This window comes from Thalia democratica, chromosome 6, assembly GCF_965202585.1.
Source record: "Thalia democratica chromosome 6, ktThaDemo2.hap1.1, whole genome shotgun sequence".
NCBI classification, from domain to species: Eukaryota; Metazoa; Chordata; class Thaliacea; order Salpida; family Salpidae; genus Thalia; species Thalia democratica.
The window spans coordinates 37,738,703-37,810,791 of record NC_139170.1 but is presented as its reverse complement, the minus strand read 5'-3'; the positions used below and the strand labels follow the sequence as shown (position 1 = coordinate 37,810,791).

Below are 72,089 nucleotides of genomic sequence, written 5' to 3'. Positions count from 1 at the left end.
AAAAAATGAATTCATAAAACAAAAACGAATTATAGACTTATTTATTTTAAAAATAATTTATTTACAACAACTTTAAAATCGTTTTAATTGTTCTTTTGTGGTTGTTTCAGTCTAAAAATTCATTTTTTGTAATTTTTTTTTATTAAACATGCCCAACTTACATTTTTATTACTTACAACTACTAAAAATGAGTTTTAGTTATTACGTTTAAAAATATTTTTGTTTTTATCTTTAAACATAAATTTTGTTAATGTCTTTTTTTAATTAAAACTGATCAAATTCCAATCTTTTAATTTATAAGTTTGTTTTACTAAGTTGCAACAGTTTCTTTTTAGTTTTAAAAGAAAAAGTATATTCGTTTACCAGTCTTAATCAAACTTATATTTTAAAGTCTAAACTCTTTTCTATATTCAATTTATTATTATACTATAAATAAGTAAATGCAATTTTTAATAGTTTATATTTAAAATAGATACAATTTATAAATTTATTTTTGTTAAAAATATCCCTTTGTGTAAGTAGATCTATTTTAAATATAATATTTAATTTATGCTTTTACTAAAATGTATTACAAAACCGTCTAATTAAATTTTACCATATATGTACTTAAATTATAAAACTTTCTTGTTTAAAACTTTTAATCATTATTATAAATTATATTTGACAACATTTATTTTATCTTAATATTTTATGTACATATAGATTAATTTTTGAATAGATAACGTTGATTTTTATATGTAAATTTGAAATAAAATAATATTTTTTTAGATAAATTAATTTAAAAAAACATAACTATTTTTTACAAATAGTGAAAGTTAGATAAAGCATAGTGTAAGTGTACAGTAAAAAACATTTCAAAATATGCCCGTTTAAAACTGATACTTAAATTTATTTTATCCAACTTGCATTTGTTTTATTGTTACTCAACTAATTACGATAATGAACTTTTATATTAGATAACAGTTAGCTTTTTATAACCGTTGAACACTCCCTTGAAAAAAGCTATCTTTCGTGCTCAGTAGAGCGAAGGATTTGGTGGCTAAACGCAAAGCCACCCATAATATGATTTTTTTTCTAATGAACTGTTTTTATAGATTTCTTTATTAAACAATAAACAAAATAACTTTTCTATACAGTCTAAAAGTTGGAAGATTTTATTTTTTTTTTATTATATTAGTAGTAGATGTTTTAAAATAGTTTTTTTTTTGAATTTTAAAGTCGTTCTGTTTGTATTGTTTTGTATACCTTCTTTTAAGCTTAACAGAAATTTTTTTTACATCTTGTTGTGGTTTTTCTTAGATAAAATATGTAGCTAAATACCAAATGGTTTATCTATACAGCAAGTTAATCAATCACTGCAAATATTCAAATTAAAAAATTGTTTGTATTATTTTGCTTTCAAATGCTATTTTATTGATTAAATTTATCAGAACAGCTACTCTATTTTTTATATATTGATCAAATGCTAAGTATAGATAAATTATCTCAAATCAAAGTTTTAGACTTGATTTGTAAATACATTGAACACTGAACGGTACACAAATAAATTCAAAACCAGTTTTATCTCAATAACTGAATGTTTAATTTTCAAAAAAGTTTAATATCAACAAAAACATAGATGTATAGTAATGCTACTGTATATTTCATGGTTTCTACAAGGTCAGGAAAAGTCAGGAAAAAATAAGGGTTTTTGAAAAAAGGTCAGGAAAAGTCAGGAAATTTAACAAAGTTTAAGAAAAAGTAGACATTGGCTGTTCAAATTTACAAACTTCCTTAATTCAGCCTTCTAATTACCAAAGCCTTCAAATACTAAAAGTTAATTATAAATTCTTGTGTCAGATTAAAGTTGCCAAATTTTTCTTGAAGTTTACGAAGTTACTTACCTTCTAATGCCTTTATTTGTTATATTTAATAAAATATTCTTTATAAGACTGCAAAATATTTCTATTAATGTATTAGACAACCACAGTACTTAAACTAGCAGTCAAGTTAATCCAGTAAAAGTCAAGAAATTTTGCTTAGCTTGATCTGTGGCAACCCTGATATTTATTGTTAGCAAATCTGAAAGTAGATTGTATTATTTTAAGTCTATAGAAATCAGTAAATTTAATTAACACTGGAAAAAATCAATTCTCAAAAGTTCAGTCAAAGCACCTGGCGTTTATTTTTTTATTCACTTTTTAATTTTTTTTTACTTTTTATTTTAATTTTTTTACTTTCGTGACTCATCTGGTTTTTATAATTTTTAAAAACTTGTTTTTATTATTTAAATAGATAAAAGCTTTTGACAGTTGATTTTTGACCACTAGTTTTTTTATTTAATTTTTAATAAACTTTGATAGTTTTTAAAAAAATTTTAGCAAGAAAAAAAAATGGTTTAAATTATAAGCTGTCCATTTATCAAAAAAAATATACACTTTCGTTATTTTATAACATTTATTGTCTTTACCTAATTTCATTTTAAATTTGACACTTAGAGTGGGTTAAGGATAGACAATAAGATCAAAGTTTTTAAAACTAGTTAGCTAAACTAAATACAGTTTGGCCACTAAACCTGGAATCCTGGAATAACCTGCAATTTGACAATTTAAACTAAAAAACCTGGGAAATCTTAGAACTTGAGAAATTGTAAAAAAAAAAATGGAAAAGTTTTTTATTTTGGGTGAAAATCGCTAAAAAACCAAAAAATTTAAAACAAATTTACACTTTAAGTAGTACAATTTTTATTCAAGACAAAAGTCTATCATATAGATAAAATTCTGATTTAATAGAACATTAAAAGTTGTTTTACAGCTTAGTTTCATAATGTTGTACTGCTGAACATAAATTTATATCTTAAACTCAATTTTATACAAAAACATATCCAAAAACGTCTACTTTCTAAAATCTGGAAAAAATTTCTCCTAACTTCATCGGTAACCCTGCAATTATTATAAATGAACGTTTTAATTTTTATCCTATAAATGATTTATTAATGTCTTGTTCAAAATTAGTTTTATCACATTTTTGTATGGTATTTAACAAATTTTAAGTATTCTTTTTGAATATTTAGAAAATCAGTTATAAATTAATTTATAAGTTTTAATTCTGTTAAAGAAAAACTATTTTGTTATGCGAAAATTATGAATTAAAAAATTAGTTTTTTTTTTAATAATAAGGAAAAAATAGGATTTTTTATACATTTTAAGCAGTTCCTTAAAAAATGACCCTTGAAAAGTCTGTTTTTTACACACTTGTTGAGTATCAAAAAAATAATTAAACTGTTATTTGAGGCTTGCCACACAGTCATGATTATAAGGACACTTAGGATATAATGCAGTTTTAAAAATGTCTGTTTGACTCATTACAGCTCAGGATATGTTAAAACATTTTTTAAGACTCAGGGTTACTCAGGATAGTTTTGTTTAATATAAAAAACTCTGAATAGTTTAAATATTATTTTTAATTTTAGGAACTTCTTTATTTAAATTTTAAATGAGCTTTAGTTGATTCAGTTGCAATTTTATTGTTTAATGACCAATTTTGTTAAGGAATTCAATTTTTTAGTTTTGAAAAAATAAGATTATATTTTAAAGAAATACAAAATTTAATATTGCTTTAAGGCTGTTTAAGGTCATTAAGGACAGTTTTTAATTACCTCAGGACACCTTTTTTATCTTAAAAAGTGGAAACCTAGACTAAATTGATTTTTTTGGTTTTAAAAAGTATAGAGTAGCTTACTACAAAAAAATTAAAAAAATTTCTTAGTTATCATTTAAATGTTTGATAAAATAGTTATCGAATGTAGTATCAGTGATAATGTATAGAACGTTGCAAAATTAAAAAAAAAAGATATTTTGCTAACTGTTGAAGTTAAAAAGATTAAGTTGGAAAATAGCAGACAAAAACGATATGTTTTATTGCAAAAAATCATGTTCAATTGGTATGATATTTATTCTTTTAATTGCAGTTAAATATTATCTGTTTTTAAACTTTCCAATTTTTAAACAAATTTTTATAGATTTATGTTTTACAACTATGATTATGATTACAAAGCTTAAGAAAAACACATTAAAAAAAGTCTATTAAAAGGAGTTTTATTAATTTATTCTAATTAACAATATAAAATTTCAAACTTTGATATTTTTCTTTTTGGTTTGAAAAGGTTTTAAGATGTTTTTTTTATTAGTATGTCTTAACTTTTATAGGTTTTTTAACAAATTTTAGTTTTGTAATTTTACAAATAGTTATATACATTTTATCTTCCTTGTTTACTCATTCTGTGTATTTGAAATTAGATCTGACTATGTTTTACTTTTTTATGTATTTTTTAAGTTATGTATATATTGATTTAAAGTTTTTCAAGCATAAATGAATATTAAATTAAAAGTTAATTTAATATATTTTTAAGTGTTTTTTTTTTACTTTTTATTCTTTAGTTTGCAATTAGTGTACTATTAAATTAGTTTAATATGTTTATTAGTTATGTATACTTAAAGCGAAGTCTGACTAAACTCTGCCTTCTATTTTTACTTGTATTGAGAATAGTTTCAACTTTTTAAAAATTATCACATGTTCTAAATAAACGTTTTTTGTTTTTAGGTATTATGTTTTAGGTATACCTGTAGTTAGTTTTACATATTTTTTGCTAAACATCACTAGTTTTTTTTTTTTGCTATTTATCTTAAACTTTTGTTTAACTGTTTTATATCTTTATTTTCAATAGAATATTTTTAACTTTTTAATGTATTCCTAGTTACTTTCAAAATATTATAATTTAATATAAAGTTTGTTGTTTTTTAAGAAGAAGTTAAGTATTAATTTTATGTTGGTTACTTTACATTTTTTTAAGTATAGAAAACTTTATTAAAAAATTTTTTTTTTAAATTAGCTATAGTTTTTAAAAATGCTTAATTTTGAAATAAATAAGTATTTTTGAACAGTAAGCTAGTCTTTTTTATTTAGTAAAGTTATTTTAGTTTTAGAATTTAAAATAAGGTTTTTATAATAGCTTAAAACAAAAGTTTTAATTTAAAGGATTTTTTTTATGAAGTGAGTAACTTTTGAGCATCCCTAACCACAAATTATCATATATACCTTACATATAATAAAATAAATGAAACTTACACAATAACTTTGAACTATAAACTAGAGTTGTTGTTTGTTTAATATTAACTGCTAAAATTAGTCTACACTTAATAAATTGTAGAAGCTGAACTTATCTTAAAAAAGAAGTTTTTATGTTTGAACTTTGAATAAAGTATTAAAAATAAACTCAATATTATCATTGCACTTGCCTGCACAGATTTTGCTGTATAATTTTTGTAGCATTTTCTGATTTAAGAAAACTAAATTCAATTTATACCTTATTAATAAACCTTACAGATATTAAAAATAACTGTTTTAGAGAAATGAAGGCCTTGTCTACAAAACAAAATTTGGCAACAATAGTATTGTTCTCAATTTTACTACGACTGATCGTATCCCTTGGGCCATACTCCGGAATGGCAACTCCTCCGAAGTTCGGTGATTACGAGGCGCAGAGGCACTGGCAAGAAGTAACAGTGAACTTGGAAGCACAAGACTGGTACAAGCAAACAGAAGACAACGACTTGTCGTACTGGGGAATCGATTATCCGCCACTGACTGCTTACCACAGTTGGATTTGCGGTAAAATAGCACAATTAATAAATCCTGATTGGGTAAGATTGCACGAGTCAAGAGGTTTTGAAAGTCAAGCCCACAAATACTTTATGCGAGCAACAGTCCTTATGGTAGACTTTGTTGTTTACTTCCCAGCAGTTTTATTGTTGATTAAACTGTATGCTAAAGAGCTTGAAAATTGTTCTAATGATATATGCTCTTATTTTTTTATGTTTCTGCTTTACCCAGGTATCATTCTAATTGATTATGGACATTTTCAGTACAATAATTTCAGTTTGGGACTTTTTCTTATAAGTGTTGGCATGTTTCAAAGCACTTATGATGTTTTTGGAACTGTTTTCTTTTGTTTGTCACTGAACTATAAACAAATGGAACTCTACCATGCCTTGCCCATGTTTTGCTACTTGCTTGGTAAAACACTCAAAATGCCTTTGAAAAAGGGAGTAATAAAACTAATTATATTAGCTGTGACTGTTGTTGTTACTATGATGATAGTTTGGTATCCGTTCTTATCTTTAGAAGGTCTTAGTAACATCAAAAGTAGAGTATTTCCAGTTGGACGTGGATTGTACGAAGATAAAGTAGCAAACATCTGGTGTTCATTGTCTCCTGTTATAAAGCTAAAAAATTTATATTCTCAAAATACATTGTTTGCATTGTGTCTGGTATCAACATTGATTGCTTCTCTGCCATCACTAGTTGATCTTTTCTTCCACCCAGCAATAAAAAAGTTTAAATATTCGTTGTTCAATGTATCCATGGCTTTCTTTTTGTTTTCCTACCACGTGCATGAAAAGTCTATACTAATTCCTGCAGTAACAAGCATACTACTGTACCATAAAAATGTTTCTATCCTATTGACAATTTTCCAGCAGTACTCAGTTGTTAGCATGATGCCGTTACTTTACAAAGAAGGTTTGGCTATTCAAACTATTTTCCTTTCACTGATGTTTCAAGGAATTTGTAGTTTTAAGTTTGGTAGCGTTTCTAAACAAGTTGACGACTTTTTCAAAAACATGTTTAAAGGTCAAGACCTTGAAAGTCATAAAATGGTATTAATAAAGTCTTTCATTACAAAAATTTGTATTGTTTTATGGCTGCTAAGTTATGTATTAATGTTTTCACACTTTTTAAACGCCCCGGCAAACCTGCCTGACCTGTATTCTCTACTCACTTCAATAGTTTGCTGTGGTGTTTTTTCAATGTGTTTTGCTACTTTTAATTTTTTGCAACTAAAGTTAAAACTTATTGATTGATTATAGTTTTCAGCTAATTATAATAATTTTCATAGGGGAGTTTTTTTTTTTTTAATGTCTAGTTAAAAGTTTTTCATGTTTATCTTTACTTTATATTTGGGTTATTACAACAGTTCTAGTGGTTTTTAACAAAATTAGCTTTTGATAATTGAAGACAAAAGTTTAAATATGTTATATTTTTACGTAATTGGTATAAATTATATGAGCTTAAACGTTATTGTTAATAAAAATAAAAAAAAATTGAAATGAAAGTTAATAAAGTTTTGAAAGAAGTCTGTTTAGTCTTGTGTTTATTATTTTCAATGGTATGCTTTTTTGTGTGAAACATTCTATTGTGTTTTGTTTCTTTTTTGATATGTGTTTCACATCTTATATTCGTTTTAGAAAATTTTTAAACTTTCTTAATGTGTCACAATATATTTTTTCTCTTTTGTTACACAAGTCGATGTGTAGCTTGATAAACGAAAGGTCTTCCTAAAACACTAGGTAATTTAACAAACATTTTTAAGCGTTAGCTTTTTTTATTGTATTCAATAAACTAGTATTTCACAGCTTATATAACACGACTTATAAACTTTTAGGTTTTATAAACATTCTCGGATTTTTTAACACAGTAACTTTAAGTTTTATAAACATTAATGTCGAACTTAATATTTTGTTTCGAAAGTAAATCAAATTTCATAAAATAGCCTTTTTTGCTAACTGAAAATAAATGGCTTTTGTAGTTTAACTCAGTAAAGTCTGGATTTTAAAACTTATAATTTCTAATTGATAGTACTTCTATGTATATTTTTGATTTTCGATTGATTTAGTTTGTTCTAAATGATTTTATGATAATGAAATATATACGTGATATTTTTTGGTATATGTTAAGACATGTTTACTAATATACATGACAACTATTAATGTAAAATAAAATTTCAACAGCTTAAAATAACTTGAAAATAACCTTGATTAAAAATATATTAAATTTGATGTAAAAGTTAGTATGAAATAAAACTTATTTAGTAGGAAAATTACCGAACTGCTAATCTATTTAATTAAAGCATTTTGACGGTTTATTTCAGAAAGAAAATTATCTAATACAATAAAGCTAAGATGATTTTTTTACTACCATAAACCAGTAGTCTTTAAGTGCTTAGAAACTGTTTTACTGTTCACTATATTTGTAAGTTTTTAAACCACAAAATGCTACAAAACTACTCAAGCAAGAATTTCAATTTAAACAAATATTTGTTAATCAATTATACAGTTTTTAGTTGCCATAGCAACATCAAAATTATAGCAACTCTTTTATGCAGTTTGCACAGAAAGTTTAGTTTAAAAAAAATAACTAAAACAAATACAGACAGTTCTCAACACCATGTTTTTATAACATTAAACTTATTAAACAATTATTTTTGCGAGTCTAAAGTGAAAAAAAAAACTTAAGCTAACTTAGTGTCAACATCTTTTAAAAACATAAAAACTACTGCTATTAATATTAAAACTTTTCGATAAACTGTTTGAAATGTATATTTTTCATAGATTTATAAATAAACTTTCTAAAAATAGAAACTTCACTACCTAGATGCTCTAATAGCGTAATTAAAAAAATATATTAAATTTAAAAAGATACTTATAATAAAAGGTTAAAAATGATTAAGAGTCTATTTATTGATGTAATTGAAAAGGTTGTTTAAAATCTTAAAAATTAATTATAAGAAATCTGAATAAAAACGTTTTTTTGTTATTTCAAATACTAAACTCAGGTGTTTTATAAATTTCTCATTTATTATAATTAAGATTTATACTTATTCTTTCAGTATATATATATATATATAATGATAAACAGTTTTTAAAAAAGATTCAATTTTTTCCTTTAATTTATAAACAGTTACTTTATAGTTAAGGAGCATTTTCGATTCTTTCTTTTTAATGCTATTACATTTACAATTATTTCTAATGGTTAAAACTCATATAAACTACTAAACTTGTACATAATACGTGTTTAATTACATCGATACAATCTAAATAGGGTTGACTTGAGTAGTATTTGCAAATATAAGTCAGTTTTAGTAGTTAACAATGTATTATCTTCTTGAAGATTATTAATTCATTATATAAAAAAAAACGTTGTTCTGTTAGTTGTTATCCAGCTTGATAAGCAATAAACAACTATAACAAATAAAAAACAAATTAAATATGGCAGATACAACAAAAAAGTTCTTCGATTGTAAATTCATAACTTATTCCTTGCATTAGGTTTATTTCTTCCAGGTATTGTTAAATTTATTTAATGATTTACTGGCGATCAAATATTTTTCACACTGTATTAGTTCCATTTGTAACTTTTATCTTGTTCATACTTTTAGCAAATTACAAATTAAATTTGGTATTGCTGGAATTAAAGCTTTAATAAATATAGTACGATAAGTAATTGTTAAATGTGAAAAATATTTTATATCATCTTTTAAATAAAAAATATAGAAGTTGTACGACATTAACGTTTATTTATGTTCATTCTAAAGTCGTTTTATAGTTTCATTATATTACTAAAAAGTACATTTGTTGTTTTATAGACTGTTTTTTTTTAAAGAAATAATCATTTACGATGAAATATAATCAAACTTGTCCCGATATAAAAAATCGTTGTAGATCATATAACTGAACAATAAAAACACTAAAGATTAAAACAATATAAAGTAAAATAGTAACATTTTAATTTTGATTTTTGTATATAAAAAATTGTAGGTTGAATTTTTTTTTTTTTTGATTTTAATCCCAGAATATATTACATCTAAGAGTTAACTTGTTGTTTGTAAATCTTATTGTATTCGAAACATTTAATTATTCAAACACTTCCACAACAGATAAATGCTATAATCTAAAATAAAAAGCAGAATAAATAAAGTTCGAACATTAAGTTTAAAAAACAAAGTAAATACTTATTCTAATTAAGGAAAGGCTCATTTTAAAAATGTTTATTAAAATTAAAAACCTATGATTTTGTTTTGGTAAACTTACTGCCTTAAATTGTTTAGCTTTAAAAATTTTTAACAATGTATATATATTAAAACTTAGACTAGAAGGCAATTAATTTTATTTTATTCTACAAATCTTTTAGCATCAAGGTATTTTCGAACTTCTTTACTAGTATTTAAAATTTTTGATGAATTTATTGTTGGTTTTAAGTTTTAAACCTAGACATAACCTCTGGTAGTCTTAAACTTAAAAGTTGAAGTAATTTTCTATTTAAAGTAATGATATACTTTTTATAACGCTACCGCTTAATTAGTTAACCATTTTAGTAATTAGAACTAATACGTTAGCTAGAGGTTTTGTCAGATTACTAAAATAGGAAAAGTAGACAAGTTATATTTTCTTAAGGAATTGCGTGTAGCTCCATGTTGTTTTCTGCGGGGTGACTTGGCTAAGGTTAACAAAATCCCACGCTCTACTGAACACAAAATATGACAATTTTCAAAGTGATAAAACCAACTGCAAAACCTTGCATTGAGTAGTGTTACTTTACTTTCAGGAAAACTTTTTTGTTGTCATTGTTTTGAATATTAACAGCTCAAGTTTGTTTTTAAATCAGGTAATGTTATTATCTTTTAAAATTATTTAAGAAATGAGTAATTTGAGTTTTATAGATCATAAAGCTATTCTAAATAGCATAGTTTTATATTTTAATAATTTATTTAGTCGTTTTGAAAACAACCTTTTTATTATAAGCTACACGTCATTAACTCAAAATTACTTTAAATCTTCAAAAAATAAGGTAAAAGTCTTAAATTATCAAACTTAATTTCGATTTTATAAACTAATAGAAGTACTACAACCAGACATGTTAAAAAGCTCTGCTTTGTTTACTCGAGCGTGAAATTACTAACTTAAAACAAACCAAAGTTTATACGCTTCTTTGCTGAATTACCATAGTAACTATTAGCATTTTACCAACTCTGACTACAACCCTAAAATTTATGAAATAACAAGGAAGTTTTTTAAGCAATTACTGCCAATATTGACCATGAAAACAGTAAAAAGTTGTTTTGTTAACAGGGTTGCTTAGCTTATCTTGTTATTTTTTTAAAAACTTAAGTACTAGTAAAACTAAGATTAAATTAAAAGATTTAACAACAGAAAATAGTTTTAAGTTTAAATAACCACCTGAACAGGTTATAAACAATATTTTTGATATTACGTAAATAAATATTATAAAATGGACGAGCAAACAAAATATAAGAGAAAAAACTCCTTACAAATATATTTTTTCAATATAAGGTAGAATTTTTAAAATAAATTTTTATGAACTGTTTAATTTATAAACTTTGTATATAAATCTATTTTAATATAAAAACTTTATACTTATTTTGAAAAAGAAAAAAAAGTTTTTAAATTTAAAGCTACACCACAATTTTTATGTTTTTTACCAATAGAATAAGTATTACGAAGTTAAGCACATATTTGCTGCCTTGACCTAAGTTATTATGTATTAAAATTGTAAAAAATCAATTTTACGATAGACAAATTTTTATAAAATCCATTCATGTATTTTTCTATATTGTCTAGCTTTAACAATAAGTTTGTTTTCTTACTGTTCTAGGCATAACAGAATTTTCAGGGTATTGATAAGAAACATTCCAAACAGCTACTCAAGAATGACAGTTGTAAGTGAAAAACGACCAATCATTTATTGATTTTTCTATAATTTTAAATATGAAATTATCTAACTCCCTTAATTTATAAAACATTTATTTTTTTATTATATAAAACTTATAAAATTTGATATTTTTAGAACGTTAATAATTATTTTCTAACTTAGAAAAATTTAAATAAAATTCAAGTAACTGAGATTACGTTTTAGCTAAATGAAGCTTATTCTTAATCTGTCAATACTTTAAAACTTGAAACGTTAATATTTTATTTAAGGCTGTTATTAGATTTAAGTTCTACCAAGAGCTGCAAACAAAAGCTTAACAAAACAGTGTTTGAAACAGCTCAATAGAGTATTTTGTTTGATTAATTAGTCACTATCAGCTATAAATCTTTTCAAGCGCGTGATATTTGTTTTGTTCGGTTTATTGTTCACATCAAATAACAATTGGCGATTTTTATTTAGCACTTGATAAAACTTTGTTATTTATAACTTACTGTGTAAATCATTTATTCGATATAAATATTTTTTAACGTACAGTCTAAATAGTGAATTCTAATTAGCTATTTTTTATGAGAATATTACTCTTTTGTTGTAGTTTTTTAAAGGTAAAGAAAAAACTTTAATAACAGTCTGTATAATTATTTTTTATGTTTCTTAAATAAAAGACTTAAACTTCATTTAAGATAAATAAAATATATAGTTTTGTTTACTAAAAAATTTATAAGTAAATTATAAAAAAAAGTTAAAATATTTTAGTTATAAAAGTTTTGCAGATTTAGTTATGTCAATTAGTTGTTCAGTCTGTTTTGAAGACATAAACTTTTCAAGTGAAGAAGTTTCAGTGTTGAAGTGTGGACATTTGTTCCACCAGGGATGTTTGAGAAGATGGTTCGATACCAGTAGGACCTGCCCTGAGTGTAGAAGTAGGGTTGCTAGAAACACGTTTGTGAAAAAGATATTTCCTAAAATAAATACAGATGTAGCAGACTACAGTTTTGCGTCTGATGAAACAAAAAGTTTCTTTAAAGTGTACGAAGATCAAACAAAAATGATAAAAAACATGCTTTTTGAAAAAGTGCTATTTTTTGAAAAAGAACTGATAAAAACTAATGAAAAACTAGATTTAGCAACAACAAATTTAGAAAAAGTACTGGAAGAAAAGCAAAGCTTAGTTGATCAAAACCAAAAAATAGAGCTTGATTTAGAAAATGCAATGCAATGTCAATATGGTTTGTTGACTGAGAATGAAAAGTTAACCAAAAAATTAGAAAAGAATATAAAAGATAAACAGAATAATCTCAGTAGAAACAAAAAGTTACAACAAAATTTAAAGAAAGCCACTAAAACAAACGCAAATTTACTTGTAAAAAACGCAAACTTAGAGCTTAGTCTGAAAAATGAAGCTCAGAAAAAATTTGATGCGTTGAAAAAAATAAAGTCGCTGGAAAAAGACTTACAAAATCTTAAGACAGAAACTAGGCGAATAGAAGAAAATAACAACCAGCTGAAACTAAGTCTCCGGAATACTTTTAACAAAAGTAATTTAACAGTTAACAAAAATAAAATAAATGAGATAAACCTTAAAAACACAAAGCAAGTAAACAAAAAACCAAGTGTTCACAACGGAAGTTTTGGGTTTAAAGAATTTAAAAGTCTTATTTATTCTAACTTTAAGGAGAATCCGTTTATTAATAATAAAATAAAAGAAGATTTAGGTAGAGCTTTGCACACTAAACAAAAATTACAAGAAGATTGTGACTATTTAGAAAAAGGTGTGAAAAAAATGCAGTTTCATAACTATTTTTTACATGATAATCTCGTAACTACACAAAGGAAACTCATAACAGTCCTTGAACAAAAACAAAAGTTCACAAATGAAAACAGAAGCAAAGATTCACTATTAGTGAAAGCTGCTACGTTAATTAATACTTTAGTGAAAGAAAAGTGCGACCTATTTACAACAATAAATAAGTCTTTAACTTTTAAAAGATATCATAAAAAGGTGAACTGTTTGTTGATGAGAGTAAAAGTTGTACAGTCAATGCTTCGGTTTTTGCTACAAGTTAGTGCATTGTTTAAAATATTTACATGATAAATTACGAAAATAAGAGCAATTTTAATTAAATTAAATAATACCGCCTATGTTCATAGAATTATAGAACACAAACTTTAAAGTTAAGTAAGCTAAAATGGTTCATACACGTTTCGACTACTTTAAAGCATAACAACTTAACATTTAACTTTATATTTAAAATTTCTAAAAGTATACAAAACAAAAAGTTTAAAATTTTTTTAGGAATAACGTCGCATTCTTTTAGAAGTATATTATTTTTTGTGGTTTTCCTGTACAAAAAATGCTATTTTCAAAACTAATAAGATCACTATATGGAAAATAAATGCTCTAGTAAAACTTTCGTTTTTTAGACATTTAGAATCAAATTTCTAAAAAATGTATCGAAAAGTTATTATCAAAGTAATTTTCAAAATACTTTTCAAATTACGCTGTTTAATAATATTAAACGTTTAATATACGAATATTAAACAAAATTATTTGAAGGCGATGAATGCTTCATTGTCTCGGAGCAGAGTAGTACGGGACGAGTGTAGCATTGACCAAGCTGATTATGAATGTTCAATTGAAGATGAGTACAAAATTATGAGCTTTTATCTAAATTTTACAGCTGATAATGTAAATCTCGCAGTTGAAGCTCAAACGAGTATTTAGTTTTGAAAGTACAAATTGTTGTTTAAAATAACATAAATATAAAAGTTTTGTTGTTTTAATTTTTTTAAGTTTTTCTGACTTTAGTAGTTGATAACTCAAAAAAAAAAAAACCGAATTGAATACAGTACTATGGTGTTATGTTTTCAAGTGATATAGATAAATTTTAAAAGTTATGTATTTATATAAGAAAAATAACGAAACCAAATGTTTGTGTGTGTTATAAAATACTTCATTTTTTGATAAGTTTACATGCTTTGCAATTACCTAATAACTAAGTTTTTTATATAAACTTAACTTCAGTTCAAAAATGTATTACTTTTTATGAATTACGTTATATATTTTCGTTTGGTTTATGAATTTCATTTTTTTACATAACTAGTACCTTTTTAATTTTCGAATTTCAAGCCAAGTTTAGCTACATTTAGTTAAATTTTAAATATTAAGACAGTTTATAGATAATTATTTGAAAACACTTACTTCTCTTATTTTTTACATAGTTTTGTTTTTGCTGTTTCATTCAACCTTTCTTTTAAATAAAATATGTTTTTCTCACTAACTAGGACAATAACTTTTTATCACAGATGATAAACATGAATAACTTAAAAGCAATATATCATGATTTATCTTAACTTTTTATAATTTCTTTCATTATAAGGTTATAATAAAAAAATACTTATATGTATGTTCTTCTATTTGTATTTAAAGTTTTGTTAAACTTTTTATAGTTATATACTAGATTGTTTAACAAACAACCTAAACTTGTTGTACTTTTGTTAAATAAGTGTTAGTTGGAGAGACTTTAAAGCTATAGCTCATTTCTATATTGAAATAAGCTATAATATAAAGATCGAAAGATATGCAAGAAAAATTATATTTTTTGACTAAGTAAATAATAGTGTGTAGTACCGGATTAAAAAACATTTATTTGACTAACTAAGTAAACACAAGTGGACTGCACAAAACAAATATAAAGCACTTTAACGCAAAAGAACAACTAATTTTCTTATTTCTATTATTTCTAGAGTTTGTTGTACTTCTAAGTTTTAGCATATATTCTTCAACAAACTGTTATTACAAACACTATGTGATGCTAAAGTTTTTTTTTTCGATTTTTATATATTCTAGAATAAAAGGTTAATTTTTAACTGATAACAACTTAATTATTTTTATATAAACAATACAATATCAATTTTGTAAGAAGTTTAAGTTTTTATTGTGAGTTGCATTTACGATTGAAAAAAAAGACGTTTAAGACATGTGCTTTACGCTCTACAAAACGTTACAAGTTTAATACACTATTGAAATTTAGAAAAACTACATTTTTTTTCCTAATACAATTTCACTATCAAATGTATTTGTTTTTACTTTAAATTTCTTAAAACAGTAATTTTCAAAAAGCTTATCTTAACATAACATTTTGACAAGTTTTACTGAGCAAAAATTTGCACAATTTAATAGAGACCTCTGGCGGAAGAAAATACCGAAATATTAATATCGATACTAAGAATGAAGACCATTTTTTTAAAGTTTAAGTAAATAACATTCAGAAGTGACAACTTCTACTAGCCACGTTTATAGTAAACATATAAATTTTTCAAACTAATATATACTGAAACTATTATGCTTTGTATGTCGGAAAGTTTTAATTTTATCTGAAAGTATCAGGCAAATCCACTTTTTCTTTAACTTTTTCTTTAACTAGCAATAATTTTAAAATACTTCAGATTGTTTATTTAATAAAAGAAAACCAGTTTAATAAACAGAAATCTAATAGAACAATAAATAGTTCAAGGGACGAAATTGAAAATTTTAACTTTCAAGTATGGTTTTAGTGCTCCTTAAAACTATTTATTTTGCTTTTACTCGAAAAATAAATGAACTAAGCGACACATTGTTTTATTTTATAAAAACTATTCCTTTTTATTCGTGAAATTTACTGCTTTAAACATTTATTAATACTAAATAGTTTTATTTATTTGTTCGATTTAAAAAGGTAGTTACATGATTTTTTTTTTTTTTTAATTTTTAAATTTTTATTATTTAAAAGTATAATTATACACCATAAGGCACTGTTACAAGTTAAGAGAATGTAGAAAAAGGTTAAATCTTAAAGCTTTATTTGGGGACCTTTTTAGATTTAGAAAATTATATGTGAGAAAAATAACCAAGTCTAGTTTAAACATGACCATAAAAGAGTTTATAAAATATATTTTTGTATCTTTTACTAAAACTAGTTTCTATCTATAAAAAATAAACTAAGTAAATTCACGTTATTGAGTAATTTTAAATTCTAAAATACAATGAAAACAAGTATTATTTATTTGTTGCAAACGTTAGTGACGTAAAAATATGTTAAGTTTTAAAAGGAATAATATTTATGACAACAATTCTTAATAGCTTTAGAAATTGTTAATTCAATACTAGTAATCTTTTCATAAGTAAAATAATTTATAAAAAAGCGTACTAAATAACTGTTGTATACTTTATTTTCTAAAAAGGTTCAAAAAAAAAATTATAGACGAATTTAAAAATATATCTTTATCAGTTAGATTTCTAAATACGTAAAAAAGTATTTATTTTTTACACACAGGCATAAAACTAACTATTGATTTAAGCAATCAATCGTCGAGTGTTTTACGAAAAAAAATTAATGTGCAGACATATGAAACTTCACAATATAATACTTAAACAGCTTTCTTTTATTAAAAAAACGATTTAGTTTTGCTTAAAAACTGACTTTGGTTTATAGTTTAAAGAATTTTAAAGTTGTATCGAACAATATTTTAGTAAAACACTATGACTAATTGCTAGTAACAAGTTTTGATAGCTTCCGGTATGCGTACAACATTGTTTATAAATATTATCGTTAACAACTAGTGCGCTGTTATAACACATTAGTTTATTCAAAGTTATGTTTGTTAATTCAAATATGTTTTTACTTAAGCTGAGATATTATTTATTAACGGACAAATATAAAGACATTTATTAGTTTTACTTTTTGCTGTTAGTTTAAATCGTTATATTTTTATTTTAATAAGTATCTTTTTGAATAATTCAAAAATTTATTGTATAAATATAAACAACTTTTTTGTTTGTTTTTTTTTGGCTGGTAGAAGTTCTTTGTTTTTACTACTTTTCATACGTTTTAGTCTGTTTTATACTGTCTATTTGTATTAGAAAATATATTGTTTAGGAAAAAAATATATTTTTCTCAATAAAACTTAAAATCCTTAACTTTTAATACCTAAAGTATGTTATACTAGTTTAAGTGTTGTAAAACAATTAGCAGTTGCAAATTTTCGTTTTATAAATAACCATTTTAAATTAAAAAGAAATTGGAACAAATAGCCTGTTAGATTACTTTCATGTTTAATTTCACCTAGAAATATCAATTAAAAGCTAGAATTGAAATTTCACGACAAATAAATTTCTGCTTGCCTTTCAATTCGCTTTAACCTACTTATTTTTCTACTTTAACCTACTTACTTATTAAAATCTTATATTAAAATGAGGTAGTTATAAACAGCATACGTCATTTTAATTATGCTTTCAAAGTGCTAACTATTATTGGTTTACATAACACCAGAACAATAGTATTTGCCTTAGAACTTAAAATAACCAGTTTTGTTTCTGTTTTCTGTGTCTGTCAAATAACAAACAACCTTTTATTCACAACATAAAATCTTAAGTTAAACTTTGCAAAAACCTTTAAAAAAAAATAAATACTAGTAAATAAATAAATATTAAGTATATTAACGAATTAACCAGTTTTTTGAATACTCAAGTGTAGTTTAATTATAAAATATAACCAGCTCCGTTTTCTATTGGAATTTTAATGAGAATATTTACAGTTATGGCATACAAGAGTATTGTTTTCAATATCAGTATAATAGTGAACTGCAATGTTTTGCAATGTGCATTTGTGTTTGTTAGTGTACTTTAGAAAGTATGTAAAACTAATAATAGGTCATGAAACTAAAAATGTTTAAAACTTGCTAATAACACGTGTTTAGTAGCAATAGTTTGAACCTATCTGAACTATCTTACGCACATTTAAGTACTGATGTTGCATAGTTCGTTTTTTAGTTTTTAAAAAGAGTTTATTCAGATAAAAAATCATCCATAAAAATAAACATTCTCTGAAGATTCGTATACTAGTTGTTGAACAAATAAACATGTTTTTTATTGCAAGGAGTTAACATTGTTTGGAGTGCGCATAAAACTATGATTAATTTCAATTGCGTGTGAGTTGTTAAAATTGTGTGCTGTTCAGTTAGCTAAGTTTTACGTTTAGTTTCTAATTTATTTAAATTTGTTGAATTTGCGAGTTCTAGACAATTGCTGAAATAATATAGTCAGTTCAACATGATTTTTGTTACATTATTACTTTAGTACTACCTAATTTAAAAAATACGCTTACAAATAACACCAACTTTAAACTTTATAAATTTTTTGAATTCTACAGATTTTTTTTAATTAAAAAAAGATAATAGTAATTTAAACAATACGCTTAGATAAGTTAAAATAATAATTTTGGTCGGGATAAACTTTTACATAAATAAGAGAAAAGTACAGACACTATTAATCGTCTAGATCAGTGCTTCTGAACCTTTTTCTAGTGGCGGAACCCTTTTCCAAAGTTCAACTTTTCCGCGGAACCCCTAATTTTAATTTTACATAAAATGTAAATAGTTTTTACATAAATTTTTAAATTTCGAAAGGTTTAGCGGAACCCCTGAGAGGCGTCGCGGAACCCTAGGGTTCCGTGGAACCCAATTTCAGAAGCACTGGTCTAGATCATGACATATATATGCAACAACTAAAAGTGTTGATGGAATTTATTTTGTGCCAATCTATCACTGAAAGACCACAATGTCAGATTACAATAAAATTAAACAAATAATCGACGATTGATGAGCTTTGTTGCAGTCTTGAGAATATTTTAAAGCAAACAGTGTTATATAAAAAAAAAGTTGAATAATGTAAAGTAAAACAGATTATTAAGAAAAGTTGACACAAGTATAATAAATTTTCTTTTACTGTTTAACGTGTATTAGAAGTATGTAAGTTGTCTACAGGTAGTATCTAAAACAAGCCTATTATAAGATAGGCTTTTTATTATATTTATTGTTTTTTATTTGTTGTTTTTGTTTTGTTTGTAAAAGCAAGTTTGTTCAAACGCATAATTTTTAGTTTGTAAATTATGTATGCATTTAATCTATTTCGGTATAAAACTGATGTAAATATTGGGAGCTAGTTTAGAATAATATACACCTTATGTATCATTTAGAAAAGTGTTTTAAGATATTTTTTTTTGCTTCAGTTTATATTTAATATATATTTGGTTTATTCGTTTGTTAATTAGTTAAAATATTGCAATTAAAACAAAACAAAATTAAAATAAAAGCGCTTTTTTTTCTTATAAGTAATACAAAAAACTTGTTTTTTAAAACCTTCAAGTATTCATTAAACTTGACTTTATCAAACTCCTTGTAATAAAAACTGAAAACAAACAAACAATCCACAGGATATATTTTGTTTATCCAAATAACTAAACACTAGCATACATACGTGATATGAGGCTCAAGAGTCATTTAATATTTTTTCCTTTCTTACAACAGGCTAGATAAAAAGTGTTGCTTTTGTGTAAACCTATTCTTTGATGTTTTAGTTGTAATTTAAGCGATAAAAAAATTTTCAAACAAATTTTTCAGAAATTAAAAAGCTATCAGATTTTTTGAGACAACAACAACGCTTGAGAAAAAAATGAGTTTAGGTATTTGTTAATTTGATTTGTAATGATTGTTTAATGATAAAACTGTAAAACATAGTGTAAATTAAGATTTGTTTTAAAAACCATAATTTAATACGAACTAATACTAATTTTTATGCTTTAATTGAAAAAGAATTTTATTTGTTTAACTTATATATTTTAATTTTAGAATTAGAACACGATCCTTATCTGGAGTATGAAGTGAGTCAGCTATTATATTTTTATTCCTAATATCAAAAACTAAAAGTTTAAATTTAAATAAATAATAAAATTTGAAAATATAATACGTTTTTTATTAAGAACTTTAAAGGTTTTCTTATTGAGTTTCAGTTAAAATTAGAATTAGTTTATTGAAACTAAATAATAGATTACACTTGTTGTAATTTAAAAACAAAATCAAGCTTTTATTTTAACTCGAAACAATGGTTCTAGTTATTTGTCCACGATAAAAAATCAACGCTAAAATTTTTGGTCAAAGGAAAAATCTTTGGGTCATCGAGCTACACACTAAGAAATTTCCAATACACAAGTTTTTTATAATAATAAAAATTCAAAGATAAATAATTAGACAACAACAAAAGTCTAAGTAAACATTTTAATAAATTTCTCACACAAATTTTTAAAAATCATGTTTAACTATAAACGTCATAAAACCATTACCTACTTCATTAATTTTGTCTTTCTTTGTTTAGTTTTGGGCTTTAGACATTTTTATCTCTACATTTTTAGAAGATGTCAAAGTAGGGATAAATACAAGCCATAAAACAAAATCAATTTTAACAGTTTTATATCAATTTTTCCGTTGGTCTTAATTCTTTTAACTACTCCCTACAAATTAAGACATAATTATTTCTATACTGATTTTAAAACAATTTAAAAAGTTGTACAAAAATTAAAGCAGTCTACGATAGTTTATAAACTTAGCTAATAATATAAAATTTTAATTTTACTTTCAACATTACTTTTATGTCGTAATAAATGTAAGTTTTATTACGTTTTTGCCGTGAAATAAACACTTCATTGTTTTGAAGAAATTTATTTACATTGTAAATATATTTATGGTATATTTACATTGTTACATTACAAGTTCGACTTAAACAAATGTCTTAACTTTAATGACATCCGCACTTACTTACTTAACTTCATAAAATTTCATTAAGTTTTTTTTCGTAATTTCTGAAATAGATAGCTTACTAACGATTGAATACAGGTGGAAAAAACGAGACTGACATGTGATTTGTTAACAGTTAAAATTATTAAAGGAGAAATAACAAAAGGATGGCTATCTGACGCAAGTAATTGAATAGTTTGTTCATTATAGTTAAATGAAAAACATGTTTAAAATCATATAAGCATACTTTAAATTTAGCATGTTGTTTTTATAAACTTTCTTATATCTAGCAAAAACAAAAATTATAGTTAATTGGTTTTTAAATATGTTAAAAAATTTAATGTATAAGTTATTTTACAGATATGCTTTTTATAACTTTTAATTTTCAGCTTTTATTATAAGTAGTAAAATTGCACCCTCTAACTATAAGAAACTAATAACTTAAATACATACTACGCCAAGTTTTATAGCCTGTTAATAAGTACATTGAAGCTTCTTAAAAGCTTTACAATAACTCCTTACAAACTTAGTTGACATCAGTCTCAAGAAAATTGCTGAATAATAAAAATTATTATTTAAAAAATATTATATAAATAATATTTTGAATAATATTTAAAATAACCAAAAGTTTTTCTTCAAAGTTGATACTCCCGATTCATACTTGACATTGAAAAGTATCGGAAAGTTCAACTACGAGTACAAGACGAGAACAATAAACAACAGTAATACTCCAGCTTGGAATGAGGAGTTTAAATTTTGGTTTCCCTCCAAATCAAGAGTTCCAGAGACTGAAAAGTGTCAGCTTGAAGTAACTATAGTTTTTGTTTAAGTTTTGCTTGCGTAAATCTTTGGTTTAGTTTGTAATTTTTAGTAAGATTTTTATGGAGGTGCTGAAAAAATTAAGGTGATATTAGTTTAAGATTAGTTAGTTAATTATTTCAATAGTGTTATTTTTGCATAAAAACTTTTTTGTTTTAACACTTTTAAAAATACCTATTTTTGTTTGGTTTCTTTACAGATTTATTATCAACTATAGTATTTAAATATATTTTAAGAAATGTTTCAATTTTAATAAAACTAAAACTTTAAAGTTTTTACTGTTATTCTTTCTATTGTTCTGTATATAACTTGTATAAAGTTTTAAAACAACATATAAAGTACAACAGATATAAAATGTTCTACTTTGTTTTTTTGTATTTTAATATGTATTTATGAAAAAAAAACTTTAAAGTTCTTTGTGTATTTTTATCTAAATATATTTTTTTCTCATTCCCCCTCGTAACGATGAAATAAAACCGAATGTAAAAAATTTTAACTTCTTTATATCATCATCAAATTATCTAAGTATTACAGATTTTACGAAAATAACCCTTTTAGGTTAAATTGTTTGATGAAAACAGCATATTCCCCAACCACCAAATAGGAGAACCTGTTATTTTTGACTTAAGCACAATTGATTACGAAAGTGTTGAAAAAAAGAAAGAAGTTACCTTGAAATTCAAGGTAAGCTGCTGTTTTGCCAGCAACAAAGTTAGTTGTAATTTCAATACGACTACTATAATAAATGGATTTTAGATAAGTTACGTTTAACATCATTATAAGCTCATGTTTTTATTATTACATTAAAACCGACTTTTATGATCTAAACTTAAGTTAATTTTTGTGTAAATAGCATTTAAACATCGTATCGTACTTTCCAGTTAAAGTTATTTTTATTAAGTATAAAACGTTTTATAGATATTAATTTCTTAGCTTTGGTCAACCTGATTAACATTATAGTTCCTCAGAGTAGATATAAATTTATAAGATATAAGACAGTTATGATGTAATTAAAACAATATTTGAGTAATTTCTAACTGAGAAGATTTTAATAGTTAGTTGCTTTTTATATTTGTAAAATGTTTATACGTTAATATGTATTAATAATTTCAGGATTCAAACGTTTTTATTGAAGTTACAAGAACAAAGTGGTAAGTCAATTCGAAAAATAGCTTTTAAATCAATAAAACTGTTTTAATTGAAATATTCTCATTTAAAAAATTCAAAGTTTTTTTATAAACTAGTATTGCAAATTATTATTCAACTTTAAGTATCAAAAAGTTTTACGTTTACAAAAAGTTAAAAACTTGAATTAAACTTAAAAACATTTAGCAATTGAAAAACAATGGAGTTTTTCAAAAAAAAATTTATATACTAATATTACAAGTTACTATTTATATTTTTGGTATGACAAAATTTAACGTTTATAAAAATTTAACAAGCAACTACAAAAGTAAATAAATCTTAAAACTATTTTTCTTCAGCACTAACCCTGATGTGCGGTTCAGCTTATCCCTGTGCAAAGAAGAAAAACAGTTCAGAATGCAGAGAAAGAGCAAAGTGCTCAAAACATTACAGAGCATCATGAGCGGGAAATCCCCTAACAGTTTGGGTGAGACTCCCACGGTGGCGGTGATGGGGTCGGGAGGCGGAGTACGAGCCATGGTGGGGTACTTGGGGTGTTTGAAGGCGTTGGAGGACATGGGAGTGCTGGACGCCACCACCTACCTGAGCGGACTTTCCGGGTCCACCTGGTTTGATTTGTTTTCTGAAGTTTAGTTAAAATCATAATACTTCCTTGCTATGCATTTTTAGTTTAGCTGTTACAATGGTTGAGATGATGTTGCATGCTTTTACTTTCAACGTTGTCTAGCTAAACTTACAATGCAAATACAATGAGCTTCAGAACTTTTCGTTTTACATAAAAAATGTTGTTAAGAGAAAAACTAATAATTTCTAATGTTCGTTTAGGGCTCTTGCTTTTACTTACATGAATTCGAAGTTTCCGTCCGAAGGAATAGGGGCTGTGAGCAAGTTAGCAAGAGAGAGAATTTCTGAGAGCACTAATTTCGACTTTTTTCTTGACTTGGCAAAGATTCAGTTAGTTCATAAATATCTGCATATTAGGTATTGATTTTAATTAAATATTTATTTATAATAAAAATAACTTTCCATTATTTCTCAATTTCTTGAAAAAAAATTTATTTTAACTAAGTTAAATACAAAATATAACCATAACAAATAATTAAATAAAAAACCATAACAAAACAAATTCCAACATAAAATAATCGATTACAAAAAAGTAAACTGTTTACAGAAGATGTGTACTTATTATTTTATAACCTACTTATTACATATAGATGATATCTTTGATGGTATTTTCTGTTAACTTCGGCGTTTTAAATGATTCTGATATAATTAACGAGTTTCTTTAAACTCGACTGTTTTTTTTTCCAATTATACTACTTTAACTACTTTTGTGCTTTGCTAGTTTTTTCAACAATATATATTTATGATTGATTACTTATTATATATTCACTACCATACCAAAATACCTACACCATGGTTTAAGTGTAAAAAACAATGTATTTTTTTATAAATTGTTTAAATCCTGATATTAAATATAAGTTTTTATATTAATAAAACAGTTTAAAATTCACAGTTTTTTATTCAACACAGTGGTTCATGCGTAATGCAATGATTACGAACTAAAAAACTCATTAAACACAAATAAAGTTACAAGGTACCTAACTACTTAGCTAACTTCAGAACTAATTTCAAACTAAATCAGTTTTACATTTTAATAACCATCTACAACAACTAGTTAAATTGGAATTTTATTAAATTACATTTTTTTATTTTAATTTCCAATTTTAAAGGCTCAGAGTTGATTTAAAAAACAAAAACTTGTTTTTTTTTAAATGTAAATACAAGTATTACAGTGAAAACCTTAAAGCGAAGAGAGAACGCGGGCAACCGACTTCATTTGTTGATCTTTGGGGATATTACATCGCCGTGCATTTGTTTGGTGATGATGTGAGCATGTTTAAACTTTATTTTTTTGCTAAACTGTATAAAATTCTACATTACAAAAACATCGTTTGTCGCTAAAGTTTAGTAATTTTAAGCGACTAGCTTATACTTTAAACTTCAAACTTAAATGCTTCTCAATTTAAGCTATTCGAAAAAACAAATTTAGTTAAAAAAATTATTGGTTAACGTTAAGACTTTCAGATAGGAAGCTGGGAGAATGACAAGTTGTCTACAATGAGTGACGTCATTAGCAAAGGAGAAAATCCAATGCCGTTGATGGCTTGTTTAAATGTAAAAATGGCCGAATCTGCTGTGAAGTTTCATGGTTTACAGTTTAAGTTTTACTGTTAAAAGTAACTCATTCGTTTGAAAAAAAATGTTGTAATTATCGCTATGATTTTAATTTTTAATAGACATCTGTTACACACTGTTATTTTTACTAGTTTGAAAAACCAGAATTTTTTAAAATACTACTTGTTTGTTCACCATTACTATCAATTAAAAAAGCTCTACGATCAAACCCAACATAGTAAACCAACCTTTTTTAATAACCACCCACTTGGCAGAAATTTAAGAAGTAATCACCTCTACTTTGTTAGATACTCCCCTTCACTTATAATTTAGCTATCTTTCTTTTCGATTTCGTACTAGTTATTGCCCCCTCGTAGATAAAATGGTGATATCACCCACTCTAGAAGACTCTGGCACATACCAATTAAACCGTTAAAGTACATTAAAATAAATAAATTATGTATTAATTGGATAAAAAAAAGACATTTTGTTTAATCGCTTTTACTTATTGTTATTTGATAAGTAAGTAGATATATATCAAAAACTTTTTTTACGAATAATAACTTTCACAAATAGTAAAAAAAAAGTATTTTGTTTTTTTCATATTATATATTTTTAGACTTTTAGTAAATAAAAGTTTTTTTTCGGAAAAAATAGTTGTTTATTTTATCTTGAAAGCACTTAAAAGTAATGCAAACTAATGTTATTTTAACAAAGAGTGGCTCGAGTTTTCACCTTTTGAAATTGGACTGCCAAAATACGCTTCTTACGTACCAACCAAAGATTTTGACAGCAAATTTTTCATGGGAAATAAAACTGAAAGTTTCGATGAAGCTCCACTACATTTTTTAATGGTACAAAGTTTTTATTGAAATAAAGTATCTGTTTTAATTTTTTTATTGAACAGTTTTCTTCTCAATAACGACGTCATTTTCATCTTGTTAAAAAGTTGAAATGCACATTAAGTATAAATATTTAAACAGTTTTTAAGAGCTAAATACAAAAAAATTACTTTCAACTTTTAATAGATATTTTGCTTCAAAAGACTCCTATAAACAGATTAAGTATTATTCAAAAGTTAAAATACTTATTTATAATTGGTGCACATTGGTAGTAACTAAGTAAGTAATATGTGTAAACTTTAATACGTAGACTTTATAACTTTGAGTGATTAATTACCACTAGTACTCTTAATGTTCAACACTACTTGATTTCAAGCAGTCTCTTTTATTGCTTTCCTATTTTAAATTTGTTGCAGCAAACAATAAGTAACTATTTACTGTTACTTTGATAGTTGCTGTTATTAATCATTTTAAAAAAATTACTAAAACAGTCTAAATTTATGTTCAAATAAAATATCCTTACAGGGCATATGGGGAAGCGCGTTCGCAATTATCTTGCACAGATTTGTAAATCAGCAAAAACAAATTGAACCAAACAAGTTGAACGAAGAAGCTAAAGAAGTATTAGAAGGTTACACTTTTTTATTAAGAATAAATTTTAGTATGACAAATGAATTAAATCGTATTTAAAACTTATACTTATGAATTTTAAATTTATTTTTTGGAATTTTTGTTATAACTTGCTTTTACGTTTTATGTATTTTTTAATAAAACTTTCAATTTTTGTAAACAGAAAAAGAATCTAACCCCAATGAAGAAGACAAACAAGTATGTTTTTCAGAAACTTTGGCTAAATATTACAAAAAGTTCAAATATATACTTCACACTAACTAAACTACAACATAATAACAACAGGTCAATAAGAAAATCAAATGCAATAGCTTTTTCCACAATCTTTTTGAGGTTAGCACTTATGTTGCACATAGTAGTTATAAAATAAAGTGATTCTTATGTACTTACAGATTGTTTAAAATTGTGTTCGACCTTTAAAACTAAAAACTTTAACACAACATTTTGTTAACTTTGTTTTTGTTCAGATATCAACCAGACTCAAAAAGTGATTAAAATTAATAATTAAACTAGTTTTAAGCATTTTAATAAATGCACCGAATATACATTACACATATATTTAAATAAAGTGCTTATTCACTTATCCGGGCATGTTGGGCAAGATTTTTTTGTAAACATGTCCGGATAACCAATATTCCGGATAAGTACAAAAAATCAATTTTTTCTTATAATAATATAACTGCTGCATTTAAGAGAAAATTTAAATCTAATAAATCTTTAAGAACAAAAAATAAATTAAAATTATCTCCCTAAATGAAAAGAAAAAAAACTGCTTAAACAAAGAAAAAGAAAACAGACATAAAGTAAACGAAAACTTTGACTAAGTTTAAAGTCAATTTAATGGAAACATATCACTCCTAACAAACTAGTTTTTATTGGAAATTTTACAAAAAAAAAACGTTTATTTTATAGTTTTAACACGTCTTTTAGCAGAAAATTCAAGGAACTTAATAAGTTGTGAAACTTTTTCTGGTGTGGCTTCTGAATGACAACGATAATAATTTAATTACCTATAAAAAAAACTTCTAATATTAAAATGAAAAACTAAAAGTTATGTTTTAAATAACTTTTTTTTAATTTCTCAACTGACTTACTTTACATGCAAAGGTTTTTGATAACTAAACTAGTTTTTAACAAAGATAGAATGTAATCTTTAGTAGTATTAATTACATCATAATAATGACTAAAATTGTAGAATTTATAAAATCACTTAAAATTTTCTTACAACATGAAAGCTTTAATATTTGCATCATACAAAAATTTTAGTGTTTAATATTGAAAATTTATTGAATTTTTCGTCTGACTGAAACTGTCCGGATAAGTGAGCGTCCGAATAAGTGAAATCCGGATAAGTGAATAAGCACTGTACAAATGTAGTTAAACTGAACTGAAAAGGCAGTATAATATGTTTTAATTTGTTCTTCTGTTTAGTGAAAGCTGCAGTTTTTAAAATAATTTAAACTTAAAAAATTTAAACAGTTTATTTTGTTCAAAGCATAATTGTTTTAGTTGTTTTAATTTTAGTTTGTATATAATTTACTAAAGAGAAAATTTGTTAAGTTATTAGCATATATAATAATGTCTTATTTTAAACTTAAATTCATTTTTCACATTCTGTAGTTAAAAAACACTATTTTAAGAACATGATAAACAGTTTTACTGAAAACAACTTTATTAAAAACAAATTTCCAACTATTAAGTAAAAACTATTTTTCACAAACAGACAAGAAAATATACAGCTGGTAGAGTTTTGAGTTTTATGCGGGGTTTATCATGGGCTAACAAATACCCACTAAATCCTTTAGACGTTAAGCATATGCCACCTGTGAGGGAAGGTTGTTAAACGATGCTATTATGTATTTTGAAAAGAGATATTTAAATTAATTCTAAAACTTGCTAGAGAAATATTATTTCTATTGCAACCTGAAATTCTTTGAAATGATTTTTTTCTTTACTTTTAAACGTCATTGAAAATGTTTTAAATTTGTCATTTTTTTATATATTTTAAAAGTAGATGGTTAAAACACTACTTGAATTAGCCAGAGTTTTGTTTTAAAGTGCACCTTAAAAATTCTTGAAGTACTTTTATTTACTTACTTCTAAACATCGTAGAAAAAAAAATCGTGTAGTTTCATGGTTATTTTATTAAAAAAAAGCCAACCATGACGCGTATAACATAAAAAAAAATTCAAACAGCGGACGAGTTTATGGATTTGGACGAGGCAACGGACACTTCTAACGATCAGATGTTGCTGGCCGATGCGGGGTTGGCATTCAATTCTCCCTACCCGCTGCTGTTGAGACCTCAGAGGAAGGTTGACGTCATCATCTCGTGCGATCTGAGCGCCAGGAGGAGCGATGATAGCGATCCTTTTGAAGTAAGTTAAACAACTTAAAAAAGATATATATATCGACCAAGGGTAAGAGTTAGGGCTAACAGTGATAGTAAAAAAATATATATATATTTATAAATGAGAAAATAAGTTACTGACCAAGGGTATAGACTAGGGGTGACAGTAAAAGTAATAGATTAATTAAAAGTTTCAACCTGTGCAAAAGTGTCTTCGTAAAAAAGTGACCCTTCGTGGAAAAATAAACTTTACCAAAATAAAAACTATTATTTATTTATTAATATTGTGGCAGTTTTTAGAAAAATTAATGGTTAAACTTCTTAGTTTATACACATTTAGGAGCTCTATTTAGCTGAAGACTGGGCAAAACTGCACAAAATTCCGTTCCCTACAATCGATCGAACTCTTTACAAAAGAGAAGGTATGAAGGATTACTACGTGTTTTACGATGCTGACAAGCCAAGGTGCCCGATCGTCATTCACATACCGATTGCTTCAGTAAAATTCAAAACCCATTCTGTGTTTGGTAAGAGTATTGAATAAATTTTTAATAGTATGAAAAAAATATTAATAGTGCTGCTCTAAGATGATTGTGAATACATAAAATTGTTTCATACTCAAAACGCATCCTATGTTTGGTAAGAATATTAAGCACAGTTTTTGAAATGAAACAAGAGTAAATAAGTTGTTCTAACATAAACACAAAAAATTTTTTTAGTTTTTAAAATAAAGTTATGGTGAGCTTTAAAGTTAAAATTGTTAGCTACAAGGAAATTAAATTTTTGAATCTAACTTTTTATATGACTGAATAAAGTTTTTGTTTAAGTAGTAAAATATCAAATTTTTCATAGAATATAGTTATAAATGCTTTATTACGTCACTTTTTTTTTGCTTAATATGAAAATATTTGAAAACAATATTAAAAAATTATTTAAGGTGCTAAAAGGGAAGAAGGTGATGAATCTGGACATATAAATCTTTTTGGGAAGGGTAGCGATTATTTGACTGAAAATTTTACTTATGAAAATGAAGTATATGACAAGCTGTTCAATTTGATGTACTTCAACACTTCCTGTGCTAGAAAAGTATGTGAATGATGTAAATTAAGGAAATAAGTAGAATTAAAAAAAAACTTTTAAAATAACCTAAAGAATACTATGTTATATTTTATAAAAGAAACATTTTGCTTTTAAAATTTACAAGTGTTAAAGAATTTACTAAAAAAACTTTAACGATTCTAAATTTTTTCAGGCTATCTTTGATGCTATAGATACAGCAACTGATAATCTTCGTAATAATCCCGACAAATGGAACACATGATATGTGAAAATTATCAAAACATCTTTTAAATGAATAAAATTAATGAAAAACAACTAATTCGTTTTTGATTTAAGGAAGTTTTGAACAATTATTAAAAAATAATTTTTAAAATATACTTTCATTAAAAACTTTAAACACTTTTTTTTTCTAACTTTGTTTTCAATACAGCTTGGTATTATAATAATTAACTTAATAGTTTCTATTTTGAGAACTCTAGTACTTTTGTTTAATTCTAGTTATCTTTTTATTAACTGTATTCAAAACTTGTTTTTACATCGATTATAAAAACTTGTGCATCATACTATACATTTATTTATTATTTCTATTAGTATTTTGTGGAAGTGTTAAAAGGAACAATTGTAATGGCATATATGCTGATCCAACCAAATAAATTTTACAATTTGACTTTAAAATAAATGAAAGTAAATACTAGCATTTAGTGCTTTAAGCATTTAAAAGAATTGATTTGTTGTTTGAAATAAAACTATAAAGTAACTTAAATTTTACATTTGCACTTAGATTTCATTGGTTTTTTGTTCATTATTTAAAATGTTATTAAAACTTTAGCTTTTTAAATCATATGTCTTGTGCATTTAATCTTAATAGTTTATTTATAATAAAACAAAATAAACAATAAGTATCTCTTAAGTCTACATACACGTCTCTGCTATCTTACAGCTATTTTTATTAGTTTTTTAAAGTTTTAGCATTACTAATATGTAACTAGAAGAAAACAAAAAATACTTAACCTAAAAATGTTTAACCTTGTGAAACTATTAAAAACATTTCTTGTTTTAAACATTAGACGAATTTCTAAAACACGGTTGTTAGCTAATATTCTAATAAGATTAAATAATATGAACGTATTACCTTATGTTGTTTTAATTTTACAATTTTCGTTTGGAAATTGTAACTGACTGTAGTTTGCTCAAAAAGTTTAGCGAAGCAGCTTATAGGTCAAAAAGAACACTCAGCAAGATTCTTTTTAAACTCGATAACTAAACATTTTTAAAACTGCTATAATTGACACAACTATATTACAGACACCACAAAAGCAAAACATTAGTTTGACGTCATCAACAATGTTAGAAAAATTTAGAACGGTAGTTTTAACATTCGTTTGTTTACCTCTGTTTGTTGATGATCAGTTCAGTGTTTTTGTTTTTCTCACTGCTTTAAAAAACTAGATTCGTTGTGGGTACTTTCCTTTTTAATACAACAATTCTAGTCGTTACAGCAAATATATCAAGTCTTCACTTTGATCTTACATTGATACATATTTAAGTTTGTACAAAATAGTTTCAGTTAATTCTTTTTAAATTATTTTCTTTTGAGTCTTTAGTTTCTCTTAATGTTAGAAGTTTCTGTTGTTAAGTCTAGCTTAAACAAAATATCATAAATAAAACAGAAAAATAATTTTATTTTGTAACATTTATTATTAAAATTTTATTTATTATTAAAAAATAAATAAGGTAACAGATTTTATAGCTTTTGTCTATTCAATTGCAATAGTTCATAAACGTAAAATTTCAGCTTTTTGAATAACCAAACTAGTTTAGATTCTATTTTTTAATATTACACGGTACTTATAGTACTTAAATTTATTTTGTTCTAATTTCAAACGAAGTCACGTATTTGTGATTAGAATACAAACTAGATTATTTAAATAAACCTTTTTGTTTAAAACCATTTTTTACTGACTGCATAGTGCACAATAATACAGATCGGAACCGTACAAGTTAGTTTGTAAACAATAAACATTAGTATGTCTTTATTTGTAAACCTTTCAAAAACTCCAACTCAATTTCGTTTATATGTTTTAGTGTTTACCAATAAGTTGGTTAGCCACTAAACAGTATTTAAAGTATAACTACATAATAGGTAACTTTTATCAGTTTTTGCATAGGTTGTATTTTGTAATCTAATAAAATTTTGTTGTCTTATGAGAAAATTCCTTTAAAAGTTGTGTAAAAAAGGTTAATATAACAAAAAGGTTTTCTAAGTATTTAAATTTTCTAAGTGATAAATAATAACCAACTCAATTAAGTTAAATTTCGTATGCTTGTAGTACAGTGTACAATAATCACTGGATAACATCTGAAATTTTAATGTTTATAAGTATAGCGTAGATGACTAACAAAAGTATCAAAAAATTTTATAGTTACTTAATATTTTCTCACAAAATAGGATAGAAACAGGTTAAATAAATTTTAGAAGCTTTCGTTAATGACAAGATTTTAAGTGGATATGTTTACTATTGTTGTTTCTAATGTGTTTTATTTTGAAAGTATTTGTTTTTTTAATTAAAGTTCTGAAAGCGCTTAATGTTTTAAATAAAGTTTATAAATCCTTTCCAAGCAATTATAACAAAACAGAAGTTATTACAAACTTCGTTAAATGTTTTTTATAAGTTTGAAATCAAATTCAATTCAAATATTTAACTATTTTTAGAACGTTTTGTTCACTAAAAGTATACCTAGTTTCAATATAGTTAGTCTATAAATCTATAATCATCACTATAAATCATATTATTTTATTTTATTTTAAATACAAACCTAACAACAATATTTAAAATGTATTATACTTATTACTATGTTAAAATTTCTTTAATAATCATTAAGATGTTATATATTTTACTAGAGTACAAGCTAAATAAAATAATAAACAAAAATAATTGTAAAATTTCATATAGTTGCATGAGAAATATTAAGAAATGAATCTAAAAGCATAATCGAAAATACTTAAAAACAAAAACGATGAACAAACCGAAACACTTTGTAACTGTCGAACAATAAATAAATGTCCTCTCAAAAATAAATGCTTAGTTGAAAAGTTCATATTTAAAGCAACAATCAGCTAAAAAAATGTTTGGGATCAACGGGTGGAATGTTCAAAAATATGGTACAGCCATATCAGTGATTTTAAAAACTACAAAGAAAAGGGATCAGAAATCTAAAAATACATGTGGAAACTAAAAAATAACAACATTGATTATAAAATAGACTGGAAAATAATCTTGCATACTTGCAAAGCCAAAAAACAACAAAGCATTCGCAGTACTTTCATACTAAATAAGGTCGCGATCGCCAAAGCAGACAGAAGGGATAACTTAAATAAACGGTACCAGCTCTTTTATTCCTGCCCGCACTTCAAAAAATTCGACTTTAAAACTTAAGTCTTAAGTTGTCCGTAATAGAGGTTTTATGCATGCTCTTAAAAAGTTTTTGTGTAGCTAATATTTTCTTGAAACTAAATGTTTTATAAAAATCATTCGAGCAAAGTTTAAAATTTTCGTAGCTATCACAAGTACAAAATTAATTAAATCTTCAATAGTTAAGTCATAATTAAATTAGCTTTATTAAAACGCATCTTAACTAAAGCTCACTTAGTACTTTAACTATATTTTATTTAAGCAATATTTACTTTAAAAATCAACTAGAAGAAAAAAGAAAGCTACATACAGATTTTTTTTAATTATTATTTGTGTTGTTTTTCGATTTTGAAACTTAACTACATTTTAAACTTTACCACAATTTCAATCTTGATATTAAAACTTAATTTATTTTATGTATAAGTAAAGATTTGTTTATTACTAAAAGTTTTTATAAAAAGCATTTGGGTGGAATTTTCAATTTTGATAGCTATTACAAATACAAAATTGCTTAAATTTTCAATAGCTACGTCACAACTAATAAACTACGTTAATATGCATCTCAACTTTAAGCTCACTCAGTACTACTAGCTACATTTTTACTTAAACAATGTTTACTTTAAAAAATAAATATAAGAAAAAGAAAGCTACATAGAGCCTTTATTATTGTTCTTGTTGTTATATTGATTTTAAAGCTTATCTAAAGTTTAAACTTTACCATAAATTCAATTTTGATATTAAAATTTAATTTGTTTAGTTTTTAAGGAAACGTTTTAAGAAAAAATTTGTTTTTATTTAATCGATTTAATGCTACTTTCCATGACTGTTGTATATCTTTTTGAATTTATAATCATTGACGAAGTTTTTAATCGAACTTTGTTTGTAAAATAAATTCTTCAAAGAATAAATCTTAATTTGGATGTATTATATTAAATTTGCTCACAATAATTTTTAGTGTAAAATACTAAATTTTAAAACCAACATGAAAATTTATAGTTGTTGATTTAATTCAAATTAAAAACTTTATCAAAAAATAAATAAAAACGTGTGTAAAGTTTTGTAAGTAACACTAACAATCAAATAGACTCTTATTTTGTTTATATATTTGAAAAATAAACATCGTGTGCAAATAATACGTATTAAGAAAACTAAAAATAAAGTTTAATTATCTTTATACTAAAATATCAAAAGTTTAAAGTATATTCAAAAAACAATATCATATTAAAATTTAAACTTGATTAATTAGATTACGTAGCCAAAGCAGATATCTTTTAACAAAAAGTTTTTAGTTCTTGGTTTGTTTACTGATAATGAAGCCAACAAAAATAACTTACTTAATTTGTTAGTTTTGAATATAAATAATGTTTACATTTGTTGATATTTTAGTTTAATACAGTATCTATGTTCTTGATAAAGTCTATACTTTGATAATTAAAAGGATTTTTTAAATGTCACAAACAAAGCGCTAAAATGTTTTTCTCAATAGTTTAAAAAAAATTATCAAACTTATTTTAATGTTATGTTTGTTATTATATTTAAAAAAAAGCAAACAAATAGGTATGTTGTAAACTAGCAATGTTTTTTGTTTATTTTTGGTAAGCTTTTGTAGATTGTCATTTACTTTTAGACTTTCTCTTACATAAAAGAAATCTAATTTGCATTTATTGTAAAGTTAAATCTTTTAATTTTTCTGTGAAGTTTTATTAGAAATATCAATAAGCTACAGGAATAAAAGGGTCAAAGTTGAAAAAGCAAATCTGAATCATCTTTTTTATTTTTTTATAACTTAAGTTTTAATATGTTAAACTACAAATAAATACGCTTATTTTTCTTATATTATTCACCTTAAAGTTTAGATACAGTATAAGATTTATTTAAAACAAAATATTTAAAAACACACACAGTTTCAAAGCATAGAGTAAAAACACATAAAGCTCATCTTCTCAAACAACCACGTAACCTGAAGTCTTTGAAGCGTGAAATCGGCTTATCGCTAATTGATGATCTTCGTTTCCATGGTGACTGCAGCAGAAAGGAATTGTGACGTAACTGAGGTCTGTAATCCTACAATATTTACAGGAAAATTTTTGATTAGCACTGAAAATTTTTGTGAAGTTTAAAAAAAACTGTGAATACTTCCCTTTAGCACGCAACTGAATTATTTTTTTAATAAATAAGTTTTGTTTTAATTTATGAAAGGAAATCGTAATTTTTATAATTGTAATTTGTTCTACGTTTCTTAAACTTTGTTGAGTACATTTAAAATAAAATAAAAACATGCGATTACAAAATTAAATGCAAGTATGTAAAATAAACTACATGATATGTATGCAACGCATGTTAGTTTTTAACTTTGTTAAAGATTTAAATAAAATTATAAAATTAAAAACAATTTGTTAAATAGAATTAATAAATAATTTTTGTTTCAGGCTTAAAGTTGTTTGCAAGTGTTTTTGTTTATCAACTTTGAAGAAATAATAAATTTAGTTAGTTTTAAAGTCTAAAATCTATTATTAAAGCAAAATTCATATATTTTATTCAAGAAAACCATTAATGCTTTTAAAATTGCTACATGGTAAATTCAGGTCTAATGTCCGTGTAATCTTTATCAATGACACACAAAATTTAATTTCCGATATTTACTTCAGCAAAGCTTAAATGTTAAAGGTTTAATTTGTGTGAAAAACTTCGTGAGTAATTCTAAACGTTTTTGAAGTGATGATTTATATGTAGTGAAAAAGCAACTAAAGGTCAAATACTGTTAGAAAAGTTCAAACTAAACAAAAGAAAATAGTTATTAAATTAGCATATGTCCATTTGTCTATTGAAATTTCAAACCAAGGCTGCTATTTCAGACTTCGGTACAGTTTTTGAATTGTCAATTAAAAAACTTATGCATTATTAATTTTAAAGCTTCAAAGTTTTTTAACATAGCAGTGACTAGTGATCCTTGGGAGTGTGCGAAAATAAAACCACGCGAGCTAAAACGCTGCTTCAACAGTTTATCGCTTTGAAGTTGCTTAACTCAATTGCTACTTTATCTTGGCAATAGGCAACACAACAACCCGCTGTTTTCAAAACGAGAGAGCGAAACAAATTTCGAGAGAAGGTGGAAAGAAAGTGGCGAGTGCATTTCGTTGCAAGCAGATTAAGCGATTATGCTCGGCAGAGATTTTCAAGTTTCAATTATGAAGTTCATAGTTTAGTTTGTGATATAAATAAAGAGGATTTAGTTTTATTAAGCACAGGATATCAAGTTGAAGCAGAATCAGATTGTTTTGATGGCAAGGTTATTTTGTGGAAACTTTGAAATTTTCATAGATACAAAATGATTTTATTGACTGTGTTTAATTAAGCGTGTTTTTATTCTTATGCATTAAAAGTAAATTGAAAAGTTTATTATCGTTTTAAAACAGTTGGTGGTAGTTTTATTTTCTGCACAGAAAATTTGGCGTTTAATTTGATTTTCTTGTTGCTAGCAGACTTATTGATTGTGGAAAGCCAAACGTTTTTGCAGTTTTAAGTAATTGTTTTCCAACTAAAAAAAGTTCAATGAATTGTGAAATATAAGTTTTTTTACGAATTTGCGTAACATAATACGAAAAAATTTAGCCTATATGTATCCTTATTAAATTTAGATTATTTTAGAATTTATTACCTTTTATTTTACCTTTTTGACTTTAAATAACTTAAATAAAGTGATGGTATATAAGTGAACCAAACCGTAAACTTCTATTGAAGTTTATATCTTCACTGGTTCAACAAAAGTATAAGTCGAGTAATAAATAGCTTATTAATCTTTTAAACATAATGACATTTAAAAATAATATTTGCTTTTTCATAAGCACAATAACATCACTTTGTTCCAGTTTCTGTTATCGCTTAAAAAATGATTTATTCATTAAATTTCCATGAGATAAATATACCATTATTTCATTTATTTTGTATAAAAACCACTTTTAAACCGCACTAACCTTTTAAGTAATATATTTTTTATAATGCGTAAATTATTGTTCAAATATTATTTTATTTCTAGTGTTTTATTTGTGGCCGTTAAATTATACATCCTGTAACCAACAACTTTAAAAGTAAGCTTACTCTGTATTTTTTTATCTGTTAAATAGAATAATAAAAATGAGAAATAAAATAAACACTTATTAAATATTAAAAACAAATATCAATTATAATCATATAATTATTTTATGCTTGCTTATACTGTGACTTAACATTTTCGACAGATCATTTTCGTTTGTATAATGCAAATGTATTACATATAAGATTTATTTTATACATTTTTATTTTTTTAGTAAGTTTACCAAACTATTAAATTCGTTTAACCCATTTGCTTTCAAAGCATAATTTCTAAATGGTTACTGTTAAGTTAATAACAAACAACTATTTATTTATAAAACAGAATGTATTATCTCCTAACGCTTACAAACAATAAAACTAACTAAAACAAACCTTGAGTCAGTTTTAACACTCAGATTTATTTTTCATGCAACAAAGCACTCAGTGATTCTAAATTTTAAATTTACCTTTCCATGCTTCGCGGATTGAAAACAAAACTTTGTTTTTCTTTCACACGCAACCAACAGGCACTTGACAGCGAGCCAGCCATCCAGCAGCTACCGAAATATGCTCGAGGAGACAGCAATTACGAAAAGTTTCGATTGCAACGCAAACAAACATTCCGAAAAGTCGAAATGCTTTCGCGGTTATCGAGTTTTTGTTTTAAAAAGTCAAAAAAATTTTTCGCACAAGCAATTTGTAATCACTAGTCACGCTCGTTACAAGTGTTGCACGCTTGTAATGCAACATGTTGGGTAAACATTAAAATTTTTAAAAAAAGTCTTCATAAACAGTAATGAGTTTTGAGCAGAAACAGAATAAAAGAAACGTCTGAAAGTTTTGTTTATTAGTACGACATGTGCAAGATGAATATGCATAACAAGCTCTTGTTTTAAAAACTCAAAACAAACTAAAATTTCAGAGCTTGTTTAAGTGCACTCAAATCACACAGCATAAACAAAACAAGCCAGAATTTAATTAAAAGCATTGAATGAAGTCTATTTTTATCGTTTCGCGCAAAAGCGGTTTAGGTGCACAATGAAAAATGTTATTTTTAACGCAGACGAAATCACTTGAAAAGCGTAGCCACACGGTTATCTTATACCTCATGCTTTGTTTATGAATTACGTTTATTTTGATGGATTTTGTGTCACTCGTAATTATAAAGTACACGGCAGACGTGTAGTAAAAGCGTCTGCAGGCGCAAATACCTTTCTGCCGTATGAATTATGTAAGAAAATTCGACACTGAAATTTAATACGCTTTCTTGCATATGATATTTAAAATGAACGTTGCTATTTGCAAAGTTTTAGATTCTTAAACGGCGATCTGAAAAATTCTAAGATTAATTTTTTGTTCTAAAGAAATTTTTTTGTTTCTTTAATTGATACATAAGTAGTTACAAAAAATGCATTTTTTCAAACGTTTGCTCAAACTATAAACAATCGATTTGCCTTAAGGATATTTGTATCTTTGAACAATGTAAACGATTATGATAATAATCAAAGCGGTGAAGTTTATTTAAAGTTATTTTGACAAGCTAAATGAAAAACATAAAAAATTGATCAATTTGTAAATAATATGTTTTAAACATCAGAACACGTCTGCAGAAAAAACCAGCTCGTTTGGTTGATTTTCATTTATATGCTTGTTGCAGGCGTCAATAGCCTTTTATATTTAGTAACATAATTAACAATTAACAATTTTTTGAACTGTTGTGTTCTCATTAAAATGTGGTAAAAAAGAGGTTATGTTTAGTAACAAAAAAAATATGAAACAACCGTCAAACCAGCATTATTGCTTGACATTAAAACCCGTTTTCGACAGCTTACTTGGTGAAAAATTACAATTAAAGTAGCGTTGTATTTGTTGTTTCGTAAAAAGATAAGTTGTAAGTAAGATTTTATACGGGCTGAATGCGTGGCTTGTTAACAAATAAGCTAATTGACTCTCGTGGTTACTCTATTTACACTTTAACTAAATTTTTGAAAAGCAGTTGTAAAACATAACGTAGTTTATTATTAACTTGATAGTTTCTTACTCACAAAAAATTTAAAGTTGTTCAACCAGAACTTTGGTTTGATTTTTAGAAACTTTAAGTTGAAACTTTTATTTTTATTTTTTAATAGTAAAATAGTCCTGGACAAGACGTTAAAAGGTATCCGTGGTGTGCAAATCGAAAACCAAAAGGTTCTTTGTGCACCAGGTCCTAGAACCAAATATTTTGAGTGTTTTTTTTTGTTTTTCAATAAACTTTAAACTATAGAAATGTTCCAAAGGCAGACAATTTTCTAATATGAAGAAACGCAGAGTTTCTGGAAATTTTTAGTGTTAACTGATTTATATTAATAAATCAATATCTTATAAAATAATACTGTATAAGTGGTTAAGATAAATTCGTTATGAAATATATTGTACAAATATGTTTGAAAAGTTTAATGAGAAACCTACGATAAAAGATCAAAGAGAAATAAACGTTTTTTGTCAGACTAAGCCTAATGAATTACTGTTTAAAAAACTATGTTAAACTCTTGAGGTAAGAAATTTTTTTTTGTGCATAACTCGCTTGCACAACAGTTTTTTATTAACTTTTTTTTTTCTTAAATTACAAAAAATGTTTAAGAATTTTTTTTTAATTTACTTAGATTTGGGCTCACTTACTATTTAATCAATGAGCTTTATTATTTTTTTGTTGTAGTGTTTACTAAAGAATTTGTTCTGATCTTTTAGAAAGAGAGAACAGTTAACAATTTTCGAAAAGCTTACTTATGTATATATAACCTAAGTGTTTTAAAAGCAAATTTAGTTATTTTTCTGTTTCTATATTTAAAAATAAAAGTTGTATAAGTAAGTTAAAAATACCGTTTGCAATTCACATAAAGTTTTTAACAAGTAGGCTTTTGTATCTTTTTTTTAGTAATTTAAATGTAATTAATTTTAATAAATTAAGATTTATGCTACTAGCCGAGTATTGCAACAAAGCCATGATAAAAAAATTTAAGACGCTACAAAGTATATTTTTTCAAAGTATTATTACGTTATTAAGCTACTTTAGATTTTTTTACATGCTGGAACTTAAATTAAGCGGTTTAGCTTTTATACAAATTTCTTTTAAAAGCTAAGGTACAAATTTAAAATATAACAACTTTTTAAGTTAATTTGTGTTAGTATGCTTGTTTGTTATTAAAAAAAATATATTCTTAAATAAATGTAAAAATTAAAAGAAAATAAATACATATATATTTCATAAAATTAAAAGATAGTAGATTTTTTTTAAATTGATATTTGCTATGAAATAATAATACTTCTTAAATCTTTGTTCTAAACTTGTTAAACTTGAGATCAGATGGTCTATTTAGCTTTAAAATTACTTTCAAACTTACTTATAAAACAGTTTTTTGTTCAGACAGTGTAGTTTGTTATTAAACGACAACGAAAAAAAACTTTTAGTTTGTTATTAACATGATCTTAAAACTAAATTTTATTCACAGCGCACAAAACAAAAATTTATTCAAAAATTTATCACAAGTTGAAATCAACGTTGAAAACAAAAACAAAACAAATCGCCGTCGGTTAGTTCCGCCATCTTTCATCTCTGAAGAAAAATCTTCAAAGAGACCAGATTTGTCAGATTTGCAAAAAAAAAGACGGATAATCTGGAGCTCCATCTTTGAAAATCCTCAACTTTTTTTTCCTCTTTCACGTTTTGCTTTCTCAAGGCGAACTTCAATGCCAACTTTTCGAAGCGCGCGGCTCAAAAATAAAAGTTAGTACAAAAATGAAAGCTGTTGCCTTTTTTAATTCTTTCGGGTGTTTGAATTGCGATCTCGTTGATATTTATCTGAAAATTCCGCACTAAATGCCGAATTGATGCTGAAAACGTGTTGAGGCTTTTACGAAGGTCGTAATTGAGGATGAGCGCAAAGTAATACGCAGCTAATTATATTTAAAATGGTTATAGGCTTAAAATTAAGAAATTGAAAACAAACTTGTGCAGAATTTTAAAAGTACGCATTAGCGAGCTCATGCTAAACAAGTTTAAAGGTATATAAATTTAAACTTAATTCAAACATAAAACTTAAATATGTTTGCGAAGCTCACTGTCTATACAAGATTTTAAATTAACTTAGGCCTGTTGAAACGTACTAAAAACTTAAATTAATAGCTTTTGAAATTCTGGAAAACATGTTAAACTATGTTATACAAAAACTACAATGTTAAAATATACTCAATTTAATCTTTTCAAACTCAACCCTATCACGCTCGATAAACTAATTACTTCAAACTCTTTTTAATCAAATTCAATATTTTACATCCGGTTTCTGTTCGACCGTTTAACTTGCAACAAGAAAAATCACCAAGCAGCACAGCGCTGAATTATTCACGGTGCTTGTTGCCATGCAAACGCGTTGTCATGCGAAAACGTTGCTACACACACCCTCGATCGAGACTAATTTGTTTATTTGCGCTTATACTCGGGCCGCTTTAATGAGGTTAAAGTTGCGAAGTTGTGAAACAAACTCGCTTAAATGACACTTTGCCGTTGGTGCCTGTAACTTAATAAGCATTTTTGGGTCAAAAACTAGCTTTTTTTTGCTTAATAAACAAACAGGCTCTTGGTTTGTTGTCGGTAACAACATTTTTGCGGATTAGCCGTCGGTTTAACTTTTTCAAATTTTAATTAGTTAGAATTTTGCCAAGCTTAACGGCGGTTTAAAACCTGTTGTTATTAAAAATATATGCGTAAACTGTCGCGTTAAAAATTTTAATCTTAATTGATAGCAAGTTGCTGTAATGACATTTAATATTGATTAAAAGTGTTCAAACTGTAATGATTTTTTGTGTTTCTCAAATGACTTTTACCTCTTAGTTCGTAACTTATATTTCATAAAAATGAACTGTTTTGCACATCAATTTCTTAAAAGTAGTGATTTGCTAGACATACAAGATTCAACGCTAGTATGTCTAGTAAGAGTTGCCATTTAGTTTAGTGCAATGAAATGAAAAATACAAATGATGTAATTTTATGCTTTTCTTTAGTACCACAGCCTTATAACATATTTCAACTAAAAAATTCGTACATAACATTTTTTTAATAAAAATTAAGCTGATACTAATTGTCGCTTTAGTTTTTATTAACTATATTTTGAATAGTTTTAACAAAAAAAAATACTCAATATTGTTTAAAAAATCTCAGATGTTATTTTAATTACAAACTTGAAACATATCACGGTATGGAAAGCCACATGCGCAATGAAAACCTTACACCAGCTTTTCATCGTAATTATGACGTCACACTTGACGCTTTGTGACGTGTGCCGGTTCGATGGGAGGAGAAAATGGTCGTTCTGCCACGAGAGGGAGCTGGAGAGAATACCCGATGACGTCATGAAGACTTCGGAGAAACTGCTCCTTCAAAACAACTACATAAGCGAGATTAATGCAAATAAATTGCTTGAGTTTAAACATTTAAAAGACATTAATTTCAACAACAACTTGCTGGAAAGAATGCCGTGCCTGCCCGAGAAGTTGGAAGTGGCAGAGTTTAGTGGAAATAGAATCACAACGTTTTCAGATTGCTCGAAATTGAACAATCTAAAAATGCTAGACCTTAGTTTCAACAACCTCACGGGCTACAGTTTGCGAGGGGGCTTTTTTGGAGAAATGAAAAACTTGCAGCACCTGAACTTTGAAAGCAACGATTTAGAGAACGTTCCTGCCAAACTGCCGAGCAGCCTGGTCTTCCTAAACCTGAAAAACAACAAAATAAGAAAAATCCTGAAGAATTCCTTCCTGAACGTGACCGAGTTGAGGGTGCTGAGCCTGGAAGGCAACCTGATCCACGAAATTGAAAGCCACCCGTTCGCGAACCTGAACCACCTGAACACGCTCAACCTGAACAACAACCTGATCGTTGAAGTGCCACGGAAGCTGCCTGGAAGTTTGAGCAAGCTGCTCATGTCGAGGAACAACGTCGAGTATTTGCACTCTAAGTGGCTTCACGGTGGTATGCAGGTATCTGTTTGTATTAATAAGTTGTGGTGAAAATTGCTTTAAAATTTAATGAACCTGTGTTGCTTTGCTTGTGTTTTTTTCTTTAACATTAAATATCCAAGTTGTTATCAATTTGTGTTGTATTGATATTGAACAGTTTTCAATTATAAAAACCTTATAAACGTTTTACTAAATTGTAATTTTTTAAATGTGTTTCTCTACAGTTACCTGCTAGTAAAAGAGCTACAATTGTAAATTTGATTTGATAAACTATAGCTTCACTAACAATAACTAAACAATGAGTAAGTACATACTGATAATTACATAAAATAGTTTGTATTTGGTTTTATTTGAAAATACTAAAAAACACACTAAAAGTGGTCCTTCAGTTGTTTAAAATTTTTACATCTTTTTAGGTTTTAGACTTATCTCACAATCGCCTGAAGGCCGCCGAAAACGGTTCATTGGACAACGTCGAAATGGCGATGGTACATGGCAACCAGTGGGTGTGCGATTGCCACGTCAGGTACGTCGCTTCCTGGTTGCTAAGCAACAAGTTCCCCAGCAACAGAAAACCCAAGTGCGCGACACCTGAATACCTGGCAAACGTGTCGCTGGTAGAACTGCAACCTGAAAACTGCGAAAACCGACACTGGCTCATAAATGACGTCATAGTCACCAACACGTCATCAAGCAGCGTTTCGTTGTCGTGGCAACCAAGAAGGAAGTCCCCGGATTTCATTTCGACTCGAGTTTTTGTCGGTAGAGCTCATACCGAAAACGGCCTCGACCAGAGATTGAGGGCCGAGAGCCTGATGACCGGCGACTCGACTTCAAGAGATTTGGTAGAGGACGAAACAATAAGAATAAAGAACCTGACTTCGAACGCCACTTACGTCATGTGCGTCTGCGAATCCGACCAAACAGTTGAAAGAGTCCTCGCTTCCCAGTGCTTCACGGTGAGAACCAAAGTAAAAGTTTACGAAACTTCGAAGGAAAGCGACGACCGAGGGCACGTCAACTTAATACTTGTCGTCGTCGTATCGTTTCTCCTCACCTCATCGCTAGTCGCCGTCTTCTACTACGTCAAGCGTTCGCACGAGCTCAAGAGGGAAAACCCCCACGACGAAACTGACTCCATACAGTATTACGAGGCGGCGAGGGAAAAGAAGATTTCAGACGAGGGAAACTACCTGGTGCCTCGGGTGAGTTTCGCGGAAAGGGGGAGTAACCCGGGAAAAGTTAACCGAGAGGGGAATTACCTGACTCCCATATTCCGTCGCTCATTGGCGGAAGAGAACATTTCGAGGGAAACCGCCTACATGGTGATAAGCACCAGCCCGCGACCTCACGTGACCACGTTTCGCGATTATGACGTCATACAGCCGACGAGCGACGTTTCGGATAAAAACGTTCAGAGCTCGTCTGGCAACACAAGGTTAGATGTTTGAATGTTTTTGTTATCCTATTTAATTTTATTGAAGTCTATCTAAATATTTACATTAGTCAAAGGGTAAGCTTCAAAATCCTGTAACTAGTTTGCATATTTGCTTAGTCATCAAAATTAGTTTTACACTTTTTTTTTTAGTTTTCTTAACATAAACTCTTATTCTTAACTCACCTTACCCGAACATATATGAAAATTTAATAGTTTAATAGTTAAAATTAAGGATTGCTTAAAAAACATATTTTAAATAAAATATGCTAGCTCGGCAAATATGAAAATTACTTACAGGTTCTTTAAGAAGCTACCAAAGTCGAAGGTCACTTACTAAACTCATTGTTTGTAATTCAGTAGTAAAAGTCTAATTGGCGTATTAGTTTAAAAATTCTTAATATCAAATACATATTGTTATTATTTGCTATTTTTATAAAGATAATTTATATTACTAATAATAACTAATAATAAAGATTATTTTTTTATCTTAAGTACAAAACTTGTTCATCCTGAGAATACTTTTGTTCTAATTTTCTATATGCTTAGATTAAGTTTAAGTTATATTCAGTTTTTCTAGAAAAGGAACAGAACAAAAGTAATTAACATATCACAACAAGTTTAACTATCTACTAGATTATATAAAAATAATAAAGCCAGTTTAACTATCAGACGCAGCAGAGATCAATCAAACAATCACGACACTCGTAATGTTGTGACGTCACAGTTGTACGATCATCTCGACGCTCCAATGATGATGAATACGGATAATTTTCAGAAGGATTACAGCAAACTGTACAGTAACGGTCAGGACTGTGTTGTCTGAAGTACAAATTAAAAAAAACAAATTTTATTTTGCAGTTAAGAAAAACACAATTAATTTTTTAGATGAATTTAGTGTTTTTACATTAGAAAGATGATAATCTACTATTTTATTTTTAGTCGTTTGCTTATGGATTTATAGAAAACAGTGCTAAAATATAGAGTTTTAAAGAATAGTTTTCAAAAAGTGATTTAAACTTAACAACTTTTTTCAAATTTTTTCTTAGTTTACTGTTTTATTATTTCTGCAATTTTAAAACCATTTATTAAGTTTTTATACATTATTTTTCTTTCAATCATTATAAGTTACATTATACTTTACAATGACTATTTATATGTGTTCTCTAGAAAAATTTAAGATTTTGCAAATCAGCAATCATTTTCATAGTTTATTTTTTAATTTTACGATTAGTTGTTTCAAAACTTGAAACTTTAAAATATAGTTGTTAAAGAATATTGATGTTTTCATTTTAACAAAACTTTTTAAAGCCTTCTTATTTATTTGACTGTAATGAATATTTAATTTGTAAAATTACTATAAACAACAGTTTACAAATTTATTGCTTAGTCTTAAGAAAACCTTAAACTTCAAAAAGTTTAGAATAGTTATTTGCAAGTCAATCTATGCTAAATAAGTATTGGTCTTTTAACGAAAATTAAAACTGAATTTACATGTTAACATGAATTTGACGTAAACGTATTTTTTGTCTTATATTTGAAACTTTAATTTAGTTTTACTAAGCAACTGATCAAATTTCTTAGTGAACTGAGTATTATTATAACTGTATTTAGTGTAAGACTAGGAAAAAATACAATATTTTTGTATGATGTTATGATAAAATAGTTTAAAAACTTTTTAATCAGTGGTTGTCATAATTTTCAAAAAATAAGCACAGTTTATAGCTATATGAAACATCTGTGCACTTTATTAAGATAAATTAGTAAGCATTTTTTTTCACAAAAGTTTATTGAGTATGTTCGAATGTATGTGTTACTAGACAACAGAAAACACGAAAAAAGTTCTTAAATTATCTAAGAAAGAGGTCGGCAGTCTTATATAACTCGCGGGCCAGTTTTCCTAGAAAACATTACTTCCGGGCCGCACTGTATAAAAGAGCTCAGTGTATTAAAACGCTTATAAAAAAAGTTTGATAAAATAAGCAAATGTAAAGCATTTAGAGCAAGTAGTTATTTATTAAAGAGCCTTATTGTAGGCTATTGGCATTAAAACTTTTCTTTTTACTGTTTTTTAATAGGTATGTTTTGAGCTTAAAGTACCTCGCAGACCAAGTATTTTGACTTTTAGGCCGACCAGCGATTTGATCTAAGATAATATAGATGACTTCTCTAAAATATATTTCAAATTTTCGTTGAATGTTCTGTGTACAGTAAATTATTTTCTGTGCACACTGCCGTAGACATATGGATGTTATATATAGCTACTATAAAACAAGCGGATCTCAAAATAATTTAATAAAATTTTACCTAAGTATTTAAAACAGTTTTATAGTAGGTCTGTGCAGTAACACTTTTAATATACTAATCATATAGTTTTAATATAGTAATTTACGTATGAATGTTATTAAGACTTTAAGTTCTTTAACTTTTATGCTTTTTAGCCTTAATAATAACTAGTAAATTTAAACTATCTTATCATGGAAAAAAAACTTTCAACGTAGATGTATTGATATTTTTTTGTAAAATATGGTAATTATTGCAAAATATGACCAAGTATGGCAAGTATGGCAAATGTTGGCAAAATAGGTTCTAACTTTAGAAAACATCTATAGCTTACTTTATAATAAATAAAACATCATCATACATAATTAAACTTTTTTAACACTCTATTTTTCCATTTATTATATCAACTTTTGCCTTTCAGAACTTATCTAATCTTAACTTAACTAAGATTTTGTCCCTAATAAGATACTTAAAATGAAGTATTTACATTAGGTGCATTTTGTTTGAGCTATAATATAACTCTCTAAGAAAAAATACTTAAACTTTTGAAAATAAATATACTTAAACAACATAGTAAAAATGAATAAAGTTTTATATATTCAATTATAATGACATATTATACTAACATATTATAACTTATATATTATACAATTTATATAATAAATAAGTACTTTCAGGCCAACTTGAGCCTGTTTGAATTTTTTCATTCTGTTTAAAAATGACAGGCTTTTATGTATTTTTTGTGTTAAATTAAAGATGTTCTGTAACTTTTGAAGTTTTAAAATATTTTCAATGATTATTTTTTATACATATTTTCTTTTATTATATGGTTCATATTTTTATATTTTATTTTTACTTCTCAATTTCTATTACAGTGTTTTTTTTTTGTTTTGAATTTACTATATAAGTTTTATTATAATCAGGGTAGCCTTTTTGCTTTAAAAAGTAGCAACTTAAGTAAAATTTGAAACAAAATAACTTGAAAATCTAAAAAGTAGTATTAAGTGTTTTAATAATTAATTATTATTTAGAATAAATAAGATTTTTTAAACAAAAGTTATGCAAAAAATTAAAATTTACTTTAGAAAAATGTACTCACTAAAATACTTGTAGCAAAGATAGCTAGAGTTTGCAATTTAAATGAAACCTTTTCAACATAAATTAAGTTATTTACATAAAAACATAAGTTTCTAAGTAATTTAACTTGCTAAATAAAGTTTTCTGGTATTATTTTAATATTAATCTTTCGTTTCTGTAATTATATTGACATTAGTTAACTAATCTCTACAAGTATGTTTAAATTTATGTATCATAGTTGTATTTAGTACTTCGGTTTTTAATGATTTTAAATTTTTATACTTTTCACTCATTTCTAAATTAATTAATTAAAGTAAGAGATAAAGATATAAAAAACTGTTTACATCAAAAACTATACTTTCTATTTTTACCAAATAAATTATTGCCTTGCAAAATTTGAAATCTGAAAAAAAAAAGATTTTGTGCAATTTATGTCGGGAATACGGATATTTGACATAATCTAAAGTTTTACTATTTTAACTTTTTACCGGGTTACATGATAATTTAAATTCGGGCAGTTCAAATTCCGACAATTCAAATTCCGATAATTCAAATTCTGATAACTCAAACTCGGACAATTCAAGTTCCGACAAACCAAATTCGAACAATTCAAACTTAGACAACTCAAATTCGGACAACCGAAACCCGACAATTCAAATTCAGTCAATCCAACTTCCAACATTTGAAACTTTGAAACTAAAACTCAGACAATTTATATTTCGATAACTCAAGTTCGGACTATTGAAGTTCGAACATTTTGAATTCCAACAATATAAACTCGGACATTTCAAACCCAACAGTTTTGACAATTTAAACGCAGACATCTTAAACTCCGATAATTAAATACAACAACATGAAATAAAGCTTTAAGACTTATTTATTTTTAAAGCAAGTAACCTCTTTTCAGTTTTTGCTATTAAGCCTTTGACAGCATAATTTATTTTGTATTGTTATCTCAAACATTGAGCTTTGATTTTAAAATAAATATAAAATATAGCACATTGATAACATTCAGCCTTCTAGAGCATTGTTACTTCGATGCTCCCCTGAAAATTTTTAAAGGTTGACACGTTCCATAATAAAATAGGGCTGACGGTTGCTTCCGGGAACTCCGCCCTGGTCTCTCCAAATTTCCAAAAAGAAGTTCTTATTTTAAAATAAAAAACTATTGTTCGACTGATGCTGACTTGTGGTTACATGACAATTCAAGTTCGGACAACTCAAATTTCGACAATTTATTTATTTAAAAAAATATTCAAAATACTATATCTCAATAAATAATATAAACTAGAAAAAAATTAGAAATACAAATGTAGATCTTTTTGATATCTACAAGCCCCTTTTTTTTGCAAAATGTTAAATATTTTTCAAAATACTAAAAATAAATATCGTTTTACTTTATTTAAGCTATATCTCAAAAAATATTCAATTTTTTGCAAAAATAAAAAAAATTACTTGTAGATATTAATATGACCTACATATGTATTTTTTATCTTAGACAAATATACATTATTTTTTTATTTGTGGCCCTTTCAGTTTTATTCTTAGAATTTGAATTATTGGTATATGAATAGTCCGAATTTGAATAGTCGTGCACCCCTGATTTGTACATTTTTTTTATAACGAAAGTAATAATTTCAAGTTACACAAGTGAACTAAATAGATATTATTATAAGCATAACCACTATAAAAAAAAGTATTAAAAAATGTATTCCTATCAGTTAGTAAGAATGAATTTTTGTAGTAAAATTTTGTTAAGTTATTCGCCTCACTTAAAAAAGGTTGCTCAATTTACTGAACTGTAAAGAGCTTATTTAAATAGAAGTGTGCAGAGTGTTAAGTAATCCTTTAAACTTTTTAAAAAAAAGCTGTTAACATTTTTTTGATTTATTATACCAATATTAATTAAATTCAATTTGTTTTAAAACTAGTACCAATTTTAACTAATTATACTCTGACATGCTTGAATTTTTGAATATGTAATATTTTAGTAGTTTTTGTTTAGATTTTTACGCATGAACAAGTTTTTTAATAACACTATAGATAACTTACATTGTTATGTACAGTTTAATACTTTATTTTGCTTGAAGAGGTCGCAAATTTTTGCAACCGAAACCGGTCGTGAAAAAATATTTAATTTACACACCTCTATTTAAGTAGTAAAGAATTATAAATAAAAAAATATAATGTTTACTTTATGAAAGGTTTTATGTCTTTAAAAAAATACAAACATTTTTAGTTTAAAAAGTTGATAAAAATACTTATTTAAGTTTTTTTTTTAATTATGTTAGTTTTAAAAAATCAAATAATAATATGGTAAAAAAGATTTTGTCAATTTTAGCTATAAGGCATCAAAATACTGAATTGTAAAACTTGTTTTAGCTTTTGCAATCAGAACTCGGGTCTTGGTTTTGTCACCGTAAGTCGGTCCTTGACTTCTTGTTAGTGACTACATTGCATAAGTCTAGTTAGACTATTTAATTATTGTTTTTTATCAGTTTATTACGTATTTATGTAATGTATGTAATAGATGGAATATTTTAAGCAGTTTTTTGTTAAGTAATACTTTAAAGATTTCCGATATAGATTAAAAAAATTAGCTTAATAAAAAACAGTGGTAACTAATTTTTGTTTTTATGATATTTAATCTTAATTAAGTCAATTTATAGAACTACGCTTTATAATTAGTCAAATGAAGTAGCTGTCTAATTTGCACGAGCGTACAAAATTGCACGAGGGGTAAAATTGCACGAGTGCACATAATTGCGGAAAGATACTTTTGCACGAAGACTAATTTGTAAGAGGGCACAAAATTGCGAGAAGTAAAATTGCACAAAGATACTTTTGCACGAAGACACTTTTGCTCCAGCAGACAATTTTGAGCGGAGACATTTTTGCACCGGTTAAAAACTGTTTATTTATTTTTTAATTTCTGTATTAATTTTAATTTTTTTTTTATTATCACTGTTACCCCTAGTGAACTGTTATAGTTTTTTTTACTTTTTATATAATTTTTATTTTTATTTTTATTTTTTTTGTATTTTTTTTTACTATCACTGTTACCCCTAACCCTTACCCTCGGTAAGTAGCTGTTTTCTTTTTATTTCTTTTTATTAATTTTTTTATTAATATTATTTTTTATTTTTTTATTTTTTTTTATTTTCTTACTTTCGTGCAAAATTGATCCTTGGTAAAAAATTGTCGTCGTGCAATTTTGTTCTCTCGAGTAATTTTGTGGCCTCGTGCAAATTTGGCTCCGTGCAATTTTATGCATTCCTGCAATTTTGTTGTCCTGCAATCTAGTCCCTTCGTGCAATTTAGTAACCTGTGCTATTTAGACCTGTTCCCAGTCAAATGAGCATATATAACTAATAAAAAACTTAAAGTTATTTTTTAATCGGTTGATGCTAATGACAGTTTATATACTAACTAAAAAAATTATACATACCTTTAAAAACTATTTAATTTTTATGTCTTAGAATCTTAAATTATCAAAACTAATTTAGATATTTTGTTAATAGTCACATACTTGAGTTGTCCGAATTTGAATTGTCGTTATTTTAACTGTCGGAACTCGAGTTGTCAGAATTTGAATTGTTAGAACTTGAATTGTCGTGCACCCTTTTACTGTTAGCTTAACACCATTCTTTACCAAATTTAGATTTTGAATTTTTAAGTAAAATTAGAAACTAATTAATTTTGAATTAAATTTTTAATCAAAATGAAAAATAACAAGTAAAAAATATTATGTAGTAAAAAATAATCATGAAATAGAAATGTAAAAAGTAGATCTTTAACAAGAGTCATTTGCTTTTACAGTCAGATATAAACGATGAGAGTAAAAATTAATAAGTTTTAGAAAAAGTAAGGTTAATATAAATCGAGGACAATTTTTAAACAGTTTTAACATTTTTAGAGTTTCAAAAAGTTAAAAATTTTGAAATTTAAGCATTGGATTTTTTGTTAAACTTTCTACATTGTTTATCACTTAAAAATTTGATTTTTTTCCAATAAAACTCAGGCTGACTTGGTAATAGAGTGCTGCATTTACTTACATTACATTTGAGTTGAATCTTGAATATATGGAAGTAAATCTCAGATGACCATATAAGGAAGCAAAGTGCAGCAGTAAAGCTTAACCACTCAACCATGATATTATATAACTTAAAAGTTATTAAAAACTCAGTTGGTTTTTGTGTAACTGAAAGGAAGATCTACTGAAAGAGTCCTTATTTAAAAGTATTAATTTTAATATAACTAGTTAACAAACTATAATATAATGAATATTATGTACAAAGTACAAAGAACATTACTAGTTGTGCACATTAGCGACACCTATTACTAACATCTAAAATAGCTAGGTAATTTTATACCGAAAACTGTTTAGAGCTGATAGCTGAATCGTATATGTTTAAGCACATTTAATTTAACACACAAATTAAATTAAAAATGACTTCAAAGAAGAAGAAAATGAAACCAGATGTAAATAAATATCTGGAAAACGTAAAGAAATTAGCTTACTCTAAACACGTAGGAAATGGATCACACAACAATAGTGAAAAGTTGGAGAACAGTAACTCAGATTCCAGTGAGTTATTTGTTTTGTGTTTTTAGATATCAATTAAATAATTCTTTATGCAGCTGTTATTTGATATTTTTAAGTAATCTAAATATATACATTTATTCAAGTACAACGATGTTTACTAATATACGCTAATAACAATTAAATGCCCTAACAACAGTAAAACTATTTCTAAGAAAATACTACAGATACCAATAAAACAAAATAAAGTTGCTCTAGGTGGCGAGTGTTTAGTGTTTGTCCTTGGTAAGACTTTAAAGGCATCCGTGGTGTGCGACACATTAACCGAAATGTTTTTTTCGTTCACCAGGTCTTAGGGTTAAATAGTTTACGCTCTTTTTTTCGTTTAGTAAACAATGTTAAACTACCAACTAAGTCTCGTCAAGAAGTTTTGTTTCCAAAAACTAATGTTTATGGAAAATTTAAAAACTGCTTTGAAAAAAAACTTTGTTTACTTAAGTGAGAAACTTTAATTAAATTTAAACTTTTCATTTACTAATTAATCTAATTAACTAAAAACTTTTTAAACAGATAAACTGATAACTGATAGAAAAAGTATTATAACTTTCTTAAAGACGTCAAAATTTTCACAAGTAGAAGAAGAAATCAACATGGAAGACTTTAAAGAGTTTATGAAAAAGGAAAACATTTTCTGTTTTTTAAAACTTTCTGAATTATTTTCTTTTAAACTGTTAAAGAATTGTTTAGTGTCTGTTGTTGAAAACAACTTTGTTGGATTTTCAAAAACTCTTGGGTTCCGAAACATTGATCAAAAAACTTTAAAAGGTTTTATATCTAGATCAACGTTGACTGTAAGTTGCGAAATCGAAGTTTTTGAAGCTATTGTTAGGTGGATTGAACACGATAAAAATTCTAGAACAAATTTTATGTGTGATCTATTGAAGATGGTTAGATTACCCTTGTTGTCTTGTATAGTTATACAAAAGTATGTAAAAAGCAACAAGTTTTGCCAGTCTTGTCAACAATGCTGTGATCATATTGAAAAGGTCATAGGATTTAAGCAAAATCCAAATCCATCTGTTTCTAACTATTCACAAAACCGTTGTTGCATTGACAAGTTTACTCATTACGATTTATCTTCACATGCGGCTGTTGTAAGACTAGATTGTGGTTTTAAAAGCTTAGAACAAAAACTTTCTCGGTTAGAAATGAAAAGTTTAGAGTTCTCTCTTTCCTACGATTACGGAATTTTTCTGTACTCCAGCGACACATGGGGCTACGAAACAATCGAACCTCACGTTTATAATCAATTCGGTGTATGCGAAGAAATTGATTTTTTTGCTGCTTGCATATTTATGGACAAGTTGTATGTGACAGGAGGTACAGATGAAGTTTACAATGAAACTGGACATTGTGTATCGTACGATCCTAGAACAACAGAGTGGACAGTTTTGGAAGAAATGCAACACGCAAGAAGTCACCACTCTTGTGTCGTTTTCGCAGGTAAAATTGTCGTTACTGGTGGTGCTTCAGCAGAAAGATCAGTTGAAGCGTATGATCATTTTGAAAATAAGTGGTCGGTAATGCCTTATCTAATTGAGAGAAGAGACAGTCACGGGTCAGTAGCTATGGGCAACAAGCTTTATGTCATAGGTGGAGTAGATACTCTAAGTTGTGAAGCATATAGTTACATATCAAAAAAGTTTACCCTTATAAAGCCAATGCCTCCCAGTATTGGATATAATGACTCGGATATCCTTAATATTTCATTTTTTCGGGTAAAAGACGAAATTATTGTGAAGTACGATACAGAAGACAAAGAAAAAGATAATATTTACATTTACGATACAAAACAAGACAAATGGAGTTCAATGTGCGTTGAATACTTGAAAAAAAATAAAGGTCATGTACTGTATAAATAATACTTCTTTACATTTTTATCAACAAAGTAACACAAATTTGTACTTTGTTTTACAATGCTTGAATATTAAAAACTTTATTTTCTTAAAGTATTGCAACCTTACGATTTTTAACAATTTTTTTCTAATATGCCCTTTATAAGTTTGTACTATTAATTTATAAATTGACATTCTTCAAACTACGTAAAATTTTAGTTTAATTTAAACATATTTAAAGAATCTTTTTACGACTATTTTTTATCATGGTATTGTATTTTTATTTAAAAAAACTTAGCTTAGCTTTTGAGATATATATAGTTTATTAAAAATTGTTGAGTTCATAAAAACAGTATAATAGTTAAATAAACATATTGCTTATAGTCTTTAGCTGTTCAAGATCGAAATAAATGAAAAATCACAGTAGAATATATAAACTTTAACTTATTGTTTTTTGTTAAGATCATTATTTATTTCAAAGTTTTTACACTTAAATATTTGCCTTTGTTTTAAAATCCTGCGTGCAAAAGTGTCTCCTCGTTCAAAAATGACGCCTCGTGCAAAAGAGTCGCCGTGCAAAAATTTCCCTTCGTGCTAAAGTGACTACCGTGCAAAAGTGACGCCGTGCAAAAAAGTCCCCCCTACTAAAGTGACGCTCGTGCAAAAGTGTCCCCTCGTGCTAAAGTGACGCTCGTGCAAAAAAGACCCGGTCCCTTTGAGATATAGTCGTATTTTAAAAAGCTTACTATATACACTTCTAGACCGCTTTTTTTTTGTTGTCAATTTTATGTTACTTTTATATTTTTAGGAAATAATAATCTAATGCAATATTTCGTTTTCAATTTTTAAAGAAAACAACATACTTTTTTTTTTGAAACTAAGAAAAAATATTAAATGCTATTGCGGATAAAATTGATATTTAATAGAGAAAGCTTCAAAACGATTACCTAATAACTGTAGATAAAACAGAGTTTGAATAGAGCAGTTTAACTTTTGCTATTTTTATAACAGCCTTCCAAATAAAAAATACTTTCAAATAGTGATCTACTGAATCGAAAAGTTTCGATCCGGCCGAATCTAAATCCCAATTTATTTTGAAATTTGGATCCGAATATCTTAACGGTTAGAATCCTAAAGATTTTTCTTGTTTATTATGTAAGTATAATACAAGTTAACAAATTTAGTATATTACTTATTTAGTAAAAAGAAAATGTAAAATAATTTTAATACGTTAATATATAAATGCATTTTAATTGCAAAAAAATTAAAGAAAATGTAAATACTGAATGTAAAGTTCTTTCTATATTGACCGTTGCAAGATCAAAACCGAGTGGTCAACACAAATACAAAAATATATTCAAGCCAAAGTTTATAACAAGTTCTGAAAACGCATAATTGTATAAAGTACAACATTTTTTTATTTTGTATGCGATTTATTGACAATTATTTTAGTAAGTGTTCATGAAAAAATTAACTTTCATTTTCACATAATTTTTATTTCACGACTACATAATAAAGTTGAAACTTTTCTAAAGATAAAAGAATTTTTTTTTTTAATATTTTTTTCTATTGATTAAGGAAATACGTAGCTGACCAGTTACATGCAAGTTTTAAAGTTATTTGCCCAGTTGATAGTATCAATTGTTTTAAAAAATATATATTTTAATATTAAAAAAAATATATAAATAAGTTTGGCATTCACTTAGTATATTAAACTTTATGTAATAAAATGAAATAAAAGAAAAACCAAGGTAAGATCCACAACCCTTTTTAGTTGAGGGGGTGGAGGGTGTAAAAAATTTTTCTGAAATTTTTTTGTAAATCTTTAAGTATGTACATATTCATTTTATAATTTGAAAAATTTAAATAAATCTTTTAGGTTTAATTTTTTGTTAAAAAATGAAACTAATAGGCTAAAATTAAATTCTCTAAACCTTAAAAATCTTTACAAACAAAATCTCCTAAGTGCTGTATAATTTACTGAAAAACTTTTTTAACATTTGCTTAAAAATTAACGAAAAGATAAGATTTTAATTGAATTGTCTTTTTTTTCAACACCTTTAATAAAGAGTCTGTTGTTTGTACTCTTAAACTTTTACCAGCAATAACTTAACGTTTTCTTTGAACTTTAATTATCAAATGCAATCTTTCGGCTTGTTGTACCCAAAAAGTTTATTTCAAAATAAAAAACAGTGTCTGACCCCATTCCTATTTTAAATCCTTATTAAACTATAAATATTTGTTCAAAATATAAACAAGTTGAAACATTTTTGAAGTACTAAAAGTTTTGTAGGAAAATTCTAATACAAATAGATTAAACAGAGCTTTGATTGTAGTGTTTATAAACTTTTGAATAGTTTACACAAACTTAATTTTTCTTCGTTCTGATACCAATGAACTTGTTTATAGTTTTCCGTTGCAAATAAGAAAAAACATAAAATATTTCATTTCAATTTGAATATCCTTTTACAAAAGTAATAAAAATGCTCAACAATTTTAAAACTTATATATTTAGAATTTATCTAAAACATAAAAAGGTATAGTGTTACAAATCTTTAGTATTTACTGCGAACATGTTTCTGAAAAGTTTCTTTAGAGATAAATGTAAAAGTTAAGTAGGTTAAAAGTTATTTAAAAATTAAACTTAATAATTTTGTCGGCATGTGAAAAGTTCTAGGCTAGGACTTCCCAATCTTTTGTTCAAAAGAAAAGACCCCCTTTAAAAAAATTAAAATCTATGACCCCTTCCGACAGGATTTTTAAAAAAGCTACCATTAAAACCCCTACGACCATTTTTTTTTTTGCTCTCATTATCAACTCCAGAATATTTAGTGTAAGTTTCGAATTATGACCTCATGGCTGATATGTGGCCCTTTTACTGTTTATTTATTATGCTCAAACGTTTGTAGAAATTTACTTAGATGTAACAACTTTTATATAACTATACTGTGTTAAACTAAATTAAAAACATTTTACAGCATAAATCCTGTTTTAACGATGAGCCTATTATCTAAAGTTGCACATGCTCCGTTTATATAGTTATTTTATTGAAAAGTAGTTAAAAGTTTTTGGTATGTAATATATATACTTTAATCAAATATCGTTACTAAGTACTACTAAAAAAAAATCCCGTTTTTCAGTTCTGTCATTCAAACTAATTGTAGTTGCCGGATTAATACAAGCCAGCCGACACACAACTACTGGATATTGAAGTTTTATATTATACAAACACAAATTCGTTCAGTATTTACAATTTTTTTAGTCGGGCATGTCTTTGCTGCAATATCTCTGTACCATATTTGTAGTTGTGGCGATAAACATGCAGCTAAAATTATTAAAGCTAAATATTTTTATTAAAACAAATAAAATAAAAATCTTTTTTTTTTCTTGGATTAGTTTTTCAAGAAGTTTTGCAACCCTGCCTTAAAAAACTGTTCAAATAAAAGACTTCAATTTAAAACTTGTTTTACAGAATACTTCAAGGAAATCACGTCCAAAAGACTTCTAAATTTGGATTTTTTACCTTAGTCCCAAACACTTTTCATTTTTTTGTAAAAAAAATCTATTCAATACAAGTTTTATTTGATTTGATGTCTGCTTAAACCTTTATACAGTGTTTATTACTTTTAAAAAACTAATTGTGTACTTTATAAGAACTGCCAAAAACGCATAATAACCACCTTCATAGTCCTGATTTCAAAAGTAGACTATTAAAAGGACATGTTAACATTAGTTTCCTAGAACATTTGCTATTTCTAAATAAATTAAGGAGAAAAATAATTGTTTTTAGTTATTAAGTATACTTGTTTATACTATCGGACTGAATTTTAAAATCTTGAATATAAAAATACAAAACTCATAGCTAGTTGACACAGACCTTTAAATGAAAATGATGATATTAGTATATAAAGATGATCCTCTCTTTTCTAAAATGATATAGCAGTTTTATTTTAAACTAGATATACATTGAAGTTGATCAGCAGTTAGTTACTAGTAGTAAATTAGGTTATATAAAAATAATTTTAACTTCTTTTAATATGTAGCACTTACGAGTTTGTTTTTATTAAATCTGATTAACACACGTCTTTTAGAATTATATCAGGGTTGCCACTTTACCTGAAAACCTGGAAAAACCTTGAAAAACCTGGAATTCGACAATTTAGGCAAAATAACCTGGAAAAACCTGGAATTAATAAAATTTTGAAAAAAACCTGAAAAAACCTGGAATTTTGATCAAAAAACCTGGAAAAACCTAGAATTTTTAATAATTTTAACATTTTCGGTAGTAAAATTTCAAGTTGACACAAAAAATCTATCATATAAATAAGATTTTTTTTGTAATCATCAAAAAAATTTTTTTTTAAAAGCACATTTAAAGTAACTTTACAGCATCTTTTGAATGTTTTTGTACTATTTAACACAGTTTCTTTTATAGAAATTAAAAATAAACCCAAAAATGTTTACTTTTAAAAACCTGGAAGTAATTTGGAAAACCTGGAAAAATTTTAGAAAAAACGAGTGGCAACCCTGTTATATTTTTTTATTTTGGTTAGTTTATTTAAGTTTTCTTTTTTTTTCTTCACAAAAGCTAACCATATCATTTAGATACTCGACTGAAAAATCAGTATAGTGTCATTTTAACATTTTTTGATTGACATTTAACTTAGAACATTCTATAATTGTTTAAAATACCTTAACGTTAATTTTAAAACAATCATCTGTTTTATAGTGGATTTTAAATTTTTTGTAGCTATATTTAATTGTCTAAAGCTTAAAAAAATATTTATAACTTTTTTTAAATAATTTAATTACTCACTTAAATCTGTACTTTAAGGTTTTTGTTTCACTTTTGTAATACAACGATGACTCAAAATTTTTAATTCATTAAATATTAAATAAAAACTTCTTAAAATTTAACAAATACTAGTTTTAATTGTTGTTTTTTAAATCCTTGTCTCTATTTATTTTTTGTCTTATAGTTTTAACCATGGTTAATAGTTAACACTACTAATTATGAATATAAAATTAATACTTTTTCGTTTGCTAAAATTACTTAGTCAGGGTAACCACATGGTCAGGAAAGTCAGGTAATTTAAAAAAAATTCAGGAAAAAAACAAAAAATTACAAAAGTCAGGAAAAGTCAGGAAAAAATAGGGATTATTATAAAATAGTCAGGAAATTTGAAAAAATTTGAAAAAACTTTAGATTTTGTTAGTTTAAACTTACATAATACCTTATTTTGCAAAGTCTCAAAATCGTAAAAAATTAATTAAAAATCTTTCAAATTCTGACTAAACTTGCAAAACTTTCCTAAAAATTTACAAAATTATCCAATTTCTAATGGCTTTATCTGATAAAAGTAAATAAAATACCCTTTATAAAACTGCAAAATTTTCTATTAATATATTGAACAACTACCCTACTTAAACAAGCAGTTTTTTATTCTTCTTAGTATTAATGATCTGTGACAAGGACACTTTCATGTGTTTATAAGTTATAAAGTACAAGTATTCTGCTGATAACATTTTCTTATTGCAAATACATCAATCATACACTGATGGTTAAAGTGATGTAACGGGTTATTACATGATTGAAATTAGCAAAAAAAACTTTTGTTTAGACCTGTATTAAATAAAAATTAAAAGTTTTATACTGTTTCAAGTGTTTGATTATGTATTTTAGAATAAGTTTTAGTTAAAAGTTTGATTTTAAAATTAAAGAAAATTTTAGTAAAAAGTCAGGAACTTTTTCTCTGCTTGATCTGTGGCAACCCTGCTTAGTACAGTTTAAATATTTATTTGATTTTCGCGTTTTTGATTAGCAAACATTTAACCAACATTGTTTTTAAAATAAATCAGTAAAACGTTGTTTGAACTTGAATCTTTTATACTATAGTGCTTATTGAATAGGACAAAAACTGTAAAAAAGAAAATTGATTGGAAAAAAAAGATAAATGACAAAAAAACATTGTTAACAATACAACTTTAGTTTTATGATTACCAAAATATACTGTCATGAAGAAACTTATTTCAAATTTTCATTTGACATCCACATCTAAGAAAATCTAAAACTTCCAATGAAAAATACTGAGCATGAAACTTCTTAAAGTTATAACTGCATTTGATAATTGCTTAAACTCAATGGAAAGTTTTGAGTTTAAGTTCTTGTTCATCCAAGCGTTTAAAAGAAAGCTTGCAAGGTCACGTGTTTTACTGATGCAATTTTGAATTTGCATACTAAAACCATAAAAAAAAAACACAAGTTTGGGAGGAGATATTTCTAGAGCACATCAGATAAATATTTGTGTTATTAGTTGTTTTTTGTAGAGTTTTTTTTATTAAATATGTTGTTTCTTATAATCAGTCTATTAGTTTATATTCTAAGTTGTTAAACATAATATAATTTTATACCTTTTTAAAAGATACTCTCTTGAATTCAATTGTGTTTAAAGGTTTTAAAATAAAGTTTTATATTGATATTGTTGTTTGCATTGTTCTTAAATACAATGTATTCATTTGTGTTATGCCTAGTTTTACATAATAGCCCTAAATACTATTAAATGTATTAGTAGGTTATTGTTATTATGCATTTATTATGGCTTATAGTGAGGTTGTACTGAGGTTGTACACTATAACTATACTATTCATTGAAATAAATAACTTACAATCACGACCAAAGATTCTCAGAAACTTTCAAATTTACTTTTTTTTTCCAATTTAGCCTCACTTCCTCATGACATATCTTTCTTATTATTATTTTTGAAACATTTTTATTTTATGTTTAATACGACGTTTCTTTAAATTTTAAGCAAAGTAAAAGTCAAAATGTATTGGGGCTTATTTTTGACACAAAGGCCTTTTAAATGTATGGTTATTTTAGCATAATTTTTGTCTCTGTAAAAAATACCAAAAAAAAAACTAAAATATGTTTTTTTAAATTATAGTTATTTATTTTATCTACATGTCAATAAGTTTTTTTTTTATAACAACATCAAGTTTAAGATCTAGGCCAGGGTTTCCCAAAGTTGGCGATATTGCCCCCGGGGGGCGATTTTAAAATGTTGGGCAGTCATACCATTTTTACTTTTATCAGGCTATTTCACTAATTTTATCTTGCTTTAAATTATTTGACCCTGAGGTAAAACTTAAACAAAACAAGTCCATTTTGTTTACGTAAAAAAAAAGTGTTTATGACTCTTATTTTCAAGTAAACTACACATTTTTATTTATATCTTTTAATTTTCAACAACTACATAGGTCATAAACGATCGGAACCCCTCTCATCATTTCATAACCTGACATATATGGTATTTGGGATAATAAATAGTTTGTAAAAATCTATTTTATCTATGATTAACTTACACCTCATGATATTTCCAATTGTTTTTTGAAAAGTCACTTAGTTAGACTAAAAATAAAGCTATACAAGGTTGCCACTTTACCTGGAATTTGACGTTTTAGGATTGAAAATCGTCTTAAAAGAATTCATTCATAACATGTAAATAAAAATTTCAAGTTTTTCAGAAAACGTCGAGATTAGAAAACAAAACAGTGTAAAATCACAAACATGTTCAACAAATCTACATAAAGTATTCAAGATGGACAATTAGCTTCTTGTTATATGTCTCTCAAAGTTGCTAAACAAGGATTTTCTAACACCATTGGGAAAAATAACGTTTATTCCTGTCTTAAAAACAGTTGTGGAAAAAATCATTCATTATAAAACACCAGTAATGTTTTACGTTCCATTCCTCTAATCAACAACTATAAAAAGACGCATAGATGAAATGTCAGAATGTGTTGAACAAAAGTTAGTTCGAATGATGTGCGAAAAAAAAATTTTCGATGCACTTTGACGAGTCAACATTTCTAGGGAAAAATGTCTTCTTTATGTTTGCGTGCGTTTAATAGTGATTATACAACATACGAAGAACTAGCGTTCTCCCAACTAATGGAAACGCAAAGCACAGGAGGGTTTGTGTTTGAAAAATTAAAAAGTATTTTGAAGTAAATAAAATGATTTCAAAACATCTTATAGGAATTGCAACAGATGATGCTCCATCTATGATAGGAAAGTATTGTGAACTAATTACATACTTTAAAGAGTTAAACCCTGAAATAATTACTATTCATTGTGTTATACATCACCAACATTTAGTTGCAAAATACTTGAGCGTCCGTTTAAACGGTTCGTTAAACTTAGTGATGAAAGCTTTCAACAAAATAAAAAGGCATGCTTTACAAAGTCGTCTGTTTAAACAGCTGTACAATGACAATGATACGGTTTTTTAAAATTTGATCATGCATACAGAAGCGCGATGGTTATCAAAAGGAAACTGCCTATAAAGGTTTTTGGCTGTTTTTATCTCAGTTATTGATTTTTTTCTGAAAAGGGAAAGACCAACGATCTGTACAAAACTTTAAAAGGTAAAAACTAGAACCTTGTGAAGTCAAAAGAAAGATAACCAGTTTCAGAAACCAACTTGAACTGTGTGGAAAAAATTTCAAAAATAATGCGAGTTTGGAAAACTTAAAACTTCAAATAAAGAAGGTGAAATAGAAGTAATTTCTTCTCATCTGGAACAGCTTAAAGGTGATATTGATAAACGTTTTACTGACTTTATCCAATAAAACGTCCCGAAGTGGATTATGGATTTCTTCGAAGCAGATCTTTTTGTAATTAAATGTTGCTTACAGGAAACTTTCTGAGACTTACAAACTGACCTTGAACTTAAAGTAAATTTTTCTAAAAAACAATATGAAAGCTTTTAGACTCAAAAAACCTAAGGCAAAAGTATTCTATCATTTGGGAAGAAGTTAGATTGTTGTTTATAGCTTTAGCTGATTAATACTAAAAGAAAACCAAACTTACTTAAATTTCAAAACAAATAACTAAAAGAAATGTACTTTTAATTAAAAAGTTGTATAAAAATAAATAGTGAACAAAATTTTACGATAAAACTCAGAAAAGAAGAAAAGATCAAAGAAAAGATCACTGAAAATATTTTATTTCATAAATTAAAGAGCAATTTACTTAAACTTTTCAGATTTTGTCAATAATATTACAAACAACTTGTTGATAGTATATCAATAAAAAAATATGATTTTTAAAAACTATGATAATGAATTTGTCAACACACTTTGTATCATGCTCATAATTAAGCCCATTAGTGAATGCCATTAGTGTCTTGATTAGGAGTGAGATTGCAAAACAATTTCAAGTTTAGATATTTTAGAAATCATACTATTCACAACCTGGAAGAAATTCTGATAAACCTGTGAAGGAAATTTTAAAAACCTGTGGCCACCCTGTGTATGTAATACTATATACATCAATTTGTTTTTTTAAGGAAAATTATTATTGTTTTTAATTAAAATTGTTTCCTACAAGTTGTTCAAAATTTATTATTATTACTTTTTAATTAAAGATTAATAATAAATAACTAAGAAATTTTTTAAGAATTGCTTAAAAAATAAAGGATAAGATAGGTTGTTAGTGAAAATGTCTGTAATTGCCTTTTGAATTTGCACATTAGAAAATAACCTATTCAACTCTCTAATTTTGATTGGTTGTAGCTTCAAAGTTACATTTATTTACAAAAAGTTTTTAAAACTAACTGGTAGCTTAAAAGTGATAACACCACTCTTCTATGCCCTTAATCAAATTTTATCCAACTAAAATTTAAATATTAAAGATGATTGATTTATTTCATAATATTAGTTAACTAAGAATGCAGAACAATTTTTAATTATTTCTTGTTAGATAAAAGCACCAACCAACACAAACTCTTTATCAAACTCTTATCCATGTACTAAAAAGCATCATCCACAACTAAGCCACATACACATTTATCACACTCTTCTTTGTCTTCTTCTTTTTCAACCAACAGGCCCGGTCTAAGTTACCATCCTTATTTACATAACTTAACACAAAAATGATAATAATAATTATTTTTAATATGATCTGTGGCTCTTTTTATTATAAATCTAAAACCTAATCCTATGATAAATACTTGTTTTTGAAATTTAAATTTTACTATAATAAAATATTTACCACAAACAAATTATTTTTTCATTTTGGGTTGGAGAAAAGCACTAAGTTAGAAACTGAAATTAAAATTAGAACTGACAATGTGTATATACACACAATTAAAATGGAACTGACAAAATACAAGTCTATATAATTCACAAGAAAGTTGACAATGTATGCGTTCAAATAAGTCACAAAAAGTGGTGACTAACTTTTAGTCAAAGTGAGTCATACTAAACTCATTTAAAGCTTTTAAATCTTAATATTGTTATAAAAAAGACAATATTTATTAGTAAGAAAGACCGCAAAGACAAATAACATGCTGAAATTTTTAGGAATTGTATCAGAGCGGATAGGCACGACATTTAAATGGCTTTTTATGTGTTTTTATTATTTGTCTGTTTTTCATATGCTGCAATCTTTATAGTAGATTGTAACACATATTTAATAATGTTTATGAACCTTAAGTGAGTTCTTAAAGTTCTGGTAAAAACAATAGTTTTTTTTTGATTATTTACAATTAAAAAAGAGTTAGAAATATAAAAATGTTTGGTAAAAATTGTTTAGTTATTGACTTTTTAGTTTACCTTAAACGTTATTTTAAAAAACATCATTAATAATTTTGATACCAAGTTACATTTTGACATGCATTATTTTTTTTCTTTGTATATGGAAGGAAAGGTAGTGTTTATCTTCCAACAAAAAGACAGAAGAGAAGTAGAGTGAAGATTATCTTTTAAAAGTGGAAAAAATGGAAGTGTAACAAGATACTTAACTGCGTTTTTTTAACTGCTTAAATTTAATAGAAAATATAAAGTTAAATTTCATGTTCATCCAAGAGTTTAAGAGAAAGCTAGTAAGGTCATATGTTTTACTAATTTTGCATTTGTATATTACAACCATATCTAAATATTCATCAATTTGGATGGAAATAATTCTAAAATCTAGACCACATTGCTGCTGCTAACATATAGTTCAAGTAGACATTTAGATTATTTTTTATTTATAGTAAAGTTTTTTTTTTTATTATGCTATTTTTTATAAGCTTAATTTTGCTTTAAAATCCAAATGGTTAGTTGTAAGATTATTTTATACATTTCTTAAAATATAATCTCTTTAATTAAATTGTGTTTAAAGGTTTTATCTCTGTTTATTTTAACTCTGAAATAAAGTTTTTATTATTATTATTGTTGTTTTCATGGCTCTTTGTTACAACATGTTCATTTATGTCATGCCTAGTATTAAATAGATTAGTCCTAAGTATTATTTAATATCAGTATGAGTTAGGTTATTGTTATTATTTATTATGGTTTACAGTGAATTTGTACTCTACATTATAATCATACTATTTATTAAGCTAAGTAGTCCACAATCTCTGTGTGATTACACTACCCTATTTTATAGACTAGGAAGATCTAATTATATATTTACAAATGTAAATACAACTACTAATTAACTCTTTTAAAAAGTATGTTATTGTAGAATTTAAATTGCAGAAAAACACTTAGAAAGTTAAAAATAAAATAATAATGAAATCGGAGTTAGATAGTTTTCTAAAAATATCCAAGCAACTAGCTTACTCTAAACACGCAGGAGATAAGTTGATAACATATGCTGAAACTTTTGAGCAACAGTTTTCAAAACCTAGTAAGTCAGCAATTTTATATATACTAAAAAGAAATAATTTGTATTTCATTATGTAACCTTAGTTATTGTACAATTTGATAAATAAAACTTTCAAAATTATAACCTTTACTAATGTTTTAAAAGCTAAAGTAGTTAAAGTATAAATTTACAAATAGCTACTTAGTCAATTAACCTTGTTTTATAGATGATGTATTTAATAAGCTTTTGAGATTTTCTTTTGTGAAATTTTTTTTAATTGCAACAAATAATATGTAATTTTTATTACCTGCTTAAAATTGTATATACAAAAAGGATAGATTGTTTCATAGATACTAGAACATACATGCTAGAACACAAAGAACTTATTATTCAAAAACAATTAAGATTTTGATAAATACTTGATAACTTGACACATTTTTAACAGGTGAAACTACAATTCACAGAAAAAGAATTATTCCCCTTATTAAGACAGTAAAACTTTTGCAACTAGATGAAACAATCTACCTTGAAAACTTGAAAGACTCTATGAACAAATATAACATATTCTGTTTCTTAGTAATTTCTGAAATATTTATTTTGAAATTATTGAATAAGCATGTGGTGTCTGTAATTGAAAACAACTTTGTTGTTTTTTCAAAAACAGTCGGTTTTAGAAATATTGATTACAAAACTTTAAAATTCTTTGTATCAAGTTCAACGTTACATATAAGTTCTGAAATTGAAGTTTTTCAAGCTATTGTTAACTGGATTGAAAGCGACGAGAAAGTAAGAAAAGTATTTATTAGTGATCTTTTGAAGATGGTTAGATGTTGTCGTGTGAAATTATTAGAAAACTCATTGAAACCAACAAGTATTGTCAGTCTTGTCAAAAGTGCTGCGATTATATTGCTACGGTATTAAAGCTTAAAGAAAGTTCTGCTCCTAAGAACTTACAAAATCGATGTTGCATTGATAATTTTAACTATTTCAAAAATCCTTCGCATACGACTTGCATTAGTTCAGATAGTTGGTTTGATAGCTTAGACAAAGGTCTTCCTCCGTTACAACTTGAAAATTTCAAGTTCTGTTATACACAATGCCGGTGGGATGTTATTTTTTATTCGAGTCAGACAGAGAGCTACAAACAACTCAAGCCTCTCATGGGAATTAGATGTTTTGCTGCATGCATGTTCATGGATAAGCTCTACGTAACAGGAGGCTTACATCGGTGGCAAACTTTACAACTTGTAAGTAAATCTTACAACCCTAAAACTAGAAAGTGGACAACGTTAGAAGATATGCGAAATGCAAGAAGTCACCACTCTTGTGTCGTTTTCGCAGGTAAAATTGTCGTTACTGGTGGTGCTTCAGCAGAAAGATCAGTTGAGGCTTATGATTTTTTTGAAAACAAGTGGTCTTACATGCCTGGTTTAAAAGAAAACAGACGCTGCCACGGGTCAGTAGCTATGGGCAACAAGCTTTATGTCATAGGCGGAGAAGGTACTCAAAGTTGTGAAGTTTTTGATTTCTTAATAAACAACTTCACCCTCATCAAACCATTGCCACTAAGTTTCGGTTGGAAAGAGTATAACAGTTTGGAAGTTTCATTTTTTCGAGTAAAAGACAAAATATTTGTAAAGCATGATTTAGAAGACTAAGAAGAACGTAATATTTACGTTTACTATACAACTAAAAATAAATGGAGTTCAATGAATGTAGAATATTTCAAAATAAACAAAGCTCAATTAGTGTGTTCTTAGCCTCTCAGACATGTGATTATTTCAACTTATCACGTTTTAAAATAAAGTAAAATTATTTATTAAGTTTAAAGTTAGAATATGCTTGATTTTAGGTATTCTTTAAAAATTTCTACAACTTTAAACTTTTAATAAACAATATTTTAATAAAAATTTTAAGGTTAGCATATTTTAAAAATAGATATTCTTAACTTTTTTAAAGTATTTCTCGAGTAATGTTTTTCTGCTTTATTAAAAAAAAAAAATAAAGTGTTATTTTTTTGTATCCGTGATACTCCATTCTTAAGATTTAAAATTATACTTATTAGATAAAGTTAAAGATTTTTATTTTAAAAAACATGATTTTCTTGCATATTTACGTTTATGATAATTTAGATTTTGTGTTTTACATATCTAATCTCTATATTATTTTGCTTGTTTTGTAAAACCTTAGTACTGATTAAAGAAAATTTTAATGTACCAATAAAAGTTGCTGTTTTTATTTTATTTCCTTCACTTTTGTTAAAAAATTATTATAAACATATTTCGATGTTTATTTAAAAATATTTTGAATACAAATAGTTGTGAAACGTTGATAAATAGTTGCATTTGATATACCGTTTTGTGTTTAAGAGAAAAGCTCAGAATGAGACGCATGCAGTAATGATACAATTTTAAAAGAATTTAGATAAGGAGCAAATAAAGATGAGAGAAAAATAATCCTGATGAAATGTTGAAAAAATTGAGATAAGAGCTGTATAAACAGCAACAGAAAATGGTGAAGTTTCACAGCCTTGCTGCAGTAAACACGTCATTCCAGAACACATACTTTTATTGTTTTCTTGTGTTATATAAAGTATCTTTTCAGCAATTATACCTTTTTTTTAAATATTCTACAATAACTTTAATTTAATTACATGTTATATGATTCCTATTTCATACGATCTTAAAGCATATTCTTTTAAACTTAAATTGTGTTGAAAGGTCCTTATAACACTCAAGTTATTTTTTTAATGCATAAAGTATTTTTATGTTGTATATTGTTCATTATATTTTTTACTTTTTGCATTTATGCTTGTAAATAAAACAAACAATTTATTGTTATTTCTAGTTTTTTAGAATAGCATATAACTAGCTTGAAATATAATTTAGCTAAATAAATAATCTCTTTTATTGGTTGGTTATATTGTAGGTTTAAAGTAAACTAACCGTACCTCTGAATCTAAGTTAGTTAAAATAATCTCCTTTCTATTGATGGTTACAGTTGCACAATTTCAGTTTTTGAAAACTCTTTATTTTTAGGTTGTTATACTAAAATCTTAAAACTTTTATAACTAAACAGAAAAAATAGTTATATATAGAAACCTTACTTTATTTAAAGTAAACAATTTCAGGTTCCTACACTTATCTTTTATAACTTATTGTGCTCTACAATATGTTAGATAGTTACAAATGAAGACTTTAGCATGGTAAAAGGTTGAAGTTAGTACTCAAGCATGAAAGTACTAACTTAAAACAAACCAAAGTTTATACGCGTCAGTGCTGAATAACTACTAGCATTTTACCAATTTTTTATGAGGGATTTCATGTTCAACTAATGATAGTATTTGTAAAACGTACATGGGTCATGTCTTAGATAAAATCAGTTTATATAAAAAAAGCGTAAACCATTCAAAATAGTAATAATTAAGTGTATTATAATAAGTAAGTTTTTTTTTCTATTTTGCTACAGTGACCGTTAGAAATTTGAAGGTTTTTTAAATTTATCATTGGGCATTTATATATATATTATTAAAATGTTAGAAATGAGAAAAAAATACAACAATAATCCTTGAAAATACAGCAAAGAAAGAATATTAAACTAAAAAATAATTAAGAATTACATTTAAGGTTAAAATATTTGTTGAGTAAAAGTTCCATCCCATTACTAAGGGGCCATACTCGAATATTCCAACCCCAATCCAATGAATTTTTTTGAATTGAAGACAAAGGAGCGTTCTCTAGATTTTAAAACAAAATCTTAGTTAGCCTTAAAGATAAGGGAAATCATTAAATCTAAATTTTGGAATTTTTTTAAAAACTGCAAAAAATGCTAGTCGAGCGAGCTAATTTAAATTTAATTAAAAACTCAAAGTAACTTTTGAAAGACAAGTGAACAAAACACTTTAATGACCTCTAAGTTTTTGTTTAGCAGGTTTTAATTTGCTGACCTCTACCTTAAACAAACCTAGAAACACCAAAAGTATTGATTTTTGCTGTCAAGTTATAATTTTGTTTTTCTAAATTAATCACTTTGCTTCTAGACCTTAATCTTGTATATCAACTTCCCCATCGTAAAAAATACTAAAAATTATTTTTAAACTTTTTGTAAATTTATAGTCTATTACTTCTCATTACCATACTCGCTAACCAGTTAGTAATACTTTTGTATCTTTGTATTCTTACGTGTATACTGTATATCTTTATATTTCAGAATGCATTAAGTATAAAACAAAGTCCCTGCCTCTTTTTGTACGAGATTTTAATAGCTTCAGTAAAAAAGAACACCTGGAAGAAAAAAGAAAAAGAGTATTGTATTTAGTTAAAACTTATTCCTGGGTAGTTTAAAAATTATTTTTATTTTGCAGACATTTGTAACGTGCTCTTTAAATTTTTTTTAAGTGAAACCATAAAATTTTAATTTTTATAGCTGAATTATGCACTGTCATGTAAAAATAAAAAGTCATCATTGCAAATTCATAAATAACTTTGCGTAATACAATTTAACTTTATACATGAGGTTATAAGACAATTAATGTAGCATATGAAGTAAAAGTGGAAAAAATAAATGTAATTTTCTGTTAGGTTTAAACAAACAATTTTTATTAGGCTTGCTATCAACTAGGTTTTTTTGGTAAAACTTGTGTTATATAAAAAAAAATTTGCAGTTTCTAAATTAAGTTTTATTATCATATATTGTAGCTTTAAAAAGCTTATTCTTGTCATACTTATGTTAATTTCAAATATATGCTTTGTTTATGTCTAAAATGGCATTTAGTATAAGAGTAGTAAAATTTCTAAACACGTTAATATGTAAGAAAAATTTATTAATTTTTCAGACCATTTTTTTACATGTAAATAATCAAGAAAAAATTATATATTAAACTGTATTTAATTTTTGTTTCTTTTTCGTTTTTTTTAATAAAAATATACTAAAAATAAAAAATATATAGTACAGAAAAAATAAACAACTGTTAAACATGATAATAAATCTGCTCATACTAACTTATAATAATCGATTTGTTTTGTACATATGACAAGATTGTCAAATAAGCTGGAACCCTGGAAAAACCTGGAACTTAGAACAAAAACCACTAAAAAACTTGGAATTTTGAACAACAATATTTGAAAACCCAGCAAAAACCAAAACTTTTAACATTTTTTACATGTTAAGTGTAAAGTTTAACTTGACACAAATATTCTACCATATTGTTAAAAATTTTTTGTCATCATCAAATATTTTTTATCAAAAACCAGACCTTAAGTAGCTGTACAGTATTATTTTAATGTTCTTAAACAACTCGGCACATTTTTAAACATTGATCTTAACTTTAAAATAAAGATAGACCTAAAAATGTGTACTTTTATAAACCAACGATTTTGTAATGAGCGTTAACTTTCCCGATTAGCAGTTTTTTGCAATTTTTAAAGATCTAATGTTTTGCTTATTTTTAATGCCAACGAAGTTTTTTTATTCTAGAGAACGCTCCTTTGCTTTAAATTTTTTTAAAATCTATTGTACTAGGGTTTGACTTTTTGAGTGGGGCTCTTAGAAAAACGTTTTTTTTTTTTGG

At 26.1% G+C, this 72,089-nt stretch overlaps 2 protein-coding genes across 2 annotated transcripts; both read left to right on the top strand.

Moving 5' to 3' along the window:
- Positions 1–25,236: 25,236 nt before the first annotated feature.
- On the top strand, positions 25,237–29,659 carry LOC145839038 (cytosolic phospholipase A2-like). The gene is made up of 7 exons (XM_082946652.1): positions 25,237–25,327; positions 26,011–26,147; positions 26,661–26,766; positions 26,929–26,963; positions 28,489–28,600; positions 28,962–29,143; positions 29,456–29,659. The coding sequence occupies exons 1-7, from the start codon at positions 25,237–25,239 to the stop codon at positions 29,657–29,659; spliced, it is 867 nt and encodes a 288-aa protein (XP_082802778.1).
- A 13,204-nt stretch (positions 29,660–42,863) lies between these two features.
- On the top strand, positions 42,864–46,007 carry LOC145838317 (leucine-rich repeat transmembrane protein FLRT3-like). The gene is made up of 3 exons (XM_082945885.1): positions 42,864–43,673; positions 44,069–45,090; positions 45,760–46,007. The coding sequence occupies exons 1-3, from the start codon at positions 42,912–42,914 to the stop codon at positions 45,911–45,913; spliced, it is 1,938 nt and encodes a 645-aa protein (XP_082802011.1). The 5' UTR covers positions 42,864–42,911; the 3' UTR covers positions 45,914–46,007.
- Positions 46,008–72,089: the final 26,082 nt, after the last annotated feature.

Coding starts and splice junctions, on each gene's coding strand:
- LOC145839038 (XM_082946652.1), top strand. CDS start 25,237: ATGAGTGACGTCATTAGCAAAGGAGAAAATCCAATGCCGTTGATGGCT. Junction 26,767..26,928: donor AGCTAAAGAAGTATTAGAAG/GTTACACTTTTT, acceptor TTTTGTAAACAG/AAAAAGAATCTAACCCCAAT. Junction 29,144..29,455: donor ATGATAGCGATCCTTTTGAA/GTAAGTTAAACA, acceptor ATACACATTTAG/GAGCTCTATTTAGCTGAAGA.
- LOC145838317 (XM_082945885.1), top strand. CDS start 42,912: ATGAAAACCTTACACCAGCTTTTCATCGTAATTATGACGTCACACTTG. Junction 43,674..44,068: donor GGCTTCACGGTGGTATGCAG/GTATCTGTTTGT, acceptor ACATCTTTTTAG/GTTTTAGACTTATCTCACAA. Junction 45,091..45,759: donor AGCTCGTCTGGCAACACAAG/GTTAGATGTTTG, acceptor TTTAACTATCAG/ACGCAGCAGAGATCAATCAA.